The 72,089-nt window shown below is 38.3% G+C and overlaps 1 protein-coding gene across 1 annotated transcript; it reads right to left on the reverse strand.

Moving 5' to 3' along the window:
* Nucleotides 1-12,216: 12,216 nt before the first annotated feature.
* Nucleotides 12,217-36,598, reverse strand: LOC136852266 (alpha-N-acetylgalactosamine-specific lectin-like). The gene is made up of 6 exons (XM_067126736.1): nucleotides 36,304-36,598; nucleotides 30,786-31,004; nucleotides 29,651-29,818; nucleotides 20,882-20,987; nucleotides 18,790-18,903; nucleotides 12,217-12,501 (listed from the first exon to the last, which is right to left on the reverse strand). The coding sequence occupies exons 1-6, from the start codon at nucleotides 36,410-36,412 to the stop codon at nucleotides 12,447-12,449; spliced, it is 771 nt and encodes a 256-aa protein (XP_066982837.1). The 5' UTR covers nucleotides 36,413-36,598; the 3' UTR covers nucleotides 12,217-12,446.
* Between the last annotated feature and the right edge of the window lie 35,491 nt (nucleotides 36,599-72,089).

Genomic DNA, 72,089 nt, shown 5'->3' on the forward strand with positions numbered 1-72,089 from the left:
TATTTAATCTTTTATGATAATTTATATTTATTTATGTATCTTTTTATTTAAATTTTTTTATTTTTGTTTATTTTTATTTATTCATTCTTAAATATTTATTTTTATTGATTTTATTTATTTGATTTATTTTTATTTATTTAATTTTATTTATTTATCTTTATTCATATATTTTCTTTTGTTTTTCTTTCTTTATTTATTTATTTATTTATTTATTTTTATTCAATTTTATTTATTTATTATTTATATATTTTCTGTTTATTTTTAATTATTTATATCATTGATTTTTTAATTTATTTTTAATTATTTATTTTTATTGATATTTTTTATTTATTTTTATTTATTTATGTACATATATTTTTATTCATTTCTATAATTTATTTTTATTTGTTTTTGTTTCTTTTTTAATTTATTTTATTAATTTTATTTATTAATATTATTTTATTTTTTTATTTATATTTATTTATTTTTAATTATTTATATTTATTTATCTATTATTATTTATTAATTTTTATTTAATTATATTTATTAATTTTATTCATTTATTTATCTATTATTTTTTATTGTTTTATTTATTTGAAATTATTTAATTTTATTTATTTTTATTTCTTTAGTTATTCTTCTTAATTTATTTGTATTGATAAAGATAACCAAATAAATAAATAAAAATTAATAAATAAAAATAAGTAAATAAAATAGAGTAAAATATATAAGTAAAAATAAATGCAAATAAAAAAATAAATATCAATAAATAATTAATAAATAAAAAATAAATAAATATGAATAACAAAATAAATAAATACTATTAGTTAAGTAAATAAATTTAAATGAAAATAAATAAATAAATAAATAAATAGAGAAAAATAAAACAAATCAAAATATAAAAATAAAAGTAAATAAATAAAAAAATAATGTAAATTAAATGAAAATAAATAAATAGATAAAACTAAAAAAACTAAAATAAATAAAATAACAAAAATAATATAAAAATAAATAATAAATAATAATAGTTAATCAAAAAATAAAAAGGTAAATATAAAATAAATAAATAAAAATATATTAAATAAGTAAATATAAATGTAATAAATAAAAGAAAATAAAATAAAAAAATAAGAAAAATAAAGTAAATAAATAAAACTAAAAGAAAAATAAATAATAATGAAGTAAAAACTAAAAATATATAAACTAATACGAAACAAAAATAAATGAGTAAAAATAAAACTAAATAAAAAATAAGTAAAAGTATATTGATAAATAAAAACAAAAATAATTTAATAAAAAAAATAAAAAAATAAATATAAATACAAATAAATAAGTAAAAATAAACAAAAATAAAAGTAATTAAAAAATAGTCAAAGATAAATTAAAATAAAAATAAAAATAAAAATTAAATAAAGATAAATAAATTAAATACATAAAAATAAATAAAAATATACTAATAAAGATATAAGAATTAAAATACCAAAAAATGTAAAAATAAAAATAAGTTAAAACAAATAAAGATTTTTTCGAACATTGATTCACATTTATTTGCATTTATTCCAATTAGTATTCATAATATTTTGTATGAATGATAATTAGTAGAATTGAATCCAAAAATAGACATGGTTTATTATGATAACCAAACTTATTTAAAAATAGTCGAATAACATTTGAAAACTTATGTAAAAAATAAAGCTTACGAATGTTCTATTTTACCTACTCATTTCTTAATCAATTTTATTTTTTTCTTATATCTATTTTAACTTAACTTTTATTCACATTTTCTAACTTTTTTGTGTTTTTTTAATAATTATTAAAACTTTATTTATATCATATTCGTTCTTTATCTTCGCATATTTATTATGCTTATCCCATATCATTTGTTATTTTCTATATTTTTTTATAATTTTCGTTTCAGCAAAATTTTTGCATTTCTGCCTGTTTTTGTGCTTATGTTTTTCTAAAATTTATTCACAATTATTTGCATTTATTTGAGTAAGTTTATTATGTTACCTATATATATTTTAATGGTATATCTTTATTTAATCGTTTGCATTATTTTTACATTTTTGTGATATATGTTTGTTTTAATTTTCATTTCATATGTTTTGTTTGAGTTTACAGGTATTTCCTTTTTCTGTCTAATTATTTTTATTTTTTTATTTAAATTTACTTCTATCATAATTTTCTCCATTTTACTTAAATGGTATTTGTCATTTGAATTAAAAATAAAAATTATAAATACAAAGATAAAACAACAATGGTAAATAATAATTAATCCTAAAAAAATAGGTTATAACAATATATCAAAACGTTGAACTAAAATCAGTCATTAAAAAGAGTGCAAAATTCCTAAAAAGTATTGCACTCAAAATTAAATTTTTTTTTAGCTTTTTGTATGTTATATTCATTTTCCTATTATTAGGTGATTTTTGAAATTGATTTTTCATTTAAATATTGACTGTTTTTTAAGGTTTTTTAATAAAACTCGGTAATAGGAATATATCTGAAAAAGTTAAACTAAATTCATTGATCAAAAAGAGGGCAAAATTCCCAAAAATGTATTCAAAACTGAAGTATTTTTAAAACTTTTTGTTACATCCCTTTTCCTTTTTTTTAGGTGATTTTTGAAGTTGATATTTTACTTAAATACTGATTGTTTTTTTAACGGATTTCTAAAATTTATTTCCGTTATAATAATGCATCAGTAAACGTTAAACTAAAATCAGTCATCAAAAAGAGGGCAAATCTCCCAAAAAATATTATATTCAAATTGAAATAATTTTGAAACTTTTTACATATTTCATATATTTTTCTTTCTTTAATGAGTTTTTAAATTGGTTTTTGACTGAAATCTTGAATGTTTTTAACAGTATTTTTATATACAAAACGTATATGACCAAAAAATATTGTATTCAAATTGAAATATTTTTGAAACTTTTTACACATTTCTTTTATTTTCCTTTTTTTTATGATTTTCTAAGCTGATTTTTTACTGAAATTTTGAATGTTTTTAACAGTATTTTTGTATACAAAATAATATGACTATTTGGCCTTTAATTTTATCTTTATTGTTTTTTAACGGAATATATCCGTAAACGGTAAACTAAAATCTGTCATCAAAAAGAGGGCAAAACTACGAAAATTATCATAATCAAATTGTATAATTATTTTACTAATAATATATTTAATTTATTTTCCTTTTTTAATGATTTTTAAATTACTTATTATTATTATTATTATTATTATTATTATTATTATTATTATTATTATTATTATTATTATTGCATTCTTAAAATTTTTATATCTATAGATAAAAATGTGGCTATTCAGCGTAACCTAAGCTTGTGGGAAAGGCACCGTAGAAAACTGGAGGTTCACTACAGAAAATCCGTTGTGCTGGGACTTTACAATCCTCCCCCCTCCCCAAGATGTAAGTAACGTCTGATCAAATTAGATATCTGCTGGGCCTCTGGAGAGTGACGTGGCTCCGCGAAGTCAGCTGGGGGTTGTGGTGTGAGCGGGAGCAGCTGGCTGTGGCACTGTCTGGGTCCGGTTCCTTCCGGGGGCGGCCATGTGACTTTCTTTTGGGTTGGGCTGGCCGCGGGGGCGATGGTTCCCACTGAGGGCGCTGTGTGGTATTGTCAATGTCTTCCTCCAACAGGGCGGGCTTGAGGCAGTCTACTAACACCCAGTTGTCCTTCTCGTGGATGGCCAGCCATAATGCTTTGTCATTCTTTTCCACCACGCGGAAGGGTCCCTTGTAAGGCCTGGTTAAGGGCGGGCGGACGGACGGACGGCGTCGTTCCTGACGAAGACGTGGGTGGTGGAGGACAGGCCAGGAGGCGTGAAAGGCGACGTCCTATCGGTATACGTCCGCTGGCAGGGGGGAACTTTCCGACCATGTCACGGAGCCTCTGGACTGTCAGGTTGTGGCGATCTCCCGTGATGAGTTCGCCCAGAACTACGAGGGGCTCCCCGTAGACTTTGTCTGCTGCGGACGAGTCACCGTTGGCTCTAGGGATGGTCCTCAGCCCGAAGAGGACCCAAGGCAGCTGGTACTTCCCATCTTCGGCGGTGCAGCGGGCCATGAGGGACGCCTTCAGGGACCTGTGGAATCTTTCCACCACTCCGTTGGCCGCAGGGTTGTAGGTGGTGGTGCTGTGGTGAGCATTCCCTAGCAGGCGTGCCAGGGCAGTCCACAGCTTGACAGGAAAGAAGGACCCCTGTCGGTGGTTATGTGGTCCGGGACACCGAACTTGCTGATCCAGCTGAAGAGGAGGGCCTCGGTGCACGCACTGCTGGTGGCTTCTTGCATGGGTGTCACTTTGGGCCACCTGGTGGAGCGGTCGACGATCGTCAGGAGATACCTGGCCCCACCTGATGGGGGAAGGGGGCCTACCACGTCGACATAGATGTGTCCGAACCGTCTCCCCGGCTGGAGAAACTTGCCCACCACCGACTCGGTGTGCTGCCCTACTTTGCTGGTCTGGCACTGGATGCACTGCCTCCCCCAGGCCATCGTGTCCTTCCGCATACCATGCCAGACAAACTTCTCTGCCAACAGCTTGGCTGTTGTCCTGCTGGAGGGGTGGGACAGCCTGTGGATGACATTGAACACCACACAGCGGCGGGAGGTGGGTAATTGCAGGCGGGGGTGGCCAGTGCTTATGTCGCTCAGCAGTGATGGCCCCCCAGGGACGAGGGGCACATCCTTCCGCTTGAGCGACGTGATGGCGGTGTGGTAGGCTGGAATCTCTGAGTCGGTGGTCTGCTCCCGGGCGAGGTCCTCGTAGTCAATCCCAAGCTGCACTGTGTTGAGCTCGATCCTCGAGAGGGCGTCTGCTATAGGGTTCTTCCTGCCACGGAGGTACTTGATTGTGCAGGGGAACTCCAGGATGGCCATGAGGGTGTGGACCAGCGGCTGGTGGTCCGTCCAGATTGTGAAGAGCGTACCCTCCAGGAGGAACTTGAAGTGACGTACCACCTGATACACTGCACAAAGTTCTCTGTCGAAGGTGCTGTAGTGGGACTCTGCGGGGCTGAACTTCCTGCTGAAGAAGGCGATAGGCTGGGGGGGGCTCTGGCGACAACCTGCTCCAGGATGGTCCCACAGGCGACGTTGCTGGCGTCCGTCGTCAGTTGGAGGGGGGCGTTGCAGTCCTGGTGGGCCAAGGCGGTTACCTCGGCGTGGGCGGCCTTCGTCAGGGAGAAGGCCCGCTGCTGGTCAGGTCCCCACACTAAGGCCTTCGGGTGGCCCTTCAGGATCTCCATCAGGGGCCCATGGTGTGCGTGACCCCGGGGATGAACCTCCTGTAGTAGTTGACCATCCCGAGGAATGGCCTTGATGGAGGTAGGGGTGGGGAACCTGGTAACGGCTGCGGCCTTCGATGCGAGTGGATGGACGGCGCCCGGGGATATCTCGTGGCCCAGGAAGTCAACTCTTTCAACACCGAAGGTGCATTTATTGAACCTGACAACGAGGCCATTCTCCTGCAGGCGCTGCAGTACCTTACGGATGTGTCGCAGGTGTTCTTTGTGGGATCAGGAAAAGATCAGAATGTCATCTACATAACAGACGCAGAAGTTTAGGTCCCTCAGGATGCTGTCCATCAGTCTCTGGAAGGTTGCCCCCCTCGTTCCTCAGTCCGAAGGTGGATAAGGCGAAGACGTAGGACCCGAAGAGCGTGATGATGGCAGTTTTGGGGATATCCTCTGGAGCTACTGGTACCTGAAAGTGGGACTTCAACAGATCTAGTTTAGAAAATATTTTAGCCCCGTGAAAAGAAGCCGTGAGATCTTGCATGTTTGGAAGGGGGTAATGATCTGGTTCCGTTGCGAGGTTGAGCTGCCTGTAGTCGCCGCAGGGTCGCCAGGAGCCATCCGGTTTCTGCACCATGTGGAGGGGGGAGGCCCATGGGCTGGAGGCCTTCCTGCATATGCCCATACGCTCCATCTCGGCGACAGCGTCCTTGGCCTCCTGAAGGCGCCGAGGGGGGAGCCTCTGGAACTTTGGGTGCGGTGGGGGGCCTTTCGTTTTAATGTGGTGGTAGATTCCATGCTTGGCAGGGGCCCCGGGTACCTGACGCAGTTCGGGCTTGAGGACGTTGGGGAACTCCTTCATCAACTGGGAGTACTGGTGGGGCGACGGAGCAGATGGCGGGTGCGCTGGGACCCATCGCCAGAGGGAGGGACTGGCAGGAGTCGGTGTCCAACAGGTGCTTGCGAGCGACGTCGACTGCCAGGCCGAAGTGGGCGAGAAAGTCCGCGTACAGGACTGGGGTCCTCACATCCGCGACTATGAAGTTGCAACTGTACCTCCGGCCAAGGATGGAGACCGACAGGAGCTTGGTGCCATAGGAGAGGATGGGGAACCCGTTGGCGGCCGTCAGGGAGGCAGCCGGGTCTGGCGGGTGTTTGCAGTCCTCTCTGGATGGCGGGAGCACTGATCATAGGGCCCCTGTGTCGATCAGCATCATCCTGCCGGAGATGGTGTCGTGGACGTAAAAACCCACTGGTTTTGGGCTCCTGGGTTCCTCTGCTGCCACGGCGGCCTGTGCTGTTGGCTGCCGGCTCCTCCATTTTTTGGATGGGTGAAGGAGCAGGGGGGTTGACAGTTCCGGGTATCCTTGCCGTACCGCTAGTGGTAGTAGCAAGGTCCCGGTGGTTGCTTCTTGTGGTGGTATGTTGGCCGCCTCCTGGTGACGACGCTTATCTCCCCTTCTGCAGTCTCCTCCGGCTGGAGGGAGTTGATGGGGTGTGCAGGCGTGGGTGCCCACTTTGCTGCCCTCGCGGAGTCTGTTGTCTGCTGTGCCATCCTGATAAGGTCGTCGATCAGCACTGTATAAGCTCGAGGATCTGGGTCCGAACCTCCGGGAGGAGCTGGCGGAGGAAGATCTCCCTTGACAGGCTTATCTCCGTCCTGGGCAGGATGAGGAGGTCCTGGATCACACTCCAAGTCTCCCGGAGGTTCTGGTCGTGTCAGGGGTTGCTCACAAGGTCAAGGGTGCGGGCGGCCTTCTTGGAGACCAGCAGGGAGCAGGTCTCGACGAGCGAGGCCTTCAGCTTTTGGTAGGTGATGGGACCTGCGGCAGACACCCAAGGGGCAATCTTCCTGTAGATGTCTTCTGAGAGGGCGTTTATCACGGGGTCTGCCTGCAGGATATCGTTGGCAAGTCCCGCCAGCCTGAACTGCCCCTCGACTCTGTAGAACCATGATGACGGGTTGCTGTGCGTGAAGGGTGGCAGCTTTATGGCAAGGGCGGACCTTGTTTGGTCTGTCAGGATGGGCAGCGCGCAAGGAGTGGGTACCATTGTGGAGGAGCGTATGAGCCTGGGCATGGGGGAGGGCGCGAGCGGGTTTTGCGCAAGGGAGATATCAGGGTCCACGAAGTTTATGGTTATTTGTATGTGGGAGGGAATGTCCGCATCCATACTCACTTCCGCACTCTTACTTGGAGTGGGTTACACTCGCGTCAATACGCGCTTGGGGCGTGCCGTGTGGGTCCGCTAATGACGCTGGTGATCTGCTGACGAGAGTCGGTACGACCGAACGCTTTGTTAAAGAGCAGTGTTTAGGCCATTAGGGGTGTGGGGTAGTTCATGGAGCCAAGACTAGGTCACTGTATGAGTCCGCTAATGGCTCTGGGAACCACTCCGGGGGTCACCACTGTAAGAGGTGCAAAAAGAGAACAGGAGGACATGTACTGTTGGTTTATAAAGAAAGCAGGCCGCTTATAAAGCAGCGTGTGGACGTCATACAAAGGCATACAATAGGGTACAGGTGACCCGAGGTCAATTGTTCTCAGTGTGAAGCAGGACAGATAAATACAAATAACATGTAAAGATAAAATTACAAGAATTGACACAATAATGTTCTGACACATGTACAACGTAAACAGGCACAAACGAATCAACAACAGATACGTATTTACATAGATAAAAATGTGGCTGTTTAGCGTGACCTAAGCTTGTGGGAAAGGCAACGTAGAAAACGGGAGGTTCACTGCAGAAAACCCGTTGAGCGGGGACTTTACAAAGGAATTCGTACATTGCCAAATGTCTCAGTGTTTTGATTAAAAGTTTTGGCTTGGTAGAGCCTTCTCAAGCGGAATCTTTAAAAAAATGTATTTATTCATTTAATGTTAATAGCGAAAACATATTTGACTTCACATATTTCATTACTAACAATTATTTTCATAAAAACAAATGATATATGGCATAATTTTTGCTGTCGGGAAGTTGTAAACAATATGTGGTGCCGCCTTTGTGGCCACTAAACGAACTAATGGCAGCTGATTTAAAATCTTGCCAAACCTTGGGAGTTCCCATATCACAGACTGCCGGTTTTAAGAAGTTTGACTGTAGTGAACCCTCAGTGGCTACAGCTCCCTAAACCAGTTTTCTCACCTCGTACAGCTACGCAGCTCAGAAATTATAATGAAATATTAAAGTGATATTGAAATATCAAAATGATATTGCTGTAAAGTGTTGTAGGATGAAAGTTTAATGTATATTTGGTGTTTGAACTATTAAAATAGGCAGTTATCAGCCTTTTTTGAGGGGTTCTTTGGTGTTTGAACTATTAAAATAGGCAATTATAAGCATTTTTAGAGGTGTGTCAAATATTTGCGGATTCAAGCTATTCGCTGGTGGTTGTGGTCCCTATCCCCAGTGAATACCTGGGGTGGCTGTATTCTCAGTTTTTTTTACTGTATTTTCTAGCTTTTTATTTTTACAACCCAAAAGATGAATGCATTCATGTGCACAGGGTACATAAGAATACACACTCATTCTTGGGCATCAGAGAACTTGCTACAGCTTGTTCTGTTTTGTATTACTGGGCTTATGATTTGTTAATTGATATTTTATGCTATTCTCATTTATATTTTTACTGTATTTTCTCTTTTTTTTATTTTTACGACCCAAAAGATACATGCAATTGTGTGCGTAGGGTTACATACGAATGTGCAATTTCATTCATGGGAGTCAGATAACTTCCTACAGCTTTTGTTTTCTTTCATGTTGTTACAATTATGATTTTCTTATTTATATTTTATGCTATTCTCATTTATCATTTTACTGCATTTTCTACTTTTTTTTTTACAATCCAAAAGATAAGTGCACTTGTGTGCACAGGGTATGTACTTAAGCACACAAGTAACGACAACAAACAGTATTGACAGGCTGTTGCAGTGACCCAGGAAATTTGAAATTTTGCTAGCAGAAATTAGAGCTGGATTAGTGATGGAACCAGATTAACGACTGCCAGATTAGTAATGCTTGACATGTACCTCCCGTTGTGCTCCTGAACCAGGTCAGGGGCCTCAGGAAGTTCCCTTGGGATGTCTACTATAAGGTGGAGAAGGTCTGTGTACCACTCTGCCTGCAGCCACAGGGTTGTCACCAACATCATTCTAAGACCCCGAGACACAAAGAACCTGGTGATCACCTTCCTCAGCTGACTGAACAGAGGGAAGGTGTACATGTCCATGTTATCCCATGGGTGTTGGAGGTATCCTGCAATGCTGCCCATTGGTTGGGGACTGGAGAACAGTACAGGAGAGCTTGGCATTCCTTGCTGTGGCAAGCAGATTTATCATTGGACAGCACCACAGCTCTGTTAACTTGTTGGCTACTTTCTGATTTAGGGGCCACTTGGTGCCTACTACCTGGTCTGCTCTGCTTAGTTGGTTGGTAATGACATTTTTCTTGCCTGGGATGTACCTGGCTGTAAGATAGGCCCTGGGACTCTGACTATTCATGCATTTCTACCACCAGATTGCAGGTGGCAGCCCCTTGCTTGTTTATGTAGGTTTCCACCATGGTGTTGTCACTCACGGCAACTACCTTCTGCCAGTTGCTCTCTAAAGTGTTGGAATGCCAGTCTGACTGCTTGCATCTTCTGCTCCATCTTCTTGGAGCCCCAGGCCCCTGAAATGCAAATGCTGTTCAGACGTATGCCCCACCCACTTTGGGATGCATCTGAGAATACCAGCATCTCCGATGGTGGTCAGCTGAGTTGCACACCCTGCAGGTGGTTCACCAGGTCTCTCTATCATCTCAGGTTCCATCTGACACTGTTTGTTGACTATAGTGGCTGTGACAGGGGTATGTCTGGTTTCTTCCAGGGCATCTTCAACTGCCACTGGAAAGGTCTGATGTGTACTCTCCCCCTGGGGATCAACTTCTCCAGGGAGACCAAGTGTCCTAGTAGGACCTGACACTACTTTTACTATTTTGCTGGTTGTTAGGGTATGTGAGGGATGGTTCTGAGATCCTCAGAAGGTTGGCAATGCTCTCGTTTGATTGATACACCCTTCCTGCTACAGTGTCAATCCTCATCCTCATATACTTGATCATCTGACTTGGGGGAGACTCATGATCACCCCCAGGTCTTTGCATAGGACCAGGACTTGGTTCCTGTGGTGTTCCAACTCATGACTGAGGGTGCCAGGTTAAGCCAAGTCATCCAGGTACCATGAGAGTGATCTCTTTCATATGTGCCCCCAATGACAACAATTGGAAGACTTGGATGAAGGTCTGAGGGGCCACTCCCAGTCCAAAGCAGAGAGGCTGAATTGGTAGATTATTCCCTGGGAGACAAACCTTAAGTACTACTTGGAGTCCTCATGGATGGGGATGTTCAGGTATGCATCCTCCAGGTCTATCAACACTATGTAGTCATTCTCCCCGATGGATGCTAGAACCAACTCGGGTCATGCTCTAGGTAAAGTTTCAGGGTCAACAGGTATATCACCGGGCACCAACCCCTGATGCCTTCTCCACTGCTTCCTTCCGGGACATGGGGCTTTCTTGGGTGAGTTGTTCCTGTAGGAGGGCAAGGGCTGGTGCCTGGGTCAGCGGAGGGTTCACTGCCCCAAAGGGCAGCCTGTATCCCATCTGAAAACTCATGCTGTCCACTCCTGGTCCTGTTCCTTCGATGACAGTGGGAGGGCTGGGAGGCATGAAACAACTGATTGGGGTTGCCTGGACCCTTGCTCTGCAAGCCTGCTTGGTCCTGCTGTTGGAACCATGGTTGTAGGGGGTAACATTCACCAGCAGAGATGGGTCTGTTTGGTAAGGGAAGCCTGCCTGCCAATCCCCAGGGAAGTGGTGCTGGTTTCCAGGATGGCACCTATGAGAAGAGGGTGTCCAGAGAATCCTCCCTCTTGATGTCAGTGGGGTTGCTGTACTAAGTTCGGAGGGTAATAGTATGGTGAGTTGAGCTAGGGGGCTGTTCCTGAGACTAAACCATCTCTCCAATGAAACTTATTTCTATTTGACCATTAGAAAGGACTCTCTCCTTTTAAGGATGACATCCTATGTGTGTCCTACCTACCTGACGGCAAAATAAAGAGCTTTCCCTGAAGGCCCTAGATATTTCCTGATGATGAACCACTTCTCCAGGGGGACGGCGTCCTTCAGTTCCTTTATCCACGCCCATTGGCATCTGTCCAGCCAGGAGATAGACTGTAAAGTCCTTGCTAGCTTTATCTCTAAGTTTCCTTTATCGGAACTGTTGAGATGGATGCCATCTTGCCGGAAATGTTCCAGAGGAGTACTGACGAGCAGTGGGAGATAAGAGCTTTTCTGACCTGATGTAGCGTTGGCAGACGCACGATCATGGCTAGCTTTAATCTTAAGTAAAATAAAAACTACTGAGGCTAGAGGGCTGCAATTTGGTATTAACCTGCAGCGTAATATACTTGATTACGTCCGATGTCACTACAAAAATTTATGCTCTAAGAACAATATATTAATAATAACAAACTAACTTCTAATTTCCAGCTGTAGATTTTCATTGTGCTTATCTTTCATGGCTATAAGGTTACAGAAAAAGTAAAAAGTGTTTTTAAAAAAAAAAATCACTCCCGATTTGTAATTACTAATAATTCTGTTTAATCACAGGTAATTTGTCATGTCTAATTAATGGAATGAAGATACACACAATAAATAACTTTAGGGCTTATCAGCCATAAGTAGGGACTCGAAATATAATTTGACTTTCATCATTAGCCCTCTTATTACATTTGTGCCACCTTTATAACCTGTTTAGATCATCATAAAACCTAATGAAATTTGCGAATAAAAGCTAGTACTCGTTAGAGGTTTCCTTGAGAGAGAGAGAGAGAGAGAGAGAGAGAGAGAGAGAGAGAGAGAGAGAGAGAGAGAGAGAGAGAGAGAGAGAGCATCAAACGAAGGTTACCTAATTTCTCTAGGTAAAATAAAAAAAAATTAACGCTGTTCATATTGTTTTATTTTATCATATGGATCAACAATAACCGGTATTGTGGGTGAATGCCAGAATATTTCACACTGAACCTGCCATTTTTCTTAATTCACTGTTTTCTGCTAAAATAGTTTATATGATTCTGGTAAAATAAATCTGTAAACGCTACTGTCTGGCAAATCAAACGGAAGCCGTGAAAGCCTAACTTGCTTCCAGTGTGTTATATGTCCCCTATTTACAACAGTAATGGGGTCGAGAGGTCCGCTGTGGTGTTCATCTCGCAAACATATCTGGAAATTAAAAGAAAAATGAATGAAATTTCTATTCTGCTTATCAATGATATTCAAAGTTTGCCGAAACTGTTCCAGTCTTTCTCGTTTAAATTCCTCACTGTTTCTTGTTTTAGTTTTCAAGATAACTGTCTCGGCCTTTTGCATCATACTTCATTAAGTTTATCTACCCTACATTTGGTCAATTGCTCACCCATTTTCGTTTGCTGTAAGCAACTGTTTCTCTTAACAAAACATACCACTCCTTCAACTTTCCAGTGTCACTCCCACATCTCTTCTTGATATGAAAAAGTAGAGATTCAAAACTCAACTTGGTCAACTGAACAACTGACAGCAGTTTTTGAAATTAAAAGGAGAAACTCTGGACTCAGGCTTTGTAAGTGTTAAATAATATATATATATATATATATATATATATATATATATATATATATATATATATATATATATATATATATATATATATATATATATATATATATATATATATATATATATATATATATATATATATATATATATATATATTAGAAGATAAGGTAAACTCAAGTTCACCATTTATATTAATGCGTTTACTCTGCTCTCTAGCGGCAGATATGTAAACCACTTTGCAAGTTATTTAAATCCCCACACATCTAACATCTGATACCCGGAAAAGAATCGCAACGTATACGGCGAACTCGTTCAGTTTTTGCATGATAGAAGTTTCTCGTTAATAATTCGAGATGCCAAATGGTAAGAAAGCCATTGAAATCCTCAGAGACCATTATCTAGTAAAAAGCATGCTAGACTACTGAATCTTTACACTTAACTTACTGCACTCCAAATGTTGGAGAGTGAAACATGACTGATTACATGATGAAAACAGAGAGAGCGGCAACATCACCCAAGTCAGCGTCTGTCAGCCGGAGAGATAGTGAGTGATAGTCTACTTATTGCTATGATTTAAAAAGGCTTGCTGCCAGAATTCAAGCTATTTCGTGCTGTGGTAGGCCAGAAGAAGGCATTAACATTTTCTCAGTTTAAGGTCGAGTTAAGAGCTTTTGAAGAATCCGAAAAACCTTGTGAACAGCCAGAAAATAATGAATGTTTAATGAACTTGAGTGATAGAAAGAGAAGTCATTATCAAATTAAATGCTATTCGTGTAGTACACTTGGACATTCTGCAAAGGAATGCAGAATGAATAGGCCTAACTCTAGCAAAACTCAGGAATATAGGCCAACCAAAAGATGGTGTTTTAATTGCAAGTCTGCAAGCCACTTCACCACACAATGCCGCAAAAACAAGAAGGAAATCAAGAAGGATGCAGCCAAGAATGTGGCCAATGAACCAACTATTGCCAATGATAAAGATTTTGCATTTTGTACATATAGTGCAGAAAAACCTGAAGGTAAGGTGTTTAGTCAAAATTTATTGGTAGACACTGGTGCAACAGTACACATTATTTCGGAGAAAGATAAATTTGTGAAATTTGAGGAAAATTTTAACCCAAAGAAGTGCATGATAGAACTAGTTGATAGGAGCAAGGCCAGTAGTATAGTCCAAGGTAGAGGAGATGCCAAAGTAATGTTGCATTATAGTAGTGGTAGATTATGTAGGGTTACAGTGAAAGATGCATTATATGTACCTACATATAAGCAAGATATATTTTCTGTACAGGCAGCAACACAAAAAGGTGCCATTGTGATTTTTACCACTGAGTATGCTATGATGAAATCCCCTGGTAGCACAGTGCTTGACATTGAAAAACAGGGAAGGCTATATTATTTAAACAGTGTTAAAGGAAAGAATATTGCTAGTCACACAGTTATGAAGTGGCACAAAATTTTAGGACATTGTAACATGAGAGACACACTGTAATGGCTTCGCCAACAGGCATTACTTAAAACTTACGAGGTTACTTAGGTTAAATTGATACTGTTGATCACTCTGTGGCAGGGTAGGCTATGGATATATTATACCTTAGTTAGGACATGCTTCCCTGGGTGGTTAGTCTGCTGCCACTCATTTGAACAGCAACCAGAGGTTTCACAATAACACTAGTAAGTAGGTACATAGACTAACATAATATAACATTTTAGACTAATGAATGCATATAGTACAGACTTACCCGATTACACTGAAACTGGTCTATAGTAATACTTAAAGTAGTCAAGGGAATGGGAAAAGAATTGGTTAGAATGGCATTATAGAATAGGTAATAGAATACGGATAATTCAGGAGAATTGCCTAAATTGACATATAGCAAAGTATTTGCAACATGGCTTCACACACCTGTTGCTATGCTATCTATAAAGCACCCCTCTAGAGTACTTTCCACCCACTACAATTAGGTAATGTTTCTCATAAACAAAATAGGATAGCTTTTATATAACAGGAAGGAAACTGAGAGACATACTTCTTTATTGTTTATATATACATATATATGTATACAATTACATACTACTCCATTACACATACTTAAATTGGAAAGTGTAGTTGAAGGAATGTGTATCTCTAGGAAAGAAATTCAAGACTGTGAAGTATGTAGCCTAAGAAAATGACCCAATATAGAAGTAGGGAGCCCGACATGAGAGCTACAAATAATTTGTAGTTAGTTCACTGTGATTTAGCAGGACCAATGAATGTGGTTGGAAAAGGAGGTTACAAGTTTGCCATAACTTTTGTGGATGATTACTCCAGCATCATTATGGTGTATATGCTGAAGAACAAGAACAACACCACAAAAGCCAGGGGAAAATTTTTGGCAGATACCACTGTGTATGGTACAGTGAAGCGTTTTCAAACCGACAACGGTACTGAATTTACTTCAAGTGACTTTAGATCCCTCAATACAAGAAATAAAATTATACATGAATTTTCCACTCATTATTCCCCTCACCAAAACGGTATGGCAGAAAGATCATGGAGAACTTTGTTTGAAATGGCAAAGTGCTTACTAATAGATGCTGGACTACTGAAGTCATTGTGGCCATATGCACTTAAGATGTCCGCCTACACAAGAAACAGGTGCTTCAACAACAGGACAGGCAAGACTCCTTATGAGACATTAATTGGGAGAAAGCCTAACTTCAATGACCTACATTCGTTCGGTGCTACATGTTACACTTCCGGACGACATGGAAACAAGTTGGATGCAAGAAGTGTTAAAGCAGTATTTTTAGGATATGATGATGAGAGTCCTGCCTACCTAGCGTATCTTCCGAATGAAAATGCTGTAAAAAAGGAGAGATGTGTGAAATTTACCAAGAATGGGGGAGGCAATAGTAGGCCTAGTATACACTGTGAGGATGAAGATTCAATGAGGCCACAAATTCCAGAGGAGGAAGACCAGCCAGGTACGAAAGAAAATACCGAAGGATCAACCATGATCAAGGAAGATGGAATCGACCAAGAGAACACAGCTAGCCAAGAAACAATAAGATATCCAAAGAGAAATAGGAAGCCCCCCTAGCTACCTAAACGATTATGTGACAGATGGTGACGACATAGATCTTGTGGACACAGCAAGCTGGTCTGTCCACTGCTGCTTTGGAGTAGTTATGTCCCAACCACATATGCTGAGGCTATATCATCTCCAGATTCTGACAAATGGAGGGTGGCAATGAATGAAGAAATGGACGCCCTAGAAGAAAATGACGCATATGAACTGCAACCACCTCCAGAAAATAGGTCAGTGATAGGTGGAAGGTGGGTTTATACCAAGAAGACAGGCCTTGGTAGCTCTACGAAATACAAGGCAAGATATGTAGCTTTAAGATTTTCCCCTACTAAAAGGTGTAGACTTTAATAAAACATTTTCACCCACCGTAAAGTTCACTTTAGTAAGAATGTGGATGCAGGCTGCTGTACAGAAGACATATTAGTACATCAGATGGATGTCAAAACTGCTTATCTTAATGCAGATGTTGATTGTGAAATTTTCTTAGAACAGCCAGAAGGTTTTGTAAAAACAAATAGTGAAGGTAAGAAGCTTGTATGTAAACTGAAAAAGTCACTGTATGGGTTAAAACAAAGTGGTAAGAATTGGTACAAAGTGTTGCATGAATATCTTATTAATAATACTTTTGTGCAGTCACTTCCAGACCCATGTCTATATATAAAATCTTATGATGATTCTGTTGTGATTATTTTGTTTTGCGTCGATGATATAATCATTGCTGCAAGCAAAAGTCAAGCGCTAAACAGTATGAAGGTTCGTTTGAGTAGTAAGTTTAAAATGAAAGATATGGGTAAGTTATCCTGGTTTCTTGGTATGGAATTTATATTTCATGATGATTATGTGATCGCAAACCAGAGAAAGTATTGTGTAAAGGTACTTGCAAGATTTATTATGAATTACTGTAAGCCTAAAGCAATACCATGTGATGCAAGTGTTAGTAAGATCTGTGATGATAAAAATTCTGCAGAATTAGCAGATCCTAAGGAATGTAGAGAAATTGTGGTCAGTTTGATTTATGCTATGACTGGAACTAGACCAGATCTGTGCTACGTTGTAACAAAACTGTCTCAGTTTATGTCCAAACCAACTAAAGCCCATTTAGGCATAGCAAAGCATGTTCTAAAGTATATAAACAGAACACTTGATTTCAGTTTGAAGTTTAATAAGTCAAATGAACCATTAAGATTGATTGGTTATTGTGATTCTGATTGGGCGAAGGGGCAAGAACCAGTGTACAGACAAAATATGGGGAGACTGAGGCATCCCTGTCGGGGTTAGCCCCCATCAGGGATCAGCTCTGAGTCCATTCATGTTCCTCGTCGTTATAGATGCTTTGACATCAGAATTAAGGAACAACGAAGAACTGTGGGCATTGATGTTTGCTGATGATTTAGTTATTATAGCAGACACAGAAGAAGAACTGTAAGAAAGGTTTTTAGCGTGGAAAGAGCCCTACAAAAGAAAGAATTGAAAGTGAACATTGGAAAGACAGAGCTAATGATTAGTAGTAAAGAAGGACATGAAGAAGTAAACATTCAAGTGGAAGATGGTACTAAAACAGAACGACGAGTTTAACTACTTTGGATCAATAATAGCAGAGGAGGGAGGTACTGAGAAAACAGTGAGACAGAGTGAAAGAAGCCTGGCGAAAATGGAGAGAAGTAACTGGAGTAGTTTTAGAGAAGCAAATGCCACTAAGGCTCAAAATGAGGATTTATAAGACAGTTATCAGGCCTGTACTATTATATGGGGCAGAAACTTGGGCACTTAAGAGGAAAGAGGAGAGACTGTTGGAAAGAACCAAAATGAGGATGGTGAGATGGACGGCTGGAATACCACTACTGGAAAGGAGGGAGAGTCAAGATATAAGAAGAATGAGTGGTATATGTAATGTGTGGTATATGGGAATCTCGTCTGAGATACTACGGCCAATTGATAAGAAGAGAGGAGGTGGAACCAATCAAGAGAACTAAGAACATTCCAGTGATGGAAAAGAGGAGTGTGGGGTGCCAGCGGATCAGATGGATGGGTGTGGTGAGGAGGGATATGGGTGAGGCAGGACTGGGGGAAGATGATGCAAGGAATAGAAACAGATGAAGAAAGTTGACTCGAGTGGCTGACCTTACTTTACAGTGTGACTAATGATAGATGCAGTATTTCTGGTTATGGATTTCTTATGAATAATGATGGTGGATTAATTTCTTGGAAGAGCAAAAAGCAAAGGGTTGTAGCATTATCCACGTGTAAGGATGAATATATAGCTATCACTTATGCAATACAGGAAGCCAACTTTTTAAGAAACTTGTATTCTGATATGACAGATTATAAGATGGATTGTATAACTTTGTATGTTGATAATCAAGGTGCTATTGCTTTGGCTGAAAATCCTGTACATCATCAACGATCAAAGCGCACAGATGTAAGAAATCACTTTATAAGGTCAGAAGTGGAGGCAGGAATTATTAAACTTTTGTATGTTCCTTCAGAAGCAAACATTGCTGATCTGTTTACCAAACCCCTCTCTAGAAGTAAGATAGAGAAATTTAAAGTCATCAGAGGGTGACTTAAGTTGAAGGGGGAGTTTTAAGTATAAATACATTAGAAGATAAGGTAAACTTAAGTTCGCCATTTATACTGATGCGTTTGCTTTGCTCGCTAGCGGCAGATATGTAAACCAATAGTGTAAATAAAATCCGCTGTGGGTCTTTGCAACGGAAACTTTGTTATTTAAATTGCCACACATCTCCTCATTTATCACCACAAACATATCCTATGATCTAACAGTAAGAATATGCATGGATATGAGTGTGTGTGGTAAGAAGAAAAATGACTGATCCATACTTACCGAAATTTCAAATGACAGCGGTGATCATTCCACAGCGGTTTTTTATCTTCTTTGATCCAGTAGTGAATGCAGTCTTCTGCCCCGCCATGATTGTCTGGTTGATTAGGGTGCCACCTTGATTAAAAGAAAAAAGTGAACTTGAATGGTTTCCTACTTATAACAAGTCTTGAGTGCAGAGTGTGTATCGATAAAAAATATTGTTACAGATTGATTACTTTGAAGCATTTTGAATAACTAAACCATCCTCACTTTATTAATTACTTATTTGTTTATATACAGAGAACAGACAAAAGTCAAATAATTTCTGGAAATATAGTCAGGAAGCTGAGAAAAACAAGTTTCCTAACGGCAACAATACCACTTATAAACATCAGACCTCATAAATCTTGGCAAAACTTTAGACTTCATGACTGTAATGCTTAATTATGTCTGCATTTCAAGTGAAGTGATCATCAGCTGAGGATGCAATGAACAAGGTCACCTATCTCAGGACACGTAGGCCCTCCAGACGAGGAGGGGAAAGACAAGTTGCATACAGTAAGCATTACAAAATTCTAGTTCCTTCCTTTTGCAGGATATGGTATGTGGGGGACAGGTTGTTGGCAACTTACCATGTTCAGTCTCCTGTCAATGTGCCTATTTAGATCATCAATGGGGAGAAAAGAATCTTTAAAATGAAAATCACCTGTCGTCCTCGAAAGTCAATCCCAAACAGGAAGTGTCACGTCCATTGCTTAAATCTGGTTGGTACCGCAAAGGTCTGTGACCAAGGTATCATGTTGCAACTATATGAATTGGTATAACCCAAGATGGATTAGACATAAGTGGCAGGAACCACAAAGGACACACTAGTGTCTGTAGGCGTTAGTGGACACCTATAAAATAAGATCTTGGAATGTTAGATAAATGATGTGTCATGGAAGGGAAGCAGATGCTATGATGACAAGAAGGGAAACTGATAAAGTAGATGTGGAAGAATCAGTAATGCCACCCAAGTACTTCTGAGTCTTGCAACCCTTCCGTAGCTGTAGAAGCCCAGCTGACACCATCATGCATTCTCTTCCCTGGTTTGTATGATGCTAAGAACATGTCCAAATCATCTCCATCTCCCCTTTGTTGTTGTTTTATCTATATATAGAATTTCTGTAATTTCCTTTATAGTATCATTTCTTATAATAATTTTCTTAAGCTATATTCTCAAACTGATAAAATAATTTACATATGGATTCATTGTCATATCATGATTTGTGTCCATAAAGCAACACAGATTGCACTTGACATATATATTTTCACTTTTGTAGGCAATTTCAGCCTATTTAATTTATAAGTCTTATTCAGCTTGCCTAATATGAGAGAGTTTTTTAATAGGCTACTAAATTCCCACTCAAGAGAACCTGTACTGGATATCATTATTCCTAAGTATTTGAAAGAATATCTTCACTAAGCCTTTCTCCCTCTGGCATTATATATCTATTATGATGTATTTTATTGAGCAAGCTATGTAAATTTTGTGGTATTTTCCTGATTAGGACAGCACCATCTACATATTCTAAGTATATCGAATTTTATCATTAATCTAAACCTGTTGTTCCATCCCAAAACGTTTTTTTTCACTGTATAATCCATGGAATGGACAAACTGCAAATGTAACATAACACTTCCGTGTACAGCCCCACTACCTACTGCAAATTCTCCTAACATGACCCCTTCAACCTTAATTTTGAATTTGCTGTCTTCATGGATATTATCAATTATCTTCACAAATTTAATGGGAATATCCTATTGACATACAACCTTCCATGAATCACTAACAACTGGCAATTTCGTAAAAGTTGCAACAATATATTCCGTCGGGAAAGCAAAGTTTTCAGAAAGGAGCTGGGGAAAAGATAACGGAAAAATGAAAGGTGTAAGAACTGATGAAAATATCTTGCCAGGTAGCGTAACTTTCTATGTACCCTTTGTATTCGCGTTCATCTTGGGTACTGTACTATAAGTAAATGCATACAGGGCAGCATTTAAAATCCCCAGAGGGGAAAATGGACCATGGGCTATTAATAATAAAGAGTATTTCGTGGCTTCGCTAACTTACCAAGTCCTGGGAGGTTCCGTTTGTTGCTTGCCTTCTAAAACCCAGGTGTAATTGCCCTCAGTCGCCAAGTCATTCAGCCCAATCCATGCAGTCGCCTTCACTTGGCCTGTTTGATGAATGTCAAGTTAATCTCGCAAATTCAGGTGCTTTAGCGAAAGTTTAGCTATTACTATTATTAGCTTATCGTTGATAATGTGCAAAATATTCTTTGGGCATGAAACAGAAGTCACTGAATTTAATTTAAAAGGAGAAAGTAAATGCACGTGTAAAAAACTGGAAGATAAAACAGAGTAGGAAATAGGAATACACACACGCACACAGACACACACACGCATATTATATATATACACAGACATATATATACACATACATATTTGAATTTTATCACATTACCATTGCATTTTATATACACAAACATTAAGCTACAAATCCTTAATATCTAGTTCGCTCTACTTAGGGAATATCACTGAAAGGGAATTATGATAGATTAATGATTCGATACATGGGAGACGCGAACGCCCCACACTACATATCAGCTGTGACGAAAAAGTGATTTTATGGACAAAGCTTACTGTTACTTGGTCAAAAACCGCTAAAAGCCTGACGCAGCAACAACACAACGCTCTCTTTTGCGGTTTCTAAATTACGGGGAGACATTTCTCAACCCAATTCAGTATTAACAAGGATAGCACACTAATATTATTAATGAATAGTACCAGAATTAAGTACTTCCACTTACTGAGCAGTCCCTATAGACATGAACTCAGGTCGCAAGTTTCTGTGAGATACGACGACAGCTGTTCGGCCGCCGGCCCCCCCTCCCCCCCCCCCTCTCTCTCTCTCTCTCTCTCTCTCTCTCTCTCAAAATCTTACGAGTACTCAGGGGTCGATTTTCAGACCTAAGAGGACTCTATATATGTTACCTTGTTTCTATAAGTTACTTAATTGTGTAACTTCAAAGTATGAACACTCTACAGAGTTCATCAGATCAAACTTTATTCATCATTCACTAAAATGGGATCAAAGGAAAATGAAATAAAATGGAGGGATACTGGAATGCACTTGTAGAATTTAAACTTGAAATTAATTTAATAACTAAAGGTTAAACTATCAAATGGTTATCATATGACATCAATGAAAATGAATTACTCAAAGGGAAATACATCTCAAAGTCACTCAGACGAACCAAAGTGACAACAAGCTTCAAAGACTGAGGGCAATGTCCCTTTTTGAAGCACAAAACGCATCACAACACGACACCAGATAACAGATCAACTCCAAAAAATGGGCCAAGAAGCTGTTCGTTCCGTTCTGCATTCGAGTTTTATTGGGGAAAAGAGACAAGTTATACAATTACTGCGAATACAGAACTGACTTACAAAGCTGGCATTAACACGAAAACTTTAAGATAATTCTCAAGTTCGTGATCAAAACTAAATTAACATAATATTTGTTAAATGTAGTGAATTAACTGGTGATGTGTGACAATACAATTCTGGATGATGTTATGCCCATGCAGTACAGTATATGCAGTCAAATATAATGCCGGAAAGTGGAAAGTGACAACCGCTGGGCATCATCAACTCTTTTGCAGACGTAAGCATCTTTTTCATTAACATACCACAAAACTCCCCTCCAACTCTTCTTTTAGCTTCTTCACTAGATAATACAGAAATTATTTAAGCAGTATCATACAAAAATCAAACAAAATAATGTTAGAGTGTCATTCTTGAATAGATGTACATATTTCTACGAAACTGAAACATGCAGATTCATTTGGTTTTCACATGAATAACAGACACAAATAACATAGTACTCGTCTGTCGGTTACCTGACAGAAGGCAATTCACAACAGAAAATCAAATCAGTAATTTTCTTATGCTAATAGATGAAACTAATAACTCTTCAGCTGTCAAGAGAGGTAAAAGTTGTTTCCAATTCTTCCAAACATATCCTGTCAAGTGCAGGTATTTGTGCTTACATTTGAAATCTGTAGCATTTTCTGCTTTTATCTACTATTTCCTCTTCATACATAAATAAGCTGTTAAAATTTTTGTTGCTTAACACTAGACTTATTAAGATGAGTTATAAAATAGTAATGATATATATATATATATATATATATATATATATATATATATATATATATATATATATATATATATATATATATATATATATATATATATATATATATATATATATATATATATATATATATATATATATATATATATATATATATATACACACACACACACACACCAGCTGACCAACCCGGTGCTGCCCGGGAAGACTCTGAATGAAAACCGATAAAACACACACTCTCTCTCTCTCTCTCTCTCTCTCTCTCTCTCTCTCTCTCTCTCTCTCTCTCTCTCTCCCCAACACCCCCTCTGGTCTCTCTGTCACTTCCTTTCCCTTTCACTGTCTCTCACTCCCTTTCCTATTGAGATAGTTGCTTAAGTTACATTGCCCAGCATTTTTGACATATTATATTTCACCACTTCTCACTCCCCATTCCTATTGGGGCTGAACTTGGACTTAAAGGATATTGGGAGTGTCTCTATTCATCTCAGCAGCCTCAAAAACTATAGATTAGACACTAATATCTGCCATTTTTTACATTTTATTTTTCAACCCTTCTCACCCCCCTTCCTACTCGGGCTGAACTTGGACTTAAAGGGCATCGGGAATGTTACTATTCATCTGTGACCTCAAAAACTATGGACTAGAACAATAATATCTGTTGTTTTCAGTTTTTTATGCCACCCCCTTCCCACCCCTTCTCACCCGCTCCATATTGAGGCTGAATTTGGACTTAATGGGCATCGGGAAGGTCACTAATCATCTCAGTGACCTCTAAAACTATGGATTAGACACTAATATCTGTCGTTTTGGTTATTGTTATGTCACCCCCTTCCCACCACTCCTCACTCCCCTCCCTATCAGGGCTGAATTTGGATTTGAAGGGCATCGGGAGCATCACTATTCATCTCAGCGACCTCAAAAATTATGGATTAGACTCTAATATTTGTCATTTTGGGTTATTTTTACATTTCACCCCCTTCCCAAAGGCCCCCCCCTCCATCCCTTCGGTGCTATTGATGTCTTACCCCAACAATGCTCTTTCTGAGTCGGTAAGTCGTAAGTTTACCCAGTTTGGTAGAAATTCCTCAATGCGTTTCAGAGTGTTTGTGGAACATACACACATAGACACACATACATCCATTTATATATATATATATATATATATATATATATATATATATATATATATATATATATATATATATATATATATATATATATATATATATATATATATATATATATATATATATATATGTGTGTGTGTGTATATATATATATATATATATATATATATATATATATATATATATATATTTTTATCATACTGTGATATTGTATATAATCATGAAGCTACAAATGTCACTAAATATCAAATTCACGCTAACTCGGTATATCTCGTTGGAGAATTGTCACCGAAGGGGAATTTATAAGTGATAAATGAATTGGATTAGGGACACGAACCCGCGATTTAAAGCCTATTCAGCGATCCAGTTGGCGTAAACCATTGAGCCATCCAGGTATAAACTTTTGTCGAGATGTGATAGCTCAGTGGGGAAAGAACGTCGACTGGAGTTGCTGGATGACAGTTCATTGTCGTTTGGATCGCGCAGCTCTTGTTATGCAGTACAATCATGTCCATTTATCACTTAATATATAAATTCTCTATCTCTGTTGGATAATTTCCCAATATAGATGATAAATGGGAGAAGGTAGCATGAATTTGATAAATGAATTGGAAGGGACATTTATCACTTATATGATTGACAATCCAACAAATATACGAGGTGTGAATTTAAAAATTTAGCTTCATGATTGTATATAAATCACGGTGTGATAAAATTTCACATATATATATATATATATATATATATATATATATATATATATATATATATATATATATATATATATATATATATATATATATATATATATATACAAATGTCACTAAATATCAAATTATATATATATAGGAATTATATAGGGAATTTATATATATATATATATATCCCATGATATATATCCAGGAACTCCATCGATATTGATATATGGATATATATATATATGGGATACCGGCAGTACCAGTCCATTTATCACTTATAAATTATATATATGATAATTCCCAATATATATGAATTTGATATATGTAGCTTATGATATATATAAATATGATAAAAAATTTCTTATATACACACACACACATGTATATGTATATATATATATATATATATATATATATATATATATATATATATATATATATATATATATATATATATATATATATATATATATATATATATATATATATATATATATATATATATATATATATATATATATATATATATATATATATATATATATATATATATATATATATATATATATATATATATATATATATATATATATATATATATATATATATATATATATATATATATATATATATATATATATATATATATATATGTATATATATATATATATATATATATATATATATATATATATATATATATATATATATATATATATATATATATATATATATATATATATATATATATATATATATATATATATATATATATATATATATATATATATATATATATATATATATATATATATATATATATATATATATATATATATATATATATATATATATATATATATATATATATATATATATATATATATATATATATATATATATATATATATATATATATATATATATATATATATATATATATATATATATATATATATATATATATATATGTGTGTGTGTGTGTGTGTGTGTGTGTGTGTGTGTTTGTTTCAGGCAGAAATATGACATGAGCGGAATTGCATGATTTATCGGTAAGATGTATGGGATTAAGTCTATTATATTACATAGATAATATGCAAAATGACTGTCCACGCTAGAATGACTGGCAGCCATTTTTTGATTAGTGACTCTTAGAATAATATGTTTTCATACTGTTCAGTTAGTAATGGTAGAAAGAACCTCTCTCTCTCTCTCTCTCTCTCTCTCTCTCTCTCTCTCTCTCTCTCTCTCTCTCTCTCTCTCTCTCTCTATATATATATATATATATATATATATATATATATATATATATATATATATATATATATATATATATATATATATATATATATATATATATATATATATATATATATATATATATATATATATATATATATATATATATATATATATATATATATATATATATATATATATATATATATATATATATATATATATATATATATATATATATATATATATATATATATATATATATATATATATATATATATATATATATATATATATATATATATATATATATATATATATATATATATATATATATATATATATATATATATATATATATATATATATATATATATATATGAAATAAAGGCCCATAAAACACTATTTGAACGTTGCAACCATACATTTCGGACACTTCCTTCTGTGCCCCTGTTCACTGGAAAAATATGGACAGATGAAATGTTACAAGGGTATATATACAAAGCATATATAAGTGTGGCTTTAAGTCTCCGATGGTATGCAGGTGACCGTTTCCTAAGAAGGAGGAGAGCAAACTGTTCCCTAGTGGTTTTCGGCCCGTTAACTCCCGTTTGGCGTCGATTCTGGTGGTCGTGTGCTCTGGAACATCTTCTTCAGGACCGGTCTGAGGATTAAAGCGTCGATGTCGTCCGATTTTCAATGTCCTCCTGACAAGTTTATATTGTTGGTTTGATTGATGATAGCAGATTCCAGCATCTTTCTTTTGTACGGACAGCTACTTTTGAAAACCAGCTCCTCCCCACTCCAATTCATGATATGTCCTGTATTTCTGATAAGTAGGAAAAAGATCAGTACGTTACGCTTCGGAGAGTTCGGGGATTTTCCTACATTTCAGAAATACAGGACATATCATAAACTGGAGTGGGGCGGAGGTGGTTTTCCAAAGTAGCTGTCCTTACAAAAGAAAGATGCTGGAATCTGCTATCATCAGTCAGACCAACAATATGAACTTATCAGGAGGACATTGGAAATCGGACGACATCGACGCTTTAATCCTCAGACCGGTCCTGAAGAAGATGTTCCAGAGCACACGACCACCAGAATCGACGGCAAACAGGAGTTAACGGGCCGAAAACCACTAGGGAACAGTTTACTCTCCTCCCTCTTAGGAAACGGTCACCTGCATACCATCGGAGACTTAATGCCACACTTATATATGCTTTGTATATATACCCTTGTAACATTTCATCTGTCCATATTTTTCCAGTGAACAGGGGCATAGAAGCTAGTGCCCGAAATATATGGTTGCAACGTTCAAATAGTGTTTCATGGGCCTTCTTATCTTCATATTATACTGTAGTGTTACAGTAAAAGACATTCATATGTATATATATACACACACACACACACACACACACATATATATATATATATATATATATATATATATATATATATATATATATATATATATATATATATATATATATAATCCACACATCGAAGGGCACTATAGAAGGCAGGAGAAGGGCGCAGGAACACATACAGATCCAGTACATACAAATATTTGTCTACGCGTTTCTTGACCGCTGGTCACATCATTAGGACATCTACAGTTACAAATTAAAAAGGGGCATTCAGCATACATAGTTAAAAGTAAACATACACAAAACATATAAAACTTAAAATAGAAAATCAGTTAAACTTAAACAATCACACTTAAATACATTTACACAATAAAGAACCAATAAAAGAAAACTTAAAACGAACTTAATAAAAAACTGAACTTAATAAAAGGGGATTTAAAAATCAGCTTAAAAGGGAGAGCAGAAGGCGCACCTCTCAGGGTGAAAGAGGAAAAGGAGCACATAATGGAGGAGTGCTCCTTGTCTTTCTGTCCCTTATTTGACGCCAGGTACATACTGTAGACGACACATTCGTTCTACCGAAAAATGAGTATGATGCAGATAGATTTTTAAACCTAGCCAACAACTTTCACAATAATATTAATTTTACTATTGAAAAGGAACAAGACGGTAAGTTGGCTTTCCTTGATGTTTTAGTTACTAAAGATAATGATAATTTTAATACGACTATTTTTAGTACTTAAGGTTATTAAGAAAGTTCTCGATAAAAAAACTTGCTCCCTTAATGCCTAAATATAATGTACCTAAACTTACTATACATGCAAGCTTCTGTTTTTTACCTAACAATCAAAATTTTGCTAAGCAGTTTGCTAAAATTATCAAAAACATATTGGTGCTCTTAACATTAAATTAATACCAAAAAATCCTAAAACCATTGGTTCTTTGTTTCCCTTCAAGGATCGGCTCTGTCCCTTGATGACGTCGGGCGTCGTATATGAGTACAAGTGCCCCGGATGTAGTTCCGGGAATTACGTTGGTTCGACTCGGCGCCTCCTCAAGGTCAGGGCCGATTCTCACATGGGCGTGAGTTATCGTACGGGTTGCAGACTGTCTAATCCCGAACTTTCAAATATAAGATCCTACGACAACTTCAGAATAATTGGCCAAGCTATAGAACCTGGAGAATAGCTTCTCTTGGAAAGTCTGAACATCAAAAGAATTGTACCGACATAAAATTGCCAATCATCGGCAGTTCCTCTGTTCATAGCATGATTCGACTGTTTGTTTATATTTGTCCGCGGCGTCCTTCTGTTTTTGTGCTGTTTTCTTTGTGTGTTCTCCTCTTTCACCCCGAGAGGTGCGCCTTCTGCTCTCCCTCTAAACTTTATTTTTAAAATCCTTTTTATTAAGTTCATTTTAAGTTTTCTTTTATTGGTTCTTTAATGTGTAAATGTATTTAAGTGTGATTGTTTAAATTTAACTGATTTTCTATTTTAAGTTTTTTATGTTTTGTGTACGTTTACGTTTAACTATGTATGCTGAATGCCCCTTTTTCATTTACAACTGTAGATGTCCTGATGATGTGACCACGGGTCACGAAACGCATAGACAAATAAATGTATGTACTGGATCTGTATGTGTTCCATGCCCTTCTCCTGCCTATATATATATATATATATATATATATATATATATATATATATATATATATATATATATATATATATATATATATATATATATATATATATATATATATATATATATATATATATATATATATATATATATATATATATATATATATATATATATATATATATATATATATATATATGTGTGTGTGTGTGTGTGTGTGTGTGTACATATATATATATGTATATATATATGTATATATATATATATATATATATATATATATATATATATATATATATATATATATATATATATATATATATATATATATATATATATATATTATGGAGGGCAAGGAAACAGCAAGCTTTGCGTGGACGAAAAGAGTGCTCATGGCTGTGTCGAGAATGGAGTGGATTAGTGTTACATACTTTTCAGATGTACAGAAACGGAAGAGCCAGAATGAAGGTGAAAATCAGATGATAGACAGACCGAAGAAAACTTTTAAGTACTAAGTCTGACAGGCTGAAATATGGGGTCATTCTGTTGTGGTACCTCATCTCCTGGGCCTGGATACAAAGCGCTCATTGTTGAATATTGGACACTTACTGGCAACGAAATTAAACTCTTCATGTGTTGTGATCTTGACGTAATCACCGGCCATATCAAGGCAGTCCTTTCGTCCTTCCTCCCAAGAGCCCTCTGCGATGGAAAAGAAGTAACACGAATTTTCGAAGTATTGCCAGCCCTCCTTGCACTTGGGGTTGGTAGAATGAGCTGTACAAATGAAAGTAAAGTCTCATTACTGTCTTGCATCACAGCAAAGATTCCTGGAGACACGATAATGAATAATGAAGACAATAATTACAATCGTACCAAAGCGTTCTCTTCTTTTTAAGTTGCTGCAGTGGGCGAGACCTGTTACTGTCTTTTTCCCATTAGCTGCCCTTTAAGGGTGACAAAGCGTTACCAGGCGCTCTAAACTAAGTATCTCATTTTTATCCACAAAAATGGTGGCAGTGACTGTACCAGCCCTAAGGGAGACTTGAACTCAAAATTCTACGTTAAGCAACAATCACAAGGAGCTAAAAACAAGAAAAAATTACAAACTCTCCCAAAGCGAACGAAACTACTCCAACAACGGCTATCTGTGTAGATGAAATTCCAATCCTCTTATCTCGATATTGTACATCACTGGTTAAAACAAAGGTGTTATGGTAATTTCTAAAGACTAATTCAATGCAATAGCTGAAACTGAACACTGAATTTGTGACATTCACATAACACAGTAATAGAACAAATTTCAGAGGATTCTTTGTAATAAAACTAGCAAAGATGTTGATTTATATAACTCAAGGAATTTTACAAATTATTTTCTTTTCTTCGAATAAGGATGAAAAGATCTACCCAATATAAATTTCATTTCTTATATTAAGGCATACGTATACGCATACGTAGCAATGGACTACGGAAAATATATTGTTTAATTAAGAGTGATGAATACAATAGGCTATCTTGTCAAAGCGTTGTCATGTGTGCATATTTGAAAGGAATACGAAATATGACAAGCGCAAGCGAGGAAAGGAAAAAAATAAAAATGTTTAAAATAATAAAATAGCTAAGTAACTAAACCATTACTATAAGTAATGGATTTTTCGCCAATGTAGTCTTTAGTAATAAATGTTGCAATACAGTCTGCACTTGTTACAAATCATAATTACAAATAGTTGTCTAGACGTCTTACCATTAATTCCTTCGGCTGCCAATCCATCAATTTTCAGTTCCATCTGGCTAAGCCTTGATTCAAGGTTTGTTAAATCTTTGCCACTACGGCTGCTGCCAATTTTTCCCTCCAGTTCAGCAGTTTTCAAAAGAAGCTCCAGCTGGTTGAGAAGTATTGTAGATTTGACCTCTTGCTTAAAATCCAGGAAAGATTTAATGTCCTGGACTTTATCAGATAGTTCTGGAAAAAAAGAAATTTTTCTCAGCATCGCAGGCAATATAATATGTGGAAAATCATGATGATATAAGTGATAAATTATAATGTTCGTACACAGATCACGAAGTCGACCGAAAATTTGAGGAAAAAAGAGCCAATACGTCTACAAACAGCCCAGAAATCGTTTCTTTCTGTAACGGGGCCTGGCATTTGCAGAAAGAAGCTATGCGAAATATATTTTGGTTTTTATCATCTGCAGTAGGCATGTCACTATTATGAATGGATAAATCCAAACATATTAAATGGAAATAAATACGAGGACAATAAAAAATTTAAAAATTGGCTCTGACGGTGTCGTCTGCTAAGAAAAGATACTGCTAAGAAAAAAACCATTGCGATATGCTTAAGTATGTAAATGCAATTTTGTTCCCAACAATTATGCTAAATTTGGACATCAAGAGTGATTTAAACCTTATCTGAGAACTTAAAGTACTGAACTTATCCTCTGCTTACTACCTTCTATAGAGCTGAGCGATAAAGCATTGTACAGACAAAAACTGATGAAAGACATATATAAAGTGACGGTAGCCTAAGGATGTGCTGAGAGTATACAATGGGTAGGTAAATCACAGAACACTTTTCTTTTATTCTAAATAACATTTCATGCAATGTTGTAAAGTCTGAAATACAAAATAAGGTTAAACATTCATAAAGAGTTGATAGAGGTCTGCCAGGTTTGCAATGGATTTTTCTTAGCAGTATTTTTTCTTAGCAGACGACACTGTCAGACCCAGTTTTTGCATTTGTTCACTGTTTCCTCATATTTATTTACATTTAATTTATTTGAATTTATCCATTCATACTAGTGACATGACTACTGCAGATAATAAAAAACTCAATATATTTTGCGTAGCTTCTTTTCCCAAATGCCAAGCCCCAATTACAAACAGGAACGGTTTCTAGGATGTTTCAGACGACTTGCAATAACCACCAATAGTGCCTCATTTCTGTCAAATTTTTGATCGACTTCACGTGACCTTCTCTGTATGAGCAGTATAATTTATCACTTATATCATCTGCTTAGGCGTGGAATTTATTTCTGGTGATAGAAACTCATTTCTCGTCATAATGTGGTTCAGATTCCACAATAAGCTGTAGGTCCCGTTGCTAGGTAACCAATTGGTTCTTAGCCACGTAAAATAAATCTAATCATTCCTTGGGGCCAGCCCTCTCTAGGAGAGCTCTTCATCAGGTCAGTGGTCTGGTTAAACTAAGGTATTCTTAACTTAACTTACATACGGTAAGAGCTTCAGAGGAAGCCGGATGTGATCCGTGGCCAAGTCCGGTCACTTCAGTATATCAGTTGATATCTTTGTCATCATTTGTTGTATAGAGATGCGGATCATTCTAGAACCCGCTGCGATCGTAGGTTGTTCTGAACTCTTCATGCCATAATTAACAATTGTGAGTAACATACACTGCTAAGTTGCGCGAGGCTCAATTCTGAGTAACTTTGTCAATTTCCAATATTTTTTTCAGCGCACATGTTTCTTGGGACCACGAGGTCCATCCTTTGTTAGCATAGCTGACGCCAGGTTGAATTAGTTTGATTCCATTGTTGTTATTTCCTTATTGACGTAAATGTGCGCAGCTAGGCCAATTACAGATTCTAATTTTTGTATGGAAATAGTAAAATTCTAACCTGTTTGTGTGCCATCCTACCACCTGTGATTCTGACTTGTAGTCGTGCTGTAAGGACTGTGCATCTCAGACCACAACATCGGGCCGCGAACTCTTAAATGTGCAGTCCACTCAATCATTACCGAGAAAAATTCTCAGACAGTCTTCGTCCAAAAGTCAAGTTTGATGTGGTATAAACTGATTCGTTGAACCACAGCTATCAGGTCCAGGGGGGTGGGGATCGTTTCCACCGAATTCGGAACTTTATGATAACTAAAGTTGAGCATTTAGTCATGGGCATTGATATGACACACATAGGGGTAATTATCGGATAACCTTTAAATCCCTTGATAACCTATAGACACCAGACAGTTACAAGCACAGTTAATCACCAAGTGCAAAGCTGTTTTATCAGTATCCAGTGATAAACCAAAGAGGGAAATCAGATAGAACGGAAACGAGATAAGACGCATCATTTCTCTCTTGGCAATTGCATGTCAGTATTATATTAGGAAAAAATAAATAAATTAAAACTTTTATGACATTGTCGAAAAGCACGATTAGTAGTCTAAATAACGTCTGGGCTTAGATTTCCTCAGAAAGTGGACCCACCGGAGGGAGGAAGAGTCGGCCGGCCACCCGCCTCCCGTCGCCCCTGACTGTCGATTTCGAATTATCAAGAACTAACTTGCGGAGGTCGGCAAGAAAGAAATGAAAATACCATCGAAATTATTAATCATACATGTTTTCAAAACGTTGTATTGAAAATTTTAAACATATTTTATGGAATAAATGTAATTATCTAAACTTTACTTTGGGTTTTAATACACACATTTATATATAGAGCTTCTTCTTCTTCGTTTAACGTGCTTTTTTCCCATTTTTCATATCATGGGGTAAGCACGATGCCTTCTTTTGAAGGACTTTGATTTGGCGTTGGGGTAGGCCGTAGCCTCGATCGGCTGCCCTGCCTGACATCGCTTAGACCCCGGTAGCAAATGTGTATATGTATCGTGCCAAATCCCCAGCTCCCTTTCTCCCAGCAGCGAAGAGACGTGAGCGGTTTAGGCCGAGAGTTCGAGACGTCTAAGGCGTCTGTTATGTTTTTAGAAAGTGTTGGAGTGGCTTTGTTTGTGTCACATGTATATATATATATATATATATATATATATATATATATATATATATATATATATATATATATATATATATATATATATATATATATATATATATATATATATATTCATCAAATCAAAATCAATCATTTAAATATATATATATATATATACGGGGATGCATAGGGCTTCTTGTATAAATATATATATATATATATATATATATATATATATATATATATATATATATATATATATATATATATATATATATATATATATATATATATATATATAAATATATATGTGTGTGTGTATATATAAAACTAAAGTACAATCACACTTGATATATATATAAATATACATCATATATATCAAACACTATTCAAAGGAATCAAAAAAACTGTTGTAAATCGGGGACCGGTCTTGTATAAATATATAGTATATATTTATATATATAGCCATCTTCAAAGGGCTGATACATAGTGGTGTTATTTCATCAAATGTGTGTGTAACAAAACTAAAGCACAATCGAACATGCAGTCGGTTGAAACCAGTATTTCAAACACTACCCAGCAAAGGAATGAAAAACTGTTTAAATCTGTCTGTCTTGGCTTTTTGTAAGCCATCTTCAAAGGGCTGATACAAAGTGGTGTTATTTAAATGTTGTAACAAGATTTTTACCATTGCAGTCGTGTCATTTCCTCTGATTTTACGTCTGTATGCTTTTTCATTTTTTTCATTTATGTTGAATTTTTACCATATCATATATATTTATACCCGTTTTTAATTTTTTCATTTTGGTATTTGATATATATATATATATATATATATATATATATATATATATATATATATATATATATATACATACATATATATATATATATATATATATATATATATATATATATATATATATATATATATATATATATATATATATATATATATATATATATATATATATATATATATATATAATTTTATTAACTACAATAAGGAGATTGTGGTTATACAATTAAAAGGTAACCAATAAATCATATATATATATATATATATATATATATATATATATATATATATATATATATATATATATATATATATATATATATATATATATATATATATATATATATATATATATATATATATATATATTGTGTGTGTGATGTGCCATGAAATCCAGTGATATTGGATAGTAATCTAATGCCCTTTCTAGCCCAGACCCGAAGAAAATCAGAACACAAGAAAAATAAGGAAGAAGGCTGGCGCCCTTTCAAAGAAGGGAGGTATTAGTGAGGAGAAAAAAGCGCGGGAACGAGATCTAAAGTTGGGCTGCAAAGGGAAGAGGCAGTCACTGAAGTAAGTCCTAAGGCCGCTGACGTGGGAAGTATCGCGATGGTTGTTACGAGTCGTTTTGATGGAAGAGGGAACCCTCCTTGTGTGCCCCAACAGAACATTCAACCCAATGTTACCTGGGGAAAGGAGGGTCTCTGATGGTACGAAGTTGTCTGGAGGTCCACACCAGGCCTCCTGTCAACCTTGGAAATAAGATATTACTCGGTGGATAAGGCTTTTAAGCTTATTTTACGCCTATAAAAGCTGAACATTACTGATCCTAGGGGGCAGATTTGTTCGTGTCGACTTTCACCAAAAATGGTGTTCATAGCTCGTGGAATTTCTCTGCTAAGAGAAAACGTCCAGTTGTTAATCCCTGGCTGTAGACAATGTCTTGGCCAGTTTCATGGATTGGATACAAAATTATTTATTTAAACGTAAGTTGTATTAGATTTGATAACTGTATATTATATTTTCCATGCTTCCGTATGCATGTACAATATGCTCATGCATCAGTAAGACTTGGGATGAAGGCATAGAACCACACCAATACAAAATATAGGAAATATCACAGTTGGTGTTGTCTTCTGGTCAATATCACCAAGCTGAAAGGAACACATGAAAACATCTTTGGCTTAGAAAAATCTTGGTATTAGATCCTTGTAGGGAGGCAATGCTGTCAGTGCACTTTAGGCATAAGTAAAGTAGAGTAAAGGTTCTTTGCTGCGTCATAGCTGCAACCCCTTTCATTCCTCTTCATATTCTTCCATCCTATTTTTGCCCTCTGGTGAAGATTGATTCGTAGAGCAACTGTGAGGTTTTCCTCCAGTTGCAACTTTCAAACCTTTTTACTGTCAATTTCCTTTTCAGTGCTGAATGACCTCATAGGCCCCAGCACTTGGCTTTGGGCCTAAATTCTATATGCTATTCTATTCTCGTGGAATTTCTCGTCCAAAGACCAAGACTAAAATCGAGGAATCTCCAGCAAAAAGAGCGCGGAGGGACGGCAATTAAGTTGGTTTTCAAACAAGAGTTTTTCAGAAATGTGTAAATTTCATGAAACTAGAAATCGTCGCACTTCTCCATTAGTTCACAGAAACAAATTGTTAGGAATTATATCCGTTAATTTCTTTCCCAAGATATTTCTGCATTCCAGGTGAATAACAGGAAGAAGTTCTTACCTGCAAAGCTTTCCGGAACAAAGCTGGTTTGCACAACCCTCCCGAGACAAATGTGAGAAAACAGGAGGCCAATACAGACCAGATGCCGGGTCCAAGAAGCGAACGCCATATTTCCTTCCCTTCCGTTCTAGCCACGTGGGTCGGGTTTCAGCAGCAGAGCGTCTCAGTCGAAATCCTACGAGGATCTTGGGTGCACCGTGGACAACTGAAAGTTTAACGACTGCGCGAGACTTTAAGAATGGCAGAGAAGCTGGTATTTCCCGTCATTGGTGTGAGGAGTCTGGGTGCATGTGAGGGGCGTCCTTTGATAAGGCCAGCAGGACATGGGCTACCTAGGAATTCCCATAAAAACGTAGATGAGATAAACGAAAAATTTTAGAATTATTAGGCAATAAAGATACTTCATTGTTTCAAATGTAACCTCCCCTTCCGTTACTTATCCGCTTCGTAAGTGCGTCAAACCGCCTCTCCGTTCCTTGTTTAGCTCTACATTTGTACATTAATCACGTAGTATTTGTCACTTGTTATTGTTTCTGATTCTTTATGTATCTCATTATATGTATCATTCTACGGCCTATTCGCCGATATATATATCTGCCTTGTACATGTTCTGTAATGCTCCGTATATGTTATTGTATGTCTTTCAACAAACACAATTCTGTACGGACGCAGCGGGGGCCCGCAGGTCGCCCGCTACCTTTCCGTCCGATTTCCGCATTATAAGTACGTACCTGTCGTGAACAATAAAGATCAGTCTCACTTCTGACCTCTCTTGAACCTCACAGCTTCCTTGAATTAAAACTGGAACCAGTAAACAGCACGTAAATTGTTTGGCATAACAATAAATATATATATCTCGAGCCCTGGCTAGTGAGAGCAGAGAAGAGGGAGTGTGGTAGAAGGGTTGCATCTGCTGAGGGGGGGGCGGGGAGGGGTCGGGTGAAAAACGGGCTCATCCATTTCTTGTCAGCAATTGATTTGTTTATCCTTAAAATTTTTTCTTTTGAACATTATAAACATCTTTACTCAAATCATATGTCTGAAGAAAAATTGTGCTATTTTTTTTTTTTCCTTTTGAAATTTGGCTCACATTTGAAAAGTTTTTCTTTTTTGCACCGATTTCTTATGTTTGTTTTGGGTATTTAATATTCAGTACCTTTATTTTTTCTAAGAAATATACGTTCCCTTTTGCTACTATTAAAACTATACATTTTGTTGCTGATCTAAATCTAAAATCTAAGAATATTGAACTGGAACATTAAAGACCACTTTCGTTATTTTATTATATATAGAGTTAATATATAATATCTATTATTCCAATAATTTTCCCGTTCTTTTCAAGGGAGTAAATTTCTTATTTAAAGCATCAAGTTGACCTTCAACAATTTGGAGAGTTTACACAATTTCTTAATTGTCATTAAGAAGAAAATTTGAATCTAGTTAGCTGAAAACTGACTTGACAAATTTTACGAGATTTCATTAAAATTCAGCAACACCTAATTTGAAAGTGATATCTGTCGAGAAGTTCTGGACGATAACTCAGCTTATGGCCCTCGCCCGCTGTTCGGGTCCTGATGCACAGTCTGAAAGAGACTCCGGCTCCGAACCAGCACTACAGGTGGTGGCTACACAAACACGTGTTCATTTTTACTACAAAGAACATACCCTAACACAGAAAAACACCAAAGCTATTGAACTTATATTACTACAAACTAACAGGAAATTAACAACGTTACGTTAAATCAAGATTTAGCTGGGTTCTCACCAAATCACACTGACAGTGAACAAAGGGAGAATTTCTGGAACATGTGGAAATCTGCAATCAAGATTCAAAAACTTACCTCATTTTTGACACAGATCACTAAAATCGCAACTTGTTCGAGCCTACGAGTATAATGTTACTACTTGACAAGATGCACATCAACGCAAAGCAAAGATCGGCGTCGATCAAGTTGGATTAAACAACGGTGCAACTACCCAATGATTCTGGAACAATCTGGCGAATGGCCGGTTGCCCGGGAAAGACACACGAAAAACATGTCTGTCTTGTAAGCGTGCTAGATGACCAGTGAAAAAGGGGAAGCTGTGTCATGGCCAAGAGCGTTCTTTTCAGAAATTTCAAATTTACAATTTACAATTACATTACTACAAGTAAGTTTCTTAGTTCCCAAACTCTAGATAACTAAAGGTGCAAATGTACAGTGCACTTTTCAAGAGTAAAGGACATGCAACAAATGAAATGATGCTAGCATTTTCCAAATCAGAACTCTCTCTCGTTCAACTTCCACGTCGTCATTTCTTGACAAGCAATTACTACGTTCGCTAATTCTACTGATATCTAAAACGACTAAATAGGAGGTTTTGGCGGCAAAATCCCTGCAGTAGCTTTTGTCGACAATATCAGTCAGTATTCCTTAAACATATGAACAAAATGCCGTTGGTTATCTCGTGAAATCATGAGACAATGGACGCTATCTTGAAGAGCGTTTCCTGAGGCCAAGTTCTCCACGGCCACCACTTTTCTTCATGGGTCGCAAGGTCCTCGCAAACTTTTCATTCTACGAACGCTATGAGTATCTTTTTTCCCCTCTCCTGGACTTATTTTCTTATTTTCCCAAGAGAAAAGGAAAACGAATTTCAGAAAGCATACTCCATCACTTCGCCTCATCGCTTGTCTTGGCACGAATGTAAAAAAAACGTTAAACTTGGCACCTCCTTGTCATCTCCGTGTTTCGACCCTTCCTTTACTCTTCGTTGAAATGGTTCTGCCGCGTTGAAGTATTTGACGAAAACGAGACATATATAGTCCAAACATGGTTTGTTTCATAGTTTTCCTCGTGCCTGAGAATCAAACGACAAAGGCACAGTGTTCCTGATGGTAATCTCTTCGTTATTTCGCTTCATTTTCGTAATTTATGCATTTTTCCATTATACAGATTGCTTGTTAGTCAGGTACTTGAGTAATCGAAAAGATTTGATCAAACATATGTGGTCGCGCCATCCAGAAGAAGCAAGATTTCTCTCATACAACGGTACAGTTACCTAATGCTTCTGGAACAATCTGGCGAATGGCCGGTGGCCCGGGAAAAGCACAAAAGCTTACCAGATTCATCACATGGAGATGAAGTCGCACCAAGGTGAACATTCATAGCTTTGCTGAATTCTGCCTGAATGCAATTAACATTTACAGGTGAGAGAAAATATAATAAAAGTTGATGTCTCTACAAAGGGGGTTAATCTGCCATTCACACTTGAGACCATACTCGATGAAAGTAAATTTCTTAAAGAGGTGGCAGGTGTATGCGCCAATAATGAAGCCACTGTAAAAAGGCAGAAATAGGTAGAACACAATAGAGGAGCAATGAATGTGATACACACACACACACACACACACACACACACACACACACATATATATATATATATATATATATATATATATATATATATATATATATATATATATATATATATATATATATATATATATATATATATATATATATATATATATATATATATATATATATATATATATATATATATATATATATATATATATATATATATATATATATATATATACGTATATGTATGCACACACACACACATAGGCCTATATATATATATATATATATATATATATATATATATATATATATATATATATATATATATATATATATATATATATATATATATATATATATATATATATATATATATATATATATAGTTAAGTATACCTTAGTTTAACCAGACCACTGAGCTGATTAACAGTTCTCATAGAAAGGGCTAGCGCGAAGGATTAGACTTATTTTACGTGGCTAAGAACCTATTGGTTACCTAGCAACGGGACCTACAGCTTATTGTGGATTCCGAACCACATTATACCGAGAAATGAATTTCTATCACCAGAAATAAATGCCTCTAATTCTCCGTTGGCCGGCCGAGACTCGAACTCGGGCCTAGTAGAGTGCTAGCCGAGAGCTCTACCGACTCGTTCAATGAGGAACTATATATATATATATATATATATATATATATATATATATATATATATATATATATATATATATATATATATATATATATATATATATATATATATCCAAAGGGAAGAAATTGAAGAGCCTTGACGGTTACAGGAAGCGAACCCGAGTTACCTTAATCACAAGGAGGTAACGTCGTTTAATATCCAGTTCCTTCTGCCTCGCGAATAATGGACACCAAAGGGGAATTACAACTGATAAGCAATTCGCCACCAGGGAAACACGAACTCCCGACTGATAGGGAACTGGCGACTGCAGTGACGATTTTTACCATTGAGTCATGAAGAGAGGTATACTTTGACACGATTCTGCTGTAAATATAAATTCAGGTTTTAGTACTTACAATCAATATCAACCCACCTCTCCCATGACAAGTGGTTAGTGTGTTTGCAACATATAGCAATTTATGAATTTTTGTCACATTTGAAGCTGATCATTTTACTTATGATCCTTTTTAAATACCCTACTATACCTAGGCTGGAGTCCGGAGTAGGATAAGAACACTTATTTGTTTGTTTTGGATGGAAATTATTGCCAATATATATATATATATATATATATATATATATATATATATATATATATATATATATATATATATATATATATATATATATATATATATATATATATATATATATATATATATATATATATATATATATATATATATATATATATATATATATATATATATATATATATATATATATATATATATATATATATATATATATATATATATATATATATATATATATATATATATATATATATATATATATATATATATATGTATGTATATATATATATATATATATATATATATATATATATATATATATATATATATATATATATAGATGTGTGTGTGTGCGTGCGCGTGTGTGTGTGTGTGTACTGTATATTGTTACAGGCTTGGAAAGTGTGTGACTGCGTATTGGGCCTTGAAATAATAATTTTATCCCTACAAGAAACCCCTCGTAAGCCCATAAACTGATAAAATGCAAGATCAAGTAATAAATGACAGGTCATCAAGTGAAAGTGAATTTCTTAATATTAATTTATCAATTACACTCACAGCATGGAAGAAATTTAAGGTAAACTGTATTTTTCCTAACTATACAAACCTGAGGTCCTTTACATGGCAGTTTTATGCCCACCTCATTCCAGCCTTCAATCTGAAGCCTGGGTCGAAAGGCAAACTGAAATGTTTACATCCGGGCAGGCGGGTATTCCCGCCTACCGGACGGTAGTTACTGCCTAACCACCTTGTTCATGAGTTTAACAGCAGTTTCCAGCTTCGCATTAGCTTTACATTAGGAATTACTTACAGCGAAGTTGGAAACGGCTGTTAAACTCTTGAACAAGGTGGTTAGCCAATAACTACTGTACAGTCCGGTAGGCGGGAATACTAAGAAAGGGTTAAATGCTAAACTACTGTACAGTCCGGTAGGCGGGAATACTAAGAAAGGGTTAAATGCTAAACTACTGTACAGTCCGGTAGGCGGGAATACTAAGAAAGGGTTAAATGCTACAGTCTCCATTAATCAGCTTTCGAATTTACGTTACATTACTGAAATGAATTTACTGTGCACTCTGAAGTCAAGGTTGCTCGCCTCTAATTAAATGAATCAAACTATTGAGGAAAATGCCTCGCACCTCCTCGTTGAAGTGTACACCATCACTCGCCTTGCCATAGAGGAACATGGTTACGTTTATGGATACGTGTCTGACAACGTAATTGTAATTCTTACGTCTACTACGATATCTACGAATTTGGGCATTCAGGTTATGCACTCAGGCATTGTAAATCTCTGTTGTTATGTTAAGACGATTTTGTGCTGGGTAACCTCGCAATTCGGCCCTGCAGATCGCCAGCTTTTGAGTTAAAGCCCTCATTCTCTCAACTAAGTTCTTGATTTTATCCCAAATGGGTTTGGGCTCGTCCACTGCTAGAGCATTACCCCGATGTGTAAGACAACAAAATCATATGTACGTGTCCAGAATTCCACATTACTGTCAAAATGTATGCGTTTTAATTTTATCCCAAATGGGTTTGGGCTCGTCCACTGCTACATCATTACCCCGATGTGTAAGACAACAAAATCATATGTACGTGTCCAGAATTCCACATTACTGTCAAAATGTATGGTGAGGCCACCTGGTTTCCTGAAGATTTCTACAACTCCTTCTGTAACTGGCAGGACAGGAGGCAGTTGGGAATGTCCGATTAATGCCACCCAGAATGGCCTAGCCTGACTCCTTGCGTCCTGGCTCGTTACCCGATTTTACTTACAAAAATAATCTATAGTACAAACAATATACCCAAACTATTTAATATTACTTCAATATGAAAAATGTAGAGAAATCTACGATAATTTTATGCTGAAATTTATTGACGACGAAGTCATCAAGCAAGATGTGCCAATGCATGAAGTAAATGAATCACAAAAATCACAATCAAGGATATACACAGATGTTTAGCTCTTTCGTTTCATAATGAAGTAATGTACACTTTGGCTACCGACAACTCATGTTAAATTTGCTAGCATACGAACTGAACAAAGAACAAAGGATGAGTTCTGGAATGCGTGGGGCTGAAGTCAAGGCACAAAAGTTACATAAGCTCTTACAAATTCACTGAAATCGCAATTCAATCGAGCCTGGGTATTACACATCGGGTTCACTAACATTGTGTTATTTCGTTACAGGTTACAAATGAATACAAAGGCTAAGATAGGCATTGATGAAATTGGATCAAAAACACTATAATTACCCGAGGCCTCATGGCCGATCTGCGACACAGCACAAGAACTCGTCTGACCTACGCGACGTCTAAAAGATGAGAGAGTGCACCAACTGTGCGTCGCTTGGTTTCACCAAGGAGCATCCTTTTCACAAATCGCAAGTACACATTTCTTATTTTCAGAACTCTAATTTATTAAATGTGCAACATATAGTATGTTCCTCAATGATAATAAAAGACGTGTAACAAAGGAAATAGTAATATCATTTTGAATCAGAACCAGAACGTAAGTCGTCACTCTAAACCTGACTGGATGGAAGGTTTTGTGGGCAAAATCCCTGTAGGAAGATTTTGTCGACACCAAGTATGTGTAAATCTAATTTTTGTAAGATATTCGAGAAATTTCAGCCAGTATGAACCATTTCTTCTGGTAAATCTTTGATATGTATTATAAAATTCCCGTCAACTTGTAACGAATTTCATCCAGCGGAAAAACTCAGAATGCTTACTCATTTAATGTAATCCATAAAATTTCACAAAGAAGTGAAATTCTGGTGTTTGTTTCTGAATCACACATCAAAAGGAGCCTGCCTCAAAATCCTGCGTCATTAGCGAATCATCGGTGTACTTTCTCTCTCTCTCTCTCTCTCTCTCTCTCTCTCTCTCTCTCTCTCTCTCTCTCTCTCTCAGGTGAGATTCTCTGAGAGCGGCAAATAACAAAAAAAGTTATTTGGATGTGTGTGTGTTTATAAAAGGCGACTTATTCATCATTAAATTCTATTGCAATTGTGGGAATCATAATTCTATCGATGTAAAGGCCTGGAGGTGACAGACTCGTTGTTACGCCGCAACGTGATTATTTGGCATCACTTTTACTCTTGGTCGATATCACAGAGAAGTAAAAGATTTACTGTTATATTCTAATGACGCCAGAATCAGGACATCCATTTGACGTCAAAAGCCCTTTAGCGTCGTGGTTGAAAACGACAAACATTACAACAAGATGTAAAAGAAAATAAACGAAATAGCATTGCCACGCACACCAGTGCAATGGTCTGATTGTCGAGACATTCTCAGATAACAGAGGACGGAGGCACTATATATGCGCTGGGAACGACGACATCTCTTTCAATCTCCCCGGCAAAACATTTTTTCGTATTGCTTTTTATTCTTTGTCTCTTCATTAGAAACGTAACCGCAACTCTCTTCATTATACATGATATATTAATGAGTGTCGAAACATCCCATTCTATTTTTCAAAACTGATAATCTCATTTTCGTGGACGTCATTGTCATATAATCTCTCCTCTCTCTCTCTCTCTCTCTCTCTCTCTCTCTCTCTCTCTCTCTCTCTCTCTCTCTCTCTCTCTCTTGCGATAATGCACTGTGTAGCTTTTTATGCGAGAAACGTAATTTTGATTTCCGAGGAAATGAGAATTTAATAGGGGCAAATAATATGGTTTGCTCAACTGCACGGGATAAAGAAAAGTAGTTTACTAATAAATATTACTGGAACGCTGACTCGTATTTCGATTAAGGATAATTAATTTTTGATACAGTGAAAAGTTTCGTTCTAGGAAATTTTCATTTACGAGTGGCCATAAAATGAATGACGTAGGGGCTATGGACATATCGTAAGAAAAGAAGGGAAAAAATAATGACATTCCAGTTACTAACAAAATCATAAGTTTATAGCAAAGCTGCAGTTTTGATATCCTAATTGTGTACATCATCTCAGATTGCTTAAAATTAAATTAGAGTGCATTTACATTTATCCTCCCTTGTCGAGAATTTCTCCCAGCGATAGCTCAATTTATTGGCTCTTGTCCGACGTTTTGGGACTGATACACAATCTAAAAGACACCGACATTTTCTAAATTTTATTACAAAAATAAACTAAATCACACAAAAAACATACTAAGCTATCTAAATTTACATTAATTTCATAGCTATCTAAATTTACATTAATCTCATAGCTATCTAAATTTACATTAACCCGAATCAAGAAACAAAAACAAATTCTGGACCATGTGCGGGCTGGCAATCGAGATTCAAAAATTACCTAAATATTAACACAATTCACTAACTTCACAACTTAACCAAGCCTGCGAGTGTGTTGTAGTGTCGCGTAACTACTGGACACGATACACGTCGACGGAAAGTAGTGATCTGCCTCGATTAAGATCTAGCCAGTGTCCGGCCCTCTAATCAAGAACACACCTGCTACACGTCCAATGTCTGTCGTCTCTAATAGGAGAGTGAGCATGAGTGCTCTGCAGCATTGCTACGCGAGTCCTTTCCAGAAATATCCAGATTCCCATTTACAATCACATGTAAAGGCGTCAAGCGCCTCTTGATTTCTGCATTAATCACGTCATGTATATTACCTGTTATTATTTCATATTTTTATATATCTCTCCATACGTATTACTGTCCGGCCTTTCCGCCAATGTATGTAACCACGTTTGTATGTTTATTGTAACACAAATTATTCTTAATCATATGTCATCTAATAAACACAAATTCTTGCCCAAATGCGTGACATGGGATCCGCAGGTCGGTGACCACCTTTCCGTCCGCATTCCTCAATGTATGCCTGGCTTCCGAAAAATAAATCAGTTAAACCCAGACCCGCCGTCTTGAATCTCACAACTGGTGACCTGAGGAGTGACAGGTAAACATGCGGTTTTGGCCCAGCCATTAACGGACTAAATACGGCCGCATTTGCCTTCAGAGAGCCTTTAGCGGACTCAAAACGGTGACACAGTCTAGGCCTCTGAAGGCTCCTTCCTCAGAGGAACCCCATGCCATTAACGGACTAATAATGGCGTCCCCGCAAGGGCACATTTTGGCATTTCGAATGGTTTGGCCCTCGCCATTCACGACTCACGTTGACCACTCGAATTCTAACACCATTAGCGGACTAAATATCGCGCGTACTCACGTTTTGGTGTGTGACAGTAAAGACGGCAGAATCTGAATTACAATGCGAATCCGGAAACACGGAAATCGTCTGCGTGCCCCTTTCGCCCACAAAGCCAGATGTGGTGAAGCTGCCCCCGTTTTCGCGCCAGAACACAGTACAATATCTTGTTTTCTGCGCTCTGATGCTCACTTCCGCATGGCGCGCACCACAGATGAGAAGACCAAGGCAGACGTTACCATGACGATGCTACCTGATGAGGTCTTCAACAAAATCTCCCCATGGCTTGACTCAGCCAGACAAGGTCACATACAGTACTCGGCTTGCGAGACAAGCTGATACAAACATTCCATGCCCATCCCTGAAAGATCACAGCGCGCACTAGACCTCTTGACCCAGCCCCTAGAGGAAGCATCACCCAGGGACCCCTAGGACGAACTGCGATTTTCTTCACAGATCTTTGCAATTCCTCAGATCTCAGGCATAAAACACACGACAGATATTATACTGAAGCAATCTCAAATAGACCGCCGTGAGATAAACAAAACTGAAATATCCAGTTTGGGTACTCTCAGACAGCACGATGAAATACAAATAAAAATGACATGATCTGATGGGACTTCTCTGTCTGTCTCTGCCCCTCCTGCAATGAAGATTGCTGAACTTTCATTCTAAATGATACTTTGTTCGGTTGCTCTAAGCTAATGTCTCTTCAGTCAGTCTCAAAGGAGCTTCTTGGAACGTCGCTGAGATCAGAAAAGCCAGAGATAAAACCCATTTTACTAATTTAAGGTTATCGCTAAAACAGAGTTGATGGCAGCTTTTTTCTAATTGACCAGAGCACCATTCTCAGTGAGACCATGAATTAGTATTTTGTCCACATCATCCTGCAAACATCACGTATATTTTCCATTCTCTAAGTATTTTTAACCCCAGAGAGAGAGAGAGAGAGAGAGAGAGAGAGAGAGAGAGAGAGAGAGAGAGAGAGAGAGAGAATCGTAAGGTTACTTTTGAAAATGAAACAAATGTTTCACATTCTAAAAACGATGCTCCTGTTGAAGACACTTTTTTTGCAACTCGTAAGTCAACATGTAATGTTAAGAAGCCTTGTAGATTAATTGAAGAGTGCTGAATAAATGTTAGGTCCGTTTTCCAAGTTTAGCATGATACTGAAATGCCTTGATAAGAAGTTGTTTTATTGATAATGTTACAAGATTAGTCAAAGTGGCATGTAAGGCTTATGCACACACTTGTTGCCATGATTTATGCTTTCGATAGAGAGAGGGATGTCATATAATTGTACGCTACCTGTGTGTCTATTGTTTCTGTATGCTAGCGCTGTTGCTGTTTGCATATAAACGCTACCCAAAAGAAGAATAAACAGTGTTCTAAGCACCACGATTCTTATCTCTCAAGCCTTCATATACATATTATAGAATGAAAGCCCCGAGATAGTGTGTGTGTGTGTGTGTGTGTATGTATGTATGTATGTATGTATGTATGTATGTTAAACAATACATTCAAAAGAGAGAGAGAGAGGAGTTTCTCTCTCTCTTGCTCTCTTTCAATGAACTGTGCATATGGCATGTGTTAATCTTGTGTGTGCATTGTGATTATACACCTTGTATAGACGTCAGACGTCTCTTCCTTTCCCATTAATCACGATCATGCATCGCATCTGTTAACACAACGAGAATCTCATGTATATATTTGTATGTAGAATTTCCTGGCCTTTTCGCCAATATATGTTTTATCAGTGCACATACATTATGTCTCTTATTATTGCTATTTTTTTTACTGTTAACAAACACAAATTGCTCTCGCTCACCGTACGGGTCACGGCAATCGAAGGTCGGGCACTTCGTTTCCGTCTGCACGCTGCTATGTATACCTGCCCACAGGTGAATAAATTAGTCAGTACCCAGTTCTGTCTCTTTGTCCTTTACAACTGGTGACCTGATGAGCGACGGTTGAAGTACCTCTTGGACAGCAGCCCTTTCACCATCCTGACAGACCACAAGCCTTTGGTACATGAGTTCACGAGGGCGGGAGACGCATGGTCGGAAAGACAGCAACGGCACCTGGCTGCTATCTCCGAATTCGGCTGCACCATCAGTTACATCCCCGGCAACAACCCGGTATAGAGGGATGAATAAATTTGTTTTTATTTAGCATTTCCCAACGTTTTGTGAGAGAGAGAGAGAGAGAGAGAGAGAGAGAGAGAGAGAGAGAGAGAGAGAGAGAGAGAGAGAGAGAGAGAGAGTGTAATTGTCGTTAGTGAGTGCTTTGGTTGTTGGAAGAGGGATGAGGTCGTTAGTTTGTTTACGGCGCTGTCTGTCTGTGGAATATATGTGAGGATTTTTCGGTTTTGGAGGCAGTTTTGAGTCAGAGCTAGTGCCGGTCAGTCGTTTTTTTTTTTTTTTTTTTGGTCTAAAACAGTTTGTTTGTGTGCTGATGCAGAGTTGTTGTTTTTCCTTGTTAGTGTGCTGTTCTTGTTGCTGTATGTTCGTGAGTAGTGTGTTTTCCTGTTTTGGTTTGGTTTGTGTGGTTTTTGTGTGCTGTGTTGGCGACCGTGGACGCCTTACTCCATCTTCCAGCAACCGAGGACCAGGGTGAGTGTTGTGTACTGTTTTTTTTTTTTTTTTTTTTTTTGTGGTTTTGAATTCCGCCACATAATATTTGGCGCCCAACGTGGGGCAGCTGGTATTGCAGCTGCAATTGAGATTGGTGGCTGGTAGTGTGACTGAAGAGAAGGATGGAAGAGGAACTGGTGAGGTTGAGAGAGGAGAATACGTGGTTGAGGGGTGAGAATGAGAGATTGAGGAGTCAGTTGGAGGAGATGGGGGGAATGCTAAGAAGTGCGAAAGAAGAAATGAAAGGGGAGATGAAAGAGTCAGAAGAGAGGGTGGATAAAAAGTTGGAGGGAATGATGAAAGGTGTGGAAGAAATGGTGAAAGGTATGTTCAAGGGTGTTTTTGGAGAAGGGGCTGTTGGAGGCAGGTTCTCTGGAACGTGTGAAGGGGCAAGAGAGAAAGAAAAGGAGGAAGAAGTGAATGGAAGCGTGAGTGATGAAAGTGATATGGGAATAGGAAGTAAGAAACGAGGGAATGAGAGGCAGGGTAAGGAAAAGGGGAATGAAAAGCAAGGGAAGGAACAGAGGGAAAGTAAGGATAAGTCAGGGGAAGAAAAAGGGAAGAAGGGAAAGGGAAAGGAAATTGGTAAGAAGGGTAAGGAAGTGGGAAAGGCAGGAAAGAAGGGAGAGGGTGAAGGCAGTAGTGATAGTGAGGTGGATGGAGGTGAGTGGATAAAAGTGGATAAAAGAGGGGGAAGAAGAGTGTAATGAGTAAGATGAATGTAAGTGTGGAAGTGGACTCTTTGTATTCGGAAGAGGGTATGAAAGGACAGAGTGAAGGTAGCGAAAGTGAGAGTGAAAGTGAGAAAGAAGTGAGAAAGGCTATGTATGTGAGGGAGGTACCCCAGTGTGAAAGGTATAATGAGTATGGAAGTAGGGATGTGCATGATTTCTTTAGGGAGTATGAAAGGTTTTGTCAGGATAAGTATGGGGAAAGTAAGAGAGTGTGGGCACGAGAATTAGGAGAATATTTGACTGGGTTTTTGCTTGATATGTATAGGGTTATTATGAGTGTGGGAGATGTTGAGTATGACAAGGTGAAAGCTAGACTAGTTGAGCAAGCGAGGCGTATGAAAGCGAGTGTTAAGTATAAGAGGAAGAATGAATTTGATGAGGCAAGAATGAAAGCTGGGGAAACCTTGTCATTGTATGCTTGTAGGCTGGAGACATTGGCAAGGAAGAAGTTTGGGGATGATGGGATAGATGAATGTAAGGAGTTAGTACTGAAGTTGTTAGGGACAGTGCCAGATGGAGTTAGAGAATTTGTGAACTTGAAGCGGAAGGAGAAGAAAAGATGGACGAATGAAAGGTTGACTTGGGGAGAAATTTTGGAAATTGTAGAAGATTATGAGCTTGACAGGGTTATAAAAGAGAGCAGAAGTGTAAGTGTAAGGGCTGGGGTAGATGAGAGAGTACCAGAGTTTGGAAGCTTTAGGGATGCAGTGTTGAGGGGCCCAATGAGAATGGCCGATAGTGTAATAGATAGGAGTGTAAGAGCAAGTAATGTGGAGGTGCCAGTGAGGATGGATGGTGGGTTTGTAAGGGAACAACGGGTTGGACGGGTTAGGGATAGTAGTGTACAAAGGGGAAGGTCGATGAGTGGAAGTCGAGCGAAGTGTTTTAGATGTGGAAAGGAAGGACATACAAAGAATGAGTGTAGGTGGGCTTTGGGAGCGTGTTTCGGGTGTGGGCAACCGGGACATTTGGTAAGGGAGTGTACGAAAGATAGGGGGGTTAAATGCTACAGGTGCGGACAGGTGGGTCATATTGCTAATGGTTGTAGGGGTACCCGAGTGAATGTAATATGTGGCAACTGTGGTAAGAATGGGCATTATGCGAGAATGTGTTCAGAACCGAGAGCGAAGTGTGTCGAATGTGGAATGGAAGGGCATGTATCAAGTGTATGTAGACGAAAGAGGGTGACTGTGACAGCGAATTCGGGAAACTGAGTGTGAAGGGGGTTCAAATGGGTGGATCCTCCAGGATGCAAGCGGTGCGTGTGATGCATGTACATGAGGGGTTGTTGCATGAGGGAGGTTTTGCTGGAAAGACTGACGAGTGCATGAGTGTGCAAGTGTGTTGTAAGGGAGTAAGATTGATTGCCTTAGTAGATACCGGGTGTAGTATGAATGTCATATTTAAGAATGGATGTGAGAAATTGAGGAATACGTGTGAGATTAGGAACTGTCAGGGGAAGTAAGAGGATTGGAAATTTAGGGGTAGGAGTGGTTGGAAGAGTGTGTGAACGGTTAGAAATTGGGGGTGTAGTGATGGATGAAAGTGATTTTTGTGTGATTGAGAGTACGAATGATAAATATGATATTTTATTGGGATGTGAGTTTTTGAAAAAATGCGGGATGGTGGTCCGTCCTAGTATGAATGTAATTGAATTACGTATGAAAGGGGATGTGCTTGGGGATTTGTATTTGGGGAAGGATGGTAGGGTTGAGCAAAAATTGTGGAAGAGAGTGCCTGTAATTGTGACAGAGAGGGTAAAAAGTGCCACATGAGATTGGAGAAGTTGTGAGTGTGAAAGTGGCATGGCCGGATAGCCTCAGGATAGCCAACAATGATAGGTGTGAGTATGTGGTTGAGGGAATAGACATAAATAAATTAGTCAGGGCAAATGTGTGTGTATATGATGGGGTTTTGAACATGGGAGATCCGAGGGTATATATAACGTCATTGCCGAGTGTCAGGAAGAAGCGAGTCCGAGGAATATGTGAGGGATATTGCGTGGGAATATTACGTACGTTGGTGAATGTGGATGATGAGAGGTACGTGAAGGTACGGCAGGTGATGACAGGTGATTTGAAAGGAGTTAATGATTGGACGTATGAGGAGTTGAAGGAAAGAGTAAAGGTAGATGAAAATGTAAGTGATAACGTAAGAGAACGATTGAGGAGAATGTTGTGGAATAGTGGGGCATTGAGTCGTGGAGACGAGGATTTTGGGGATCGAAGCTTCCTGAATTTAAAATAGTTCTGGAAGACGACACCCCCATATATCAGAGTCCCCGACATTTTTCTCCGTCTATCAATCGTGAGATAGAGGAGCAGTGTGAGGAGCTTGAGAGGGTGGGAGTGATTGAAAGGAGCATGAGCGCCTGGAATAGCCCCATTGTACCGGCACGTAAGCCAGATGGAAGTTTGCGAATGTGTGTGGATTATCGTAAGGTGAATGAAGTAACTGTGAAAGAGCGATTCCCGATGAATGTGGTGTCTGATTGTGTGTACAAGATGAATGGAATGAAAGTGTTTACAAAATTAGATCTGGTAAGGGGCTATTACCAGATGCCTCTGGAGGAGGGGAGCAGGCATATTGCGGCCTTTTCTAGTGGTTCCTGCCACTACCAGTTCCGAAGATTGAGTTTCGGACTGGCTAATGCGCCTGCTGCCTTCCAAAGGGCAATGAATGTGGTTCTGATTGGGTTTGATCGCAAGAAGGTAACTGTTTTTATAGATGACATTTTGATTGTGAGTGAGACTGAAGAAGAGAATATGGAACTGCTTGAACGAGTGTTAGAAAGGTTGGAAGAAGTAGGAATAAAAGTAAAACTTGAAAAGTGTGCTTGGTTGGCTGGGAGGTGGAATTCCTAGGACATATGGTGAGTGGAAGAGGTGTAAGGAAGAGTGATAAGTTCGTGAATAAGGTAAGGAATTTCCACGTCCCCGGACCGTGCGTGAGTTGAAAGGATTTTTGGGTTTAATTGAGTTTGGAAGGAAGTTTATAAAAGATTGTTCAGGGATGGAAACCGCTTACTGAATGGACGGGAAGAGAAATTGTGTAAGATTGAAATGGGATGAGCGAATGATGAGCGTTCGAGAGATTGAAAGAGGAGGCTGCAAGAGACGTGACGTTGGCTTTCCCGGACTATAGTGAGAATGCGAATAAACTAGAACTGTATACGGATGCAAGTAAATATAGTATGGGAGGATGCTTGGTACAAATGCAGAAGGTGAATGGGGAGAACAATTGAGAGTAATTGCGTATGTGAGCAAGGCGTTTGGAAAGGCAGAGTTGAAATATTTGGTGATTGAAAAGGAATTGGCTGCAATAATGTTTTTGTGAAAGCGTTGAAAGTATTTTTGTATGGGGTAGATTTTGTGATATGGACGGACCATCAACCGCTAGTATATATGGTTAAAAGGAGGAGAGTGTGAATGCTAGAATTGCGAGAACGATAGAGGATTTGAATGAGTTTAGTTTTAAGGTAGAGTATGTACAAGGTAGACAGAATATTGTTGCAGATGCTCTGTCGCGCGTATGTGGACTGAACGAGATGATAGGGTTAGGAGCGACTGGGACCCGGACCAAGTACCAGTAGGATTTGTGGTAAAGCAACAGTATGTAGGGAGAATCGAGTGTGGGAATGTCTGTTTGGGGTTGAGTAATTTGGAAACAAATGGGTTGATTGACGGAGTACCTGCAAGCATGAACGAGTTACGTGAAAAGGTGATGAATGAGATGCCGGAAGGAGGAGTGCATGAGGAAGGAAGGGAATTAGATGAGGAGGAAAAGTTAGTGAAAGTGTTGTTGGTAGTGGCTGAAATGTTTAAAATTACAGTACGATTGTTCTTTGGATGGAATAGGCCGGTGGAGTATAAAGGAAGGGTGATTGAAAATGGTACGAATGTGATTTTAAATGTTCACTGTGGAAAGGATACTTGTAGCTGGCTGGTTAAGAAAGGTGATTGTGGGGGGGAAAATGAGGGAATAAGGGGTAGGGTTGAGGATATCGTTGAAGATGAATGCGATGAGGATGGTTGTGAGGAAGCTAAGCAGGTGAATGTAGCCGTGAGAGCGTGTATGCATGAAGCGAAAGGTAAATTAGTAACGAATGTAGTGGTGGATCAGAATAAATATTGTAGTTTGGTAGACACGGGAGCACAAGTGTCGTTAGTGAGTAGTACAGTAGTTAGTGAATTGGAAAGGTGCGATTGGGATATTAAAAGAAAATCAACGAGTGTAAGGATACATGGTTTGGGACAAGGGAGTGTGTTAGTATGGGAGGAGGTACAATTAAAAATTCAGTTAGGGTATTTGAAATAATACATAATTTTGTAGTCATGGATGAGAATGATATGCCAACATGTTTTTATTGGGAATTGATTTTATGAGAATGTATGATATAAGTGTGGATGTCGGGAGGGAATTTTAGGAAAGGGCGGCAGGAAATAACGAAGGTTAAAAGGAGGGGATGTGACTAAAACTAGTTTTGTGGTAGGTATTGCAAGGAGTGAAAATGATTTGTTGAGTGAAGAGGAAATTAAGCAGATGCAAAATCAGTGCATGAAAATAAATATGTTAAGAGAGTGTGTGTTAGGGGGTGTAAGAGTAGGAAGTTGCCTGTCTGAGTTAGAAGTGTATAAGCGAAGTGCTAAGAGATTTGTTGTATGTAAAGGTATAGTTTATTTTTTGCATCAGGAAGGAATATCGGATGGGGAAGTGTATGTGCCAGTATTTTCGGAAGACGCAGCCGTGGGTATGTGTTTATTGGTGCATAATAGGTTTGGGCATCTGGGGAAAAATAAATTATGGGAATGTATGAGAGAGATTGTATGTGCCTGGATTGAGTAAAATTTGTGCGGATGTAGCGATTACGCATGCGGACTGTCAGAAGTAAGTATCAAAGTGTGCATGCGAATCCACCTGTGTTGCGATTGCAGATGAAAGAGTTATTTGAGATGGTTGTGATTGATTGTGTGTCGTTGCCTGTGACTGCTAGAGGACATGTGGGAATGGTTGTAATGGTAGATCATTTGAGTAAGTTTGCATATGCGGTAGTGATTCGGAACAAAAAAGAGTGAGTCTGTAGCGAGAATGGTGGGTCAAGTGATGTTGCCAATGTGTGTGTGCAAGCCGACGCGAATGTTGAGTGACAATGGGCCTGAATTTGTTGGATGGGAGTTTGAGCAAATGTTGCGTGATTGGGGCATAGAACATGTGTACTCTCGCCGTATATGCCCAGTGCGAATGGATTAGCGGAACGAATGGTGAGAACGTTGACAGAGATATTACGTATGATGAGTGAATGTGATAATGATTGGGATGTAAACGTTGGGCGAGCGTTGTGGGTATACAACGCCACTGTGCATAAGGGTATCGGTATGTCTCCGTGTAAATATGTGTTAAATTTTGAAAAGATAGTAAGACCGAGATTGGGTCTATCTGAGAATGATAGGGAGGTATGGAAGAAGGCACATGAAAGGTTTGAAAGTTACAAGGTGGGCGAGAAAGTGTTGAAAGAAGTAATCGAGAAAGGGCGGTTGAATGTAAATAAAGTGCGTGAAAAATTTGAGGGTCCGTATGAAGTGTTGGAAGTTGGTCCCAGTGGGCTTAGTTATGTTGTAGGGGAAGTATGTGTAGATGGTAGTGTGAGAGAAATACGAGCACATCACAACCAATTGCGTAGATGGAAGGATGTACCGGAATATGTGAGAGAGAATGGGGTGTATAAATGGTTGAAATCGAATGTGGGTGAACCAAGTATGCATGAGAGCTTGTGTATGGAGGATCAGCAATTTGTTTTGATAGAGTATGGTAGAAAACGTAAGAAAGGGAAGAACGTAAGTGAACGGAATGGTCGTAAGTTGTGTGATAGGGGTGTGAGTGCCAAAGTGGAAATGAGTGATAATGCGTGTAATACGGATGAATGGGATGGTATGAATAGAACGTATAGCATATGCGGGTTTGATATAACTGAGTTGACTGAACGTGTGGGGGTAAGTGAACGGGTAAGTGTAAGAGTAAGAGAGCGTAGCAGTGATAGACGAGTGATTGAAAGCATGAATGAATCGTTGCAAGAATTGGAAAGGTCAATGAGCGAATGGGATGGGTTAGTTGAAGAATTGGGGGAGGTATTCGGGAACGAGTTAGAGGGTATAGATGAGATTGTGGATGAAATTGAGAGTGGGAATAGTGAAGAAGATTGCGTGAATCTGAGAGAGAATGGAGGAGAAGATGTGGATTTGAATGTTGCTAGAAAGAGAATGATTCTGAGAGAATGATTGCGTGCTACGAACGCGATCTAGAGGACCTGCTAGTGAGCATCCGTGGGTGTTGCGTAAGGCAATTTGAATGCAGTGTGGAAGGTATTGGTTGGGAAATGCTAAAAGTGGGGAGAATTATAGAGGGATGAATAAATTTGTTTTTATTTAGCATTTCCCAACGTTTTGTGAGAGAGAGAGAGAGAGAGAGAGAGAGAGAGAGAGAGAGAGAGAGAGTGTAATTGTCGTTAGTGAGTTCTTTGGTTGTTGGAAGAGGGATGAGGTCGTTAGTTTGTTTACGGCGCTGTCTGTCTGTGGAATATGTGAGGATTTTTCGGTTTTGGAGGCAGTTTTGAGTCAGAGCTAGTGCCGGTCAGTCGTTTTTTTTTGGTCTAAAACAGTTTGTTTGTGTGTTGATGCAGAGTTGTTGTTTTTCCTTGTTAGTGTGCTGTTCTTGTTGCTGTATGTTCGTGAGTAGTGTGTTTTCCTGTTTTGGTTTGGTTTGTGTGGTTTTTGTGTGCTGTGTTGGTGACCGTGGATGCCTTACTCCATCTTCCAGCAACCGAGGACCAGGGTGAGTGTTGTGTACTGTTTTTTTTTTGTGGTTTTGAATTCCGCCACACCGGTAGCCGAAGCCCTATCAAGAATTGAAATAAATTTAGTCCACCTGGGTATAGAATACGAAGTCCTGGCGAAGGAACAGGCCACAGACCCGGAAACGGCAGCGTACCGCAAGGCACTCACTGCACTGAGGTGGGAAGACGTGCCAGTGGGTTTATCCGGATCAACACTTCTCTGCGACGCCAGCACAGGCCGCCCGCACCCCCTGATACCTGCGTCACAAAGAAAACAGACCTTCGACATCATCCACGGGTTGTCCCATCTATCAGGATGGACAACGACGTGCTTGATGACAGAAAAGTTCGTGTGGCACGGAATCAGGAAGGACGTACGGGACTGGTCGAAGAATTGCATACAGTGCCAGACAAGTAAGGTCACCCGGCACGCGGAACCAGGCATCGGAGACTTCCCTCAACCACGACGGCGTTTCAGGCACATCCACGTAGACGTTGTAAGGCCTCTGCCACAATCAGGGGGCGCCAGATACCTCCTGACAATCACAGACTGCTCCACAAGATGGCCAGAAGCAACCCCAATGGTAGAAGCATCAACAAGCGCCTGCGCGGAAGCCCTGCTGTCAAGTTGGATAAGCCTCTTCGGTGTGCCTGACAGCATAACTACAGACAGAGGCCTGGCATTCTTATCGGAAGTCTGGGTCTCCCTGGCACGCCTAAAGGGGACAACACTCCACAGTACGACGACATACACCCCTGCGGCCAACGGTATGGTGGAAAGAACCCACCGTTCATAGAAAGCAGCTCTGATGGCACGTTGCACTGACGAAAATTGGAAGGTGCAGCCGCCCTGGGTCCTGCTGGGTCTCTGCACCGCACCAAGGGCAAATGGTGACGAATCTCCCGCAGAGAAAGTCTGCGGGGAAACACAGGACGTACCTGGAGAATTCTTCCCCACGGAACTGGACGCCCCGGATACACCCCTTCCAAGGCTAAGAGAGATTGCAAAGAAGTTCGCGCCCTGCCGAAAGACTTTCGCGGACAGGACCCATAACTTCACCCCAGAAGGCCTGAGTACCTGAACACACGTCTTCATCAGGAATGACGCCCACCATCCACCCTTAACCAGACCATACAGAGGACTACACCGAGTTGTCAGTAGAACATCCAAGGCCTAACTCGTCAACATCCATGGGCGGAAAGACTGGATATCTGTCGACAGGTTAAAGCCAACCTTCCTGATGGACAGCGAAACTCGGGAGGAAACCAGCAGGCGTCCCAGCATCCCTAAACGTAGTCGAGGTCCTCCCAAGGGCCGCACTAAGGACGTCATCCTCTCGGCAAAACCGCCGGTCGATTCAGCAGTCGAAGCCACCCCACAAACGCAGGTATCAAGAACTCGGGGTGGGCTCCTGCTCCCAAAAAGATACCGCGATTGACATTCAACAGGTCTTCCAGTCATTGTTTCATAATAATTCTCTCGGGGGGTGGGGGGGGGAAGTACTTGTAAAGACATCAGACATCTCTTCCTTTCCCACTAATCACGATCATGCATCGCATCTGTCAACAGCGAGAATCTCATGTATATATTTGTATGCAGGATTTCCCTGCCTTTTCGACAATACATGTTTTATCACTGTACGTACATTATGTCTCTTATTATTTACTATTTGTTTGACTGTTAACAAACACAAATAACAGCATTTTACAATTCAGAACCATCACGTAACTTCCACGTCAGCCCGATATATTAAAACGACTACTTGGGAGTTTTATGTTGGCAAAATCCCTGCAGAAGATTTTGTCGACACTTACACTAAGGTTTCTGCAGCTCTGTGCATTTCTGATATTCAGTCCACGTTTAATAAGAAAATTAAGGACATTATAAAAGGACTTGGCGTTACCAAAGAAATTAAAGATGTTATTCTTAGTAAACTGACAAGAAAATTACCCTCGTTTGGTTATTTCTATGGCCTTCCAAAAATCCACAAGGAGGGCATCCCTTTAAGGCCAATTGTAGCAACTGCCATACTCCACAAGCTAATTTGACTTCTTGGTTAGCCGAGGTTTTAAGTGACTTAGTGGGAAATATACAGTATCAAGCTCCCATGTAAAACATAACCTTGATTTCATCGATAGAATTAGAAGTAGAAATTTTTATAGAATTATGTACAGCCTGGACATTGTTTCATTATTTCCTAATGTACCTCTTGATTTTGTTTCGGCTAATTTGATTAAAATTGACTGAGGAAGTAAAACGCACGTCACCTTTTCATATTAACAAATTGTGTGAGCTCATAAAGACGTGTGTAGGTTCTACCATATTTTGAGTTCGAAGGAGATTTCTACCAAGACAAGGCGGGAGTTGCTATGGGATCCTCATTGTCTCCTGTTTTAGCTAATCTTTGTATGGAATTTCTTGAAATCCTTTTTGTGGAAAAACTGCCAAATGATTTGAGACCTTTTATATGGGTAAAATATGTTGATATCTTTTTTGTTTATGAGGACGATGTCAAATGTTGTAATCAGTATCTATTACAACTGAATAGTTTTATTCCGCCCATCAAGTTTACAGTGGAAAGGGAAATCGATAAACTCCTGCCCTTTTCATAAACTTTTATTTAGCTTGCTTTTTTGTCTGTTTGTTTGTTAGTTTGTCTTGGTTAAATCTTGTAACTCAATTTTCGACCTGTTCCCTTCGTCTGATGGCCTTTAAATTTTGCTTGGTTACTCACTGCCGGTGACAATGAAATGCAGCCTTACATCATCAGTAGGTTAGCAGCGACCCTACAGTGACCCTACAGTGACCTCCTCTCCCATTATCTCAGGATTTGTATGAAACTCTTCTTCGGATTTGTCACGACTTCTTTGACTCGGCAAATAACTCGACGGATTTTTTCAAACCCTCTTTGGCTCGATTGGATATCACCTTCAATTTCGTTAGCTACAGTCATAAATCGGTTACAATTTCTGTCAAAACTAAAACGTAGAAAATAAAATAAAAATTTAAACACGCTTTTATTAAAATGCACTAAAAAGTGAAAAATAATTGTTTTAAGACACACCAGGATTTTCTTCCAACTAATCTTGTCTACAAAAATAAAATGTGGGCGCCAAACATGGAAGGAAATGCTACAAGAAATAAAAAATACATTCTTTGAGTGTAGCATTTCCTCCTTCCATGTTTGGCGCCCACGCTTTTATTTCTGTAGACATGAGTAATTGTAAGAAAATCCTGGTGTGTCTCAAAAGATTATTGTTCACTTTGGAGTGCATTTTAATTATAGCGAGTTAAAAAAAGTTATATTTTATATTATTATTTTTTTTGTACTCGGTGACTAAAACTTTACTCTTTAATGGAACATGAATATTTTTCGAAAGACCTGATTGTGAGCGTAAACATTTTAAAAATAAGTGACATTACAATTGTATTTTAGCTATAAAGTGCCAAAATCATTTACAAAAAATAATTGCATTTTGCAGGGCAAAGGAAGATAATCATGTCAAGCCTAAATGATTATCCACATGATATCCAACGCTATAATTAATTTACAATCATTTATATGAACCCAATGAATTGTACCGGAAAAGCAGCAACGCCTCTTAACGCCATCCAACCAGGGGGGAAAGATTATAGTATGTATGTACGACAGGCATTAAAGATAACGAGTGATTCTGGATTTGAAATGGCTAAGTGGTCGTAATACTAATATGGTCCCTGGAACGTAGATAATATTGGCAAGTTCCGATAACATCTGAAACACGAAAGAGCCTGTGATGATACACGGAAACCAAAAATGCCTCCAAGAACCACTTCAACGTTGGTAAAACGATCAACAACATGACTTTCATCCTTATCTTAATGGCCACCCACCCAGATAACGAATATTTCAATCGTTGCTTATCGTCATTGACCGAACTATCACAGGTAAGGCAAATTCGATATATGAAAGGACAAACTGAAAATTTTATACGAAAGTTCATGTGAAAAATGATATAACACGTATTTTAGAAAAAAAAAAATAGGTTTCACATACTATTACCGGGCGAAACTTGGAGGAAAATTACAATTTTGCCCAACGAAAACGACTAATTAAACTCTGTGAAGAATATATGTATCGTATTTGGAATATCTATCAGTAATTCTGCCATTAGCAGACAAAAACTCTGAATTCATATTCTGCTTCCTTGCTCAAATATAATTTCGTGAAGTGCCTTTGACAGGTTAATATAGTATTTTGGAGAAATACTTGAATGCAAGATATATCAGAATAGAAGGCTGCTGTGAAATTCCCTACATGATACTGACATGACAGAACAGTGAAAAAGATTTAGTGGAGAAACTGAAATAAACACCATATTGTCATATTTCCTTCGGCCCTTCCATTACCCATGCATGCATGAGAGAGAGAGAGAGAGAGAGAGAGAGAGAGAGAGAGAGAGAGAGAGAGAGAGAGAGAGAGAGAGAGAGAGAGAGAACAAAGACAATTATATTATACTATTCTTTTTGTAAAGTAATATCAATTTCTTTCGTTGGTGTAAATTTCCTGTTAGATGTAACTTACATAAGACCAAACTTTTATTTCACCCAAGTTCATTCATTGCCTATTAGCCAATAATTCTCCTTATTTATTTATTTTTTTTTTACATATAATACCCCAATTTTTTTCTTATTATAACAAATATATTTGAACCTTTTTTATATCAATGATGAGCATACCTAGATTTCTTCTAACCTGTTTTGGAACTAAATTATTTTTATCATTACTCATTTATTCATCTCAGTTATAACGGGCATTGCTAACTTCGTCTGGCCACCACTCCCCAATATCGGGTTCTCTGTCGAAGCAACGGAATTCTTACGAGTTTTATATAGAATCTCCTTATTCTTGTAATAACATTTTTGCCATTAAGAAACAAGTCAGGGTCGTCCTTCGTGGCTGAGACCTTTTGTTATCTCTTTCTCTTTTAACTGTTTTTCTAGCTTTGAAACTCTCCAAAACATTTTCTTTAAGAGGCAATTATAACGCATACTCAAGTTTCACCAGCCTTTTTGTACTTTTTTATGTACTGATTTTACTTCCTAATCTTTGTGATATTCGTGATTTTATTTGTGAGAGAATTAATTTATCTTCAGCAGTACGAAGAGGATCAATAAATTATTGACAAACGCGTCTTTCGAAAAAAGCTGTGTTGAATAGAATGAAGATTAGATATACTGTACATATCATTCCTAAGTTCATAGTTTACCTGCCATACCTATAGGATTTTGAAGTCTAAAGTCTATCGCGTACATCCATGAGTACTGAGTACGTGTATATATATATATATATATATATATATATATATATATATATATATATATATATATATATATATATATATATATATATATATATATATATATATATATATATATATATATATATATATATATATATATATATCATGTGTGACGTATTCTTGAAGAAATATCACAATTTGTCTCAGTTTAAGCTTCACAGTATACCTTTTGTCTTTCTCTGTCTTTTTTCTTCCTCTCTATTTATACTGCAAACAGTTTATTATAAATACTTTCACACTTCCGAAAGATATCTTCACAGAAAATACAGACTGATATAAAGCTCCCCCGTTCATTACCACAGAGGTTACCCTGTAGAAGTACTGTTATTCATCTCAGTGTTCTCATTAATTAAAAAGATTTAATACATCTTCATGTCTTTATAGTTCTTATAATATTCTTAGTCAGCCTTCATATTGAACTGTGGTCAAACAGATGAATCATGTTTCCATTTTCGTTCGCTTCTGAAATTTCTGGTGAAAGCCTGAAAAATGAAAATAGATTTAGTTACTCTTATCCATTATAGGCTGCTTCTCAAATATCCTTCTACAAAGTATGTAATGATGACAAATGTGGGGAGAAAGTTACGCAAGACGTTGTCTTTGAACATTCACTCGTGAAAGAAGAACATTGCAGAAATGAGGTTTTTGCTCGAGAATTATTCAGGCCTCGATTAGTAGCCAGGATAAAGAAACACGTAAAAAATGCGCCAGAGTTTGTTCGACGCAATCGAGTTTTCCGTACAGCGTATAATGCTGTATGAAACTCTCAGCCATGGCCCATGAAAATCTCAGCCGCGGACCATGAAACTTTCAGCCACGGCCCGGTGGTGACCTGTGTTGTTGGTACCTATAACGGTGCCAAACGTACGATCATGGACAACTTTAACCTTAAATAAACTAAAACAATATATTGAGGCTAGAGGGCTTCAATTTGGTATGTTTGATGACTGGAGAGTGGATGATCAACATACCAATTTGTAGCCCTATAACCTTAGTAGTTTTTAAGATCTGAGGGTGGACACGAAAGGTGCGGACGGACAGACAAATGACCTTCGCAAACTGAAAAGGGGAATTAACTCGGTTTTAGTATCCGCCGCAGTGCCGAGAAGCAGACTACGTTTCCATTTTCCCATTGTGCGTAACTGTGGTCGTAAAGACCAACAACATTTGTCTCTGTTTATCCAGGGAGTAACGGCTCAAACAAGTACAAAACACGTAAGGTCTCCAAAGTTATAAGCACCACGGAATATGAATTTTTAGGATATTTTGCTTCTCGTACTTGTGTGAGTTGTTATGGCGCAGATTATGTATGAATACATATATGCACAATCACAGACGTATGTACAGTAGATCGTAAAATCCGTAAAGCTTTATGAAGAAAGATGGACTTTACGCCTAATTGCTGCTACAAAGTTCGATAGATATTAAGAAATTGAACGTGGCAGCAGTACTATACTGTAATATATCGCAAGTACGAGTAAATGTCACAATTACGATAAGAGGGTTTATACATAAGTGCCGGTCGCCAAGCCCTTGTGAAAAGTAAGATAAAGCGTCATCACTGAACCTCCCTGTCTTGTCTTGGCGGCTGGTCAGGATTCTTTGCCTACGGGTATTTTTGAAGTTTAGGTTAGGTGTTGAAACAGAGCAGGAAGCTGCAATAGCTCCCTGGTCTCTGCAGGCAAACAGAGATCATACCCTGTTTTTACAAGAAAATGAAATGTCTTTGAAATTTTCAACTAAAGTTAGTCGTGTGGTGAAAGTCGCAATGAGTCATAAAAATCCGTAAATTCATTAGTGGCTTTGTCACCATACGCTGAATTGTTTTAGAAGCCATACCTCTTCCTTCCTTGGGTAAGGTATATAACTAGTTCATATTTCATGCTGCCCTCGCGAAAAAAATGACTAGAATCCTACAGTACATTATTTTTGTCTTGTGACTTTATGAGTACTGTAGTTACATATTCCAGGTTAACAGCAATGCTACGATACTAATTTAAGTACAATTAAGACCTACCTCTAACGTGAGAAAAATACAATTTCCGTTGAAAAAAAGGCAGTGAATATTGGTTTGCATTCTGGCTTCCGCTTGAATACCACCTTTAGCCGAGTTGATAAGTGCGTTAAAACGGCACTCTTTCTAAAGATGATTATACTCATGACTTGGTATGTACCAGGTTTCTAGAGTGCGGAGGACAGCGCTCGCGTAACCAGTTACACCAGAGCAATAATGAAAAGTGAAACAAATGTACAAAAGTTATAACAGTATGTGTACCTCTCGTACCTGACAGACTTTTTATATATAGACACTGGACTGACATTCACCTTCATTTTAGTGTTAAATGAGTCATCACAGTTAAGGTTTTGTAGCAGGAAATTTGAAAACTGGAAAAAATTGTCCAAAAGTTATCTTAATTTTAAAATGCAGTATTTTTTTTAGGTAATAAAAGGCACTCTTATCATTATAGTTGTTTGGAAATTTAATAAAATAAGATATAATAAGGTATTTTTTCCTCAAGTAGCTTGCGAAGCTATAGGATTAGTGTGACTATATGAAGAGCAAACATTATAGATGAAACCTATTGAACAAACAATAAATGTCAACGAAAATTTAGCCCCTGTCCTATCCTGTACAGCGAAAATCTACACTTATCACTGAAAACCTGAGCAAAACATTCTGAAGCAGACACAGTGACCCCTCGCACCTAAAATAACAAAATAAGTACCAAATATCCCCTGGGGGAATTTTCCAAACCCTACCATTTCCTGACGATTCATTACCGAATAGAGCATGAATAAAGATATCTCGTTTTAGTCATTACTCTACTTTATCAGGCTAAAGCTTTGTCATTAATTCCACGGTGGCGTGAGTCTTGAATGCCTGGTGTTACGATCTCGCTTTTCGAGATCGACAGGTTCTTTAAAATAAACAAGCAATTGGGCTGTAATGACTGACGAGAGGTGACAAACAAAGGAGGGAGGAGCAGAACAAAACGAAAAAGTTACCTTAAAATTAGTTTATTTACAATAAATTTATATACATAATGTACACTGAGTCAGGTAAAAAAAAAACAATAAAATGAACATTACTACAAATGAATTAATTCTTAACAACAGCAAAATACAAGCAATTTAAACTTCAAGTTAATAAATCAATAACACTTGAGCAGCAAAATTAATTAATACAGGCAGCGTAATACATGAAAACAAACAAATACAAGAGCAGCAAAATTTGAAATACAAAAGCAGTATAATAAATACGTAAGCAGCATGCTACTAGTTAGCATTACAGCCAGAGTTACATAAACATACTCAGACGAACTTAATAGAGCCGTCGAAACAGCCCTAAGCTGCTTGACAGGAACACTGCAGGACAACTCCGACAGAGCCGACACGGCAACCATCTCGTCCTCAAGCACAGTGCTGACGTCCTCCTCCAGTACTGACGACCACGACACAGCCGACACGGCAACCATCTCGTCCTCCAAGAAACGTACTGACTCCGAGATGGTTGCCGTGTCGGCTCTGTCATGGTCGTCGTAGATGGAGGAGGACGTCAGTACGTTTCTTGGAGGACGAGATGGTTGCCGTGTCGGCTGTGTCGTGGTCGTCAGTACTGGAGGAGGACGTCAGCAGAAATTAGCGAATTCTACCCCCGATAGGCTTAAGAGGGTGCTGAAACGAGAGGGCGGCCCTACGAAGTATTACTAGATGCATGGGTGAGTGTTACAAATAACTTTTTTTTTATTGTGTCTTCCGCTTGCCATTGTTTCTTTTATAGACCAAGTCAAGTAGAAAAAAGGTCGTATTTAAATGTGTTACAACTGACGTGTGTGTGTGTATATATATATATATATATATATATATATATATATATATATATATATATATATATATATATATATATATATATATATATATATATATATATATACACACACACACACACACACTCGTCATTAGTATGGGTGTTTGTGATAACATATCATACCACTGATATAATCGCTCATTCATCGAACGTACTTTATAAGAATGAAAAAATATATATAACGACAAGATTATCTCGTACCAGTTGCGAAATAAATACCTGATGATTTCATCTTGAATTTCTGATTTTTTGGAGACTTTTTCACCGTAGCAGAGAAGTGGTTACGAAAGACTTTGCTCTGTATTTCGACTCAGATAGCCATTTCTTTTTTTTAAGAAACACAGATTATATAGCCTTCAATTATGGTTAGTTATGAATAATGATATCCCTCTGAGACATCTTGGCATCAGAGTATGAACTGTTATTCTTTCGACTTGATCTTTACTATAAATGAAAATAAATAGTTACCTTGATCGCTGTCTTATCAGTCAAAGGCCTTCAAGATGTGATTTAGTTTTCCATACAGTTGGATTGATAGCAGTGGTCTCTTTAGAATTCGTTTCCTGACATGAATTTTCCAAGTCAGAAACTGCATTGAATTTTGGTTCAAACTAGGTATATTATTTTCTGTTACTAATCAAAAAACATGTTCACAGTTTTCAGTGTATTGTAATTTTTCACAGTTATCTTGTATGGTCAGTGGTCTGTGACACCCCAAACTGGGTGATTCTTGTAGATAGAATAAGATTTTCTCTAAACGTAATCTGGTGTCCATATTTTGGTGTATTCTCGAATATCTTCCATTAATGTATACCGCATGGTTAACGATAAGTCAGCTTAAAGGAATTTATTTTGAAACATAAAGGGAGAATTTTAAAGGACTAGGATATCAGCTTTGGTATCTTTAATTTTATGATATGTGATTCGTAGGCCAACTCAACTGACTGAAGAGGGGAATCGAACAGGCTCCCGAAAGCTATCTGTTCAGATCTATCTTTAAATATATGTACACTTACACCACTGGACTTATGTAACCAACATATTTGAGAATTGTCGCCCAGCAATGATGCCAGACTTTCATGATGACTTTTCATGGCTAAATCCAGCGCTTGGGGTTGCACCTTTCCTTACGCCTGGGGATGCATATAAATTTTTTTTTATGATAAAGTGATGAAAACTCTTTGCTCATGGACTAATGAGAGGGCTGCATTATTTTTCCAAGAAAATCCCCAGAAAAAAGGGAAAATTCATGGGTTGATATGTCGAGAGGTAAAAGAGGGGGATATGTATGTGTTTTTTGTTTGATTTTGGCTATATAATTATTTATATATATATATATATATATATATATATATATATATATATATATATATATATATATATATATATATATATATATATATATATATATATATATATATATATATATATATATATATATATATATATATATATATATATATATATATATATATATGTGTGTGTGTGTGTGTGTGTGTGTGTGTGTGTGTGTGCATGTACATATATATGCACGTGAGTATATTTTGAATTCACGTTCATTTCCATTAATATACAAAGCAGAATGGATGCTATTAAAACCTTTTCTTTCATGGCTATACGGCGGACTGTACAGTAGGGTAAGTTGGGAAAATGCGGGATACAGCATCTAGCTGATTATGCATCATGCTAAGTTCACACATTCACGTATCAAGTCACGCATGCGCACGCACAGCCGGAATTTGTGAAACTTGCGCATACGCGAGAAAATAAGCCCACCTAACTGGATACGTGTCATGGGACAATGTGCGTGATGCATGCGTATTATAGTGCGCCGCAAATGTACGCACTGCGTAACAGTGACGTGACACTGACTGACAAGCGGCGGCGCAGGCAGAAGTAGTGCATGGCAGAGCACGTAACGCTAACGTACGTATACCGTATGTGTTACGTTCTGCGTAACTGAGTTACGCAAACGTCACGTTGGCCCCACATACTGCAGGGGTTAAACCCCAGCTATATAAGGGCTGGCAGTTGCACATGTGAGGCTAGTCAATGCCGTAATACCACAGCGTCAAGACATACTACCAACGTGCTGAAGCAACATGGACAACATAGCTGAAATGCGTCAACTTATAGCTATAGCAAGTAGGGATAGAACAGAAGTGTTTCCATATGTCATTGAATATGTGCACGTCATGTTATTGCTGGAGATTGCAATGATTGCTGCAAAGCACACAGAGCAGAAAAAAAGGCGGCCAAGGAGGATGTGGGCGTGGCTGTACCTGCAGAAAAGGATGGAGCAAGGTCATTATGACAACCTGATGGAGGCGTTGTCAACCAAAGCCCCAGACCTGTACAGAAATTGTACCCGGATTGACAAGGACCTCTTCAATGAAATTGTTGAATGGGTCACACCTTACATTCAGAAGAAAGTGACTTTCTGGAGGAAACCCATTGAGCCAGGTCTACGTGTTGCTATCACCCTACGCTTCCTCGCTACAGGTGATTCATACAAGAGTCTGCAATATTCGTTCCGGGTAGCCCACAACACCATTAGTCACATTGTACCAGAGACCTGCAGGGCCATTGTTGCTGCTTTCGGGGATGAGGAACTGCAGGTGCCACAAACACCTGAAGCGTGGCAGAAGGTTGCATGGGGTTTTGAGGAACGGTGGAACATCCTGCACGTAATTGGAGCTATAGATGGGAAACACATTAGGCTCCGTAACCCTCCCAAGGGCGGTACGCATTACTTCAGCTACAAGAAGTTCTACTCCATGGTATTACTTGCAGTTGCTGATGCTTCATACAAGTTCCTATACGTCGACGTGGGTGCCATTGGGTCAGAGTCAGACGGTGGTGTATTTGCCCAGACCCGACTGGTAGAAATGCTGTTGCAAGAGGAAGCAAATCTTCCCCAACCGGATGCCCTGCCAGGTCAACCTAATGGATCTCCTGTGCCCTACTTCCTAGTTGGCGATGATGCCTTCCCCCTGAGGAATTACCTTATGAAGCCCTAGTAGGGCACGCAGGACGGTGGAGAACGCCTTTGGGATTCTGGCAAATAGATTCCGAGTATTCCACACTGCAATATGCGTGAAGCCTGACCATATAGAGCCATTAGTGATGTCCGCATGTGTTCTGCACAATATGATCATAAGAAGAAATGCACGAAGACAAGAAGGAGATCAGGAGCACCCCGTCACACATGCTGTCATCCCTGGTAGCTGGAGGAGTGACCCGTCCTTAGGACCAGCCCTTCCAACTGTGACCGGCAACACTGGAACGAGGGATGCAAAGGAACAGCGTAACATGCTGAAGGAATACTTTTCATAGGCTGAAGGCTCCATGCACTGGCAGGAGAACATGATTTAGTTACTTTCCTGCATACCTGATTGTTGTAATTACTTAAATGTCTGTTCCTGCATTTATTTTGGACTTATTTAAAATTCAAAATTGTATTGATTCAGGATTATTTTGCCCTGTGTATTTGTGTACTTCTGTTTGTTTTAGTTGATTTAATAAAAGATATTGCTCAAATCCATGATATATTACTCTCATCAATACTTGGTAATTGGGAAGAGGATAGAGCGGGACATGACATTTCAAATGTATGTTTAATCAATATGAAACAAACATACATATAAATAAAAGAAAGAAGATGTAGTTATTTTGCCCTTTATAATAATTTCTTAACATGGAATCTATTCTGATATGATAATTCTATCATTTTTGAAAGTACCTTCTCTTAACATTGTTTCTATTCTGATATGATAATTCTATCATTTTTTAAAGTACCTTCTCTTAACATTGTTTCTATTCTGGTGTGATAATTCTATGTTCTTGAAAGTACCTGCTCTTAGCATTTACATTGTTGATATTCTGATATTAAAATTCTATCTTTTTGAAACTACCTTCTCCCCGATATTTGTGACGTTTTATATGACTTGCTAATATTTGGTCTGTTGTCATTTTGCTTCTGTGCACATATGTTACAAAAAGTATTTTGAACTTATTTCAAAGTCAGTAATGTATACTGAAATGTTAGTGTACTCAGGTTCATTTTGCCTTCTTTATTTGTGTACTTGTATTTTAGCTACTTCACTGAATACATGATATTTGAGCAGAGGATAGAGCTAGACATGATATTGCAAAGATATTTATTTAATATAAAATACAAACATACATGTAAATATAAGCATAAGTAAATACAATAAATAAATTAATTTTGTAAATTATTTAAAAAGGTGGTGTCAATCGACAGGTTGCTTAGTTCCTTTGGTGTCGATGTCACCAACTGTGCTTGCAGGAGCGCCAGCTGCTGTGCAGTGAGTGCCCCCTGCTGCTGCGATGCCGACAGGCTGGCAGGAACTGCAGGTGCCTGACACTCTGCTGTCACTGCCATGGTGTGGGTCATCATGGCCCTCAACGGCACCGTGGAGCCCTCTTTGGTGGCACGGATGTACCTCTGGATGGCACCGAGCACCTCCATTTTCAGTTGCAGACTCAGCTGCTCTGAAACCTGTGCGCACTCATCCTTGACCGCTTGAAAAAACTTCCTCCAATAAAGGATGTGGAGGTTACGAGGAGCTGGCTGCACATTGTTCAGCATATCGTCCCGGAGGGCCTGTGCCTTCGTGAAGGCGACGTCGAACAGCTCGAAAACTTGGTTTTTCCGAGCCTTGGATCAACCGGAGAGGGTGAGGGCGTCGGTGTCGGGGCAGGAGAAGAAACAGGAGCAGCAGGCAGGTCCAGAGCTGGGCAGGGAGGGTGGCAGCAGCACAGGCAACCTGTAAAAAGAGGAGGAACATATATGAGAAAATGGTATAAAATGTACATTGAATGCATGGAAACTATGTAATAACGTTATATTCAGTAATAATTATGCAGGGAAACACATTAAAACAGACATACCATCGGAAGTCCCAACACCTTTGGCTTCCTTTGACGCACAATGTGCGGCTTCAGGAAGTAGAAAATGTTGAGAATCCATTTCTCCCGGTCCATCAGCCGTCTGTCTGCCTGTCCCTTGGCCACTCTTCTCTGCCGTGAGCCGCCCAAAACTACTCCTGAGGACGTAAACCACGTCCTCAGTTCACTTATTTTTACGGAGGAACAAGTGACTGGCCCTTCTCTTCGAAGGCCCTCCACACCTTGGCCTTGTCCTTGTAGGCTGTGAGGCCCTTGTTATAAATAAACTCGGCCTCGGTCTCCAGCCACTCGCCAACAAACCTCTCGTTTTCCTCCGAGAGGATCACTGACGGGTTCTTCTTCCGTACCTGACCTGTAGGGCCATCTAGGCCATCTCCTTCAGGAGTGCCTTCGGTGTCGTCGTCGGCATCCCCCTCGTGGGCGTTGTCGTCGGTGGCGGCGGCGGGGTTGCTCTCGTAGACGAGGGCAAGGTCCTCTTCCTCCTCCTCCTCCTCTAGCTTGCTCTCCGTCACGAGCTCGTCGGCCTCAAGCTGCAGCACCACAGCATCGCTGCCTGAAGGGGGACCATCGGCTTCAGGAGTCTTTGCGTAGGGGGCAACTCCAGCTGCCAGGGCTTCTGGAGTTCTCAGGACCCCTTTCCTGGTCCTCTTCAGCATGGGTCCTTTGGGCATCTTGGCTGCAGTGGACGACAAAGACGGAGGTGCTGATGGAGAGAGCAACAGGATGCTGGCTGGAGAAGCAAAAACCTGGAAGTGCGCCGCCTGTCCCTTTTATCCCAGGTCAAAGCGTTGCCACATCTCCGCATTTGTGGGTGATGCGGCAGCGTTGCTGCGTCTACTCCCACACCATTCTGACAGCCATGCGGTGCCCTGGGGCAGCGTGGGCCCCCAGGTATGGGCGTGGCAGCTGCGCAGTCAACCTGCGGCTGGCGCCACGCTGTGTGGGTCGGGCCACGCTACCTGACAGCTGACCTGGCCACCCATGCAGGGTTTTGAGCAGGTCGAAAGGTTCGTGCCCACCGGCGCACGCCCGGGTGGTCCGTAACGGTCGCGCTGCATGCTGCCGCACTTACACGGTACTTACGGTACATTTACGTTGTATTTGTGTTGTGTTTACGTACTTTGTGGCTCCGCCCCGTTCGTGGCCGTGCGTGGGCATGCGTGCCTTGATAAGTGAATGTGTGAACATAGCATCATGCGGTACCGAAGGGGTTGAAGAAACTACAGTAGGCCTAGTTGATTTTAGAACGAATTTTAATGTCCCCTAATAACAGAATGCTTATGTTTCAATGAAGAGCTGCCTCTTTAATATACGCACATTCGTCAGGTTTTACTTTAATAAACAGAAAGAAAATTTTGATGTAGTGTATTATTTATTAATGCTATGTATATCTACCGTATGTAGATTTCTTCTGAAACCTTGCATTTCCAAATACCAAGATAATATAGACTGATTGCGAATTATGTGCACGTCTCTATGCTCGTATAAATTGTGTATTTGTTGTATTTTTAATGTAATGGGTTGTTATTCAGGTATGAATACTGTTTAACCGTTTTTGACTTGCTGTACACATTCACTTTTTTCACCGTAAAAACCTGACCGCATCTTTGTGAAATATTACAAAATAAAAGCTTTGAAAAACAAAAGAATGGATCGTTTGTGGTGTATTGTCGCCCATAAAAGTGACCAATTTTTCCTTACAAAAGAAAATCCATGCCTTATT

Source organism: Macrobrachium rosenbergii, chromosome 25 (genome assembly GCF_040412425.1).
Source record: "Macrobrachium rosenbergii isolate ZJJX-2024 chromosome 25, ASM4041242v1, whole genome shotgun sequence".
NCBI lineage: Eukaryota > Metazoa > Arthropoda > Malacostraca > Decapoda > Palaemonidae > Macrobrachium > Macrobrachium rosenbergii.

What these genes read in the sequence shown, in the direction of transcription:
- LOC136852266 (XM_067126736.1), bottom strand. Translation starts at nt 36,412, where the DNA reads ATGGCGTTCGCTTCTTGGACCCGGCATCTGGTCTGTATTGGCCTCCTG. An exon ending in ACGGAACCTCCCAGGACTTG is followed by an intron (nt 18,904 to 20,881) that starts GTAAGTTAGCGA and finishes CTTTTAATCAAG; the next exon opens with GTGGCACCCTAATCAACCAG. An exon ending in CGCTGTCATTTGAAATTTCG is followed by an intron (nt 12,502 to 18,789) that starts GTAAGTATGGAT and finishes TTTAATTTCCAG; the next exon opens with ATATGTTTGCGAGATGAACA.